The sequence below is a fragment of the Arvicola amphibius genome, chromosome 11 (assembly GCF_903992535.2).
Source record: "Arvicola amphibius chromosome 11, mArvAmp1.2, whole genome shotgun sequence".
NCBI lineage: Eukaryota > Metazoa > Chordata > Mammalia > Rodentia > Cricetidae > Arvicola > Arvicola amphibius.
In genome coordinates, this window is record NC_052057.2 from 8,987,648 (window position 1) to 9,051,603 (window position 63,956).

A 63,956-nucleotide genomic window follows, 5' to 3' on the forward strand; every position below is an offset into this window, starting at 1 on the left:
ACTGTTTTTTTTGATGGGTACATACTACAGCCAAATGCACTTTGTGGTTTTAAAGTTTACAATTAAGTATATTTTAGTTGTAAATAACTATAAAATAGTTAGAAAAGTGATGAGATTATAGAACCAACTCAATGCTATTAATGATGCTAAATTTTATACAAAAGCATTTAAAGTCACATTATGAACATATTTCTTTTATTCTCTAGGGGCAAAATAGAATTCTGATAAGAAGAGATTTGTGGATTTATTTAAATGTAGTGCAGTAATATTTTATGGACAATAATACTTTATTGACTACTAAAACACCTTTAATGTGGAAACAAAAGTTTATGGTTTTTGTTTTTTACTTCAGAGGAGACAGGACAATGCATATTTTTATTTGAATTGCTCTGATTTAAGGTCACATTGAATGGTCCAAATAAGAAAGAGTAGTTGTCTACTCCTTCTCACGGCAGAAAAGTAGTGGTTGTTTCTTGGATAAATCACATTACCATCCGAGGAATGTGCAGACACAATAAGTTGTAGCTAAGGTTGTGAGTGATTTCTGCTTGTTGGTACCACTACATGGGTGGAAGAACTCTGGCTGGTAGTCTTAGAAGTTCTGATCTCTACTTATGTGTAGTGCAAGGTAGAAGGTACTGTTCTAGTTTGAACAGTTCTAGTTTGGAAAATTATATATAGTATCTCTAAATCTAGGAAAAGAACTTTCTGTGGTATGCAAAAGGAAAAGTAATTTTTTAAATAAAAATATGAAAAAAAGAAAATATAATATTAGAAGAAACATGTTAAAGATTATAAAAAGGAAAGTTTGAGAATGCTTCTATAATCCAAAAAATAGTAGTTGACAGACTAGGATGTAGGTCAGTGGGAGTGCTATTTGTCAGCATGAATAATAGCGTGGATTCATTCTTTAGTGCTGAGAAACAAACCTAGCTAATTAGGAGATGATGGCTTCTCATAGTCAGAAAGCTTCTCAGGTCTGTCATTGAGTCGTGATCCTGTTAAAACACTGAGAGGTATCAACAATGTCCAAGGTCTGGGATAAAAATTTTAGAAGATGTGATCACTTTAAGGTATTCATCTTAAGATGAATATGAACATTTTATTTCTTTCTCATGGACCTAGCAGAAATACTATTAAATTTTGTGATCAAGAGTGCCATGTTACTTCAGTGAAACCACACTAAATTTCCCATTTCTTAGAGCTATAATGAATGATATATGCATTTAATGCCTTCCTGCCACTGAGATGATTGAACTGAACTATGAAAATGAGATGAAACCCATTGAATTATGCATATGTTTTGTATTGATGGGTGGCTTGTAGAGAAAGTCATATAGAATGCTAAAGTCACCTATCAGAAGCCCCAGTGTTCTCTGTCAAATGACCTGTGGGTAAATATAGTTTGTTGAACCAATAATCTTATCAGATTTCTTTGTAAAACATAAAAATACATTTTCATCATCTCTATTTTTCCAGTGAATTAGGATGGAACTATCGGACACAGGAAACGCCCATGACCACTGTGTAAGGTGACGAATTGTGACAGCGGTGGTGTGGGGTTGATTTGGCTTTGTTTCTCGAGGATTCATGATGGGAAGAACTCTTAACCTGACTCAGAGTCTTATGAGAGTCCAGCATATTTACAATATCTGCCACAGGTCTCCAATTGTTTCCACTTCTAAGGAAAATTAAATAACCAACGAAATAAGAAGATCACTTAGCAATTTTAAGTCTCATTGCCCCTTTTCTTAATTCATCCACACGTCATCATTGATCATTAACTAGATCATGTGACAGCATAGTGCACACCTGGTCTGGTTGTGGAAGAATTAATCATGCAGTGTTTCAGGTAAATACAGTTGACCTTCACCGATAAGGTGATTCATATATGTGTGTTTCCAGTAAGTATATTTTTTGTCACAACACTCCAGTAAGCAACCAGAAGTTAATTCAGGGTAAGTACCTTAAAATTAAGCAGATTTTGAAAGAAGCCAATATTTAATAACATGGACTCTGATTGTTGAAGTATAAGAATGATGCTTGGATTCACTTTGTTACAGGAATAATTAATTATTTTTTTATTAATTATTTTTTAAAAACAAAACATTACTTTCATTCATCTTAAAATTGCTCACCTTCCTGGACCTGGAGGGAGTTGGGAGGACCTTGGACTCAACATAGTGTAGAGAACCCTGATGGCTCTTTGGCCTGGAGAGGGAGGTAGTGGGGGTATGGGTGGAGGGGAGGGGAGGGAAGGGGGAGGAGGAGGGGAGGAGATGGCAATTTTTAATAAAAAAATAAATAAACTGGAAAAAAAAGAAAAAAAATTGCTCATTGTAGAAAGGTCAAGTTCTTACAGAACTATTCACCATGTTGTTTATTTCTTAGTTCTTCGGAATTTCTGGTAAGATATTACCAAAAACTAAACAAGGTAAGAGAACTTTAAAGTGAGTTATTTGTTTGATTTATTTATTTATTAAATGCTTAGAAAATTATTGGTAGAAATGGCTGCTCAAGAAGTAAAAATTTCATTATGAGAAGTAGCAGTTCGAGTGTTATCTTAATACCAAAACTATTACCAGAAAGAGTTACATTATTCCTAATACTATTTTTTATTCCATTGTTGGCCAAATTCTTGAAGATATATCTGATGAATTTCACTCTGTTTAAAAGGCACTGATATGTTTTGATGACTTACATAGCAGTAAATACATATTTTTTTCAGAAATAATCAGAGAAATAATATTTCATAAAAAGAACATATATACATCCATTATACACACACACACACATATATATATATGCATGTGTGAATATATGCATACACAAATGCATACACAAAGAGAGAAACACAGGCACACACACACACTGAGAGAGAGAGAGAGATCAGAGCAAATATATAGGCATTCATTTATGTGTAAAACTTTTCTCATGAATGGATTTTTACTGTTATACCCTAATCACCTAGTACTATATCGATTGAGTGATTAATAAGTCCTCTGCATAACAATTTGAATCTGTATTCATGCTTTATCAATATTATTTTTTATTAGTTACTTTGTATTACATTTTGAGATTTTTCCCCTTTGTAAAACTATTTATACAAGTAGAGAATTTTTCTATTTATATTTAAAAAATCTGAAGAACCAAAATAATACCTTAGAGCTTACTTTTTGAGGTTATTTGGTTATTCTTTATCATTATTCCTACTAATGCTTCTTAATAACACTTGACCTATAACTCTAGGAATATAGTACTTGAGATCTTCAAGGCTAACAGCACTACTCTAAAGACTTTATAGTCTTTGCTCCCTTGAAAGGTCATTTTCTAGCATCCCATTAATGGTTATTAATATGTATAATTTTTAAAATAAAATTAGCATTACTGAAACTTCTACAGAGCTTTCAAACTGTTTCAAGTGAAGGTATAATGAGACAGTTGAATTTCTTGTAATTGTCTCATTGGATACTTTATGGCTGGGGAAGTCTTATGAACTGATATGTTTCCTATTGCTGCTATCCCTAGAGTTATTTAATTGTTTAGAAAGAATGCTTAAAGATTTCATTCTTTGTTTTGATTTTACTATTTATATTTGACTGTCGTTTTATTTGTTTTCAATCTTTCTTCCATTTCCTTTTCTTTCATTTGGGAAAACTGAAGTGAAATTCGGGACATTTTGCTTTTAGAATCAAGGTTCACAGAGTGTGAGAAAGCTGTTGTTGGGGACTGCTGTCTTGACTTAGAAAACACTGGCTTTCTGGTTTTGCTGCTCTTCATCTATAGACCTTGTAAAAAAAAAGCTGAATACTAGTTTCCTTTGAGTCAGAGTTCTACGTGTGCCATTACAGTCATTGGAAAACAGAAAGAATCATAAAACTAGTTAGAACTGATAGTATTCTGAGTAGCGATTTACCACTGATTTTAAGAAACTCAAAGTATATATTTTGTTAGCTTTTGAAGGAACTTATTACTACCAGTAGCGTGAGAGCTTCTCCTTTTACATGATGCTTATACAACAAATCGCCATGATGTAAAGTTTCTCTGTGGTGGTAGTACAAACAGAATATTCTGCATGTGTGTACATTTGTTCAGGATAGTCAAATAGATGGGAATGCTTCTATTGAACTTACTGTGATGAAGTCTGTTTTGGAAACCAATGCATTTTAAATTAACACACAGAAGTCAAGATGGACAAGATGATATTGTGGAGTTTTCTGCTACTGCTTTTGGGAAGTCAAGCTTCAAGAACTGTGGCTCAAAAAAGTGCTGAGTTTGCAGTGGATCTTTATAAAGCTGTTAGTTTCTCTCACAAGAACAACATTATATTTTCCCCTCTTGGAATGACTGTGCTTCTTGGAATGGTCCAACTGGGTGCAAAAGGCAAAGCACAACAGCAGATCTGGAAAACCTTAAGGATGCAGGACTCCTCAGCAGGTGAGCATCTTTGACGTAACTGTCTGTAGATACTGTCGGCTTTAGTTTTAGGATATCAGGGAGAAGCTCAGCTCATAGAGCTTCAACAGGTGAAGATAAGCAAATACATTTCCAAATTATGACCAACAAGTAATTATAAATGTATGTATTTTATTCACTTAGGATTGTTTCCTTTAAAAATATGTAGCACAAATACTTTATTAAGAAATTAATGCTTATACATAAATATAATTCTCTGTATGTCTGTGTATTTTTTACAAACTATATATATATATATAGTGCTACTTACTGATTTTTTAATATCAAAGAATAGATTTAAAATAATATTGCATTTTATTTATTCTTGTGGAAAGGGCATTAATTACTCAACCTTTTTCAGTGGCTGTTTCTCACACTTCTCTCACAAAAGTAATGCACTACTTTACCAAGAGACCATGAAAAACATCAACATTTAATTCATAAGCTTTCTCAGTAGTTTTATAAGATGGGGGAAGGAGGCTCTTAAATAGCCATCACAAGTTTCTTACGGCAGGTGGTTGTTTTTGAGTGTCCCAAAGTCACATGCGGGCATCTGACACGGAACTTGAAACATCTCCCAGGCTATCTGGTTCATGCTTTCAGTTTATAGTGGTCTGAGAATTAAGCTCTTAGATCACTACCACATAACACTTCCTGGGCATCAGAAGAGGTTTCTAGACTTTTGATTTGAGACTTAAGTTACTATAACCATAATTGATTTCAATATATTTTTTGTAGCACATAGGAATTTGTTTTTCTAAAAATATTGACAAGGCATACATTGCTCCATTTTCAATAAAAGCAATTTTGTACAGAAATGATATTGATAATAATAATTGAGTTTTTTGTGAATACTATACTATGAGGCTACTATAGCATCTTGACTTCAACACACCACTCCCAGAAACATTACATTTCATGGTGCCCCTTTGAAATGTAATATATTATTTATGAATGCAAGCAAAGATGATTTTATGAAATGCTATTAAAAGAGGCCTCTGAAATTAAATTTTTATATGAATACATTGTAGAGGGAAACATACATGTCTTAAGAGTGGTAGGGTGTGAGCATAAAAGTCACAGTAATAATAATGAGGTACCATCAAACATGGATGTAGTTTGCTATGTGTATTTGTTGCAAACTACTATGTAACATCTATAATCAGTTCACAAGATACATATCTCTGCTATGCAGATGAGAAAACAAAGCAAAATGGATTTTGACTAGTGCTTTTTCCCAAAACAATGTCATGAGACTCATAAGGGGAATTTTATGTTTCCCTTGTAAGGGTATATATAGATGGCAAAACGCTGAGAATAATCTGCCAAAATATTTCTGCCATTCACTTTCTAAGTGACAAAAAGACACATAGGGAGGATCAGCAATAAAGGAAAAGAAAGTTAAAAGGCCAAACAATAAAAATGAAAGTCTGGAAAACAAAAGCGAGAAAAGAAGAAACAAAAAGAAGATAGACAGTTAAGAAGTGAGAAAGGTGAGGGAGTGAAAGACAAGGAGACAGAGAAACGTCTCCACACAGTCTGGCAGGAGAGAAGCAAACTGAGTTAAGAATGGAGCAAGGACTGAGACAGCCAGCAGCAGGCAGGGAAAGCAGAGTCAGGAAGGAACTGGAATTAAAAAAAGAGAGAACGGATCCTTTTCCATTTTGAGTATTGTGTCTGTGCAAAAGTGTGTGCGCTCATGTGCATGTGGTGGACAGAGGCTGATGTCATCATCATTTTCCAGACAGGATCTATGGCTCATCTTAGAGCTATCAACTATTTCACTAGGTTGACGTCATTTTTCCTTTTCTGATGGACCCTGTGGCTCACCATGGAACTAGACTATTTGGCTAGAATGATTGGCCTCCAAACCACAGAGATCCTCCCATCTCTGTCAGTACTGGGATTACAAGTACAGTACTCACTGCCAACACCGGCTTTTAAATGAATGTCAAGGGTCAGACTCAAGTTCTTATGTTAATGAAGCCAACTTTTTAAAGCCATCTCTACGGGTCCCATTTTACTTTTAAAAACAATACTGTGTTGAAATATAATATAGCTTGATTATGGTATATGCCAACATCTCAGATTTAATTTCTTCGCTGAATATCATTGACTCACTTCAGTGCTGGCTCTGCCGTTAGTGCCTCAAAATTTTATTCTTTAAAAAGGTTTATTATTTAAAATTGTATGCATGAGTGTAGAGACCTGCAGATACAAGAAGAGAATATCAAATCTCCTGGAGATGAAGACATGGATTGTTGTGAACTACCCAATGTGTTTTCTGGGAATAGAACTTGAGTCATATGAAAGAACAGCAAATGATCACAACCACTGAGGCTTCTTTCTAGTCCCTCCTCCCACACCACTGATTTATAAAATCAGTGTCTGTCTGTTGTACCATCAGTCTTGATTTTTCTTTCCTGCTACCAATTTGTGATCTCTGCTCTATTGTAGCATGTTAATGCCTGGCTTATTCCATAGGGCTGTACAGATGCCTATAACTGTAACATCTTTGTAGGACTGAGGATCCCAGGTGCTCTTTCTTACGTGTTACCCAAGCATCAAAGCATATGCCCAGAATATATGTTCTTACCTGTTCTGAACACCTGATAATGCCTCTGAAAAAAATGATACTGATTACTCAAAGGCTGCATTGGAGATACTTCTATTTTATCAGGGAGCTATAAAAAGAAAACCTGGGTCTGGGGTGCAGCTAAATATTAGACTGCCTGACCAGCATGTTTAAGGTACCAGGTTTAATTCCCAGAACTACAAACAATAGAAAGAATGCTTAGCAAGAATTTTGACCCTGGTTCCACCCTGGTTCTTATGGTTTTGCTCAGATCATATTACCTCTTAACTTTCCTTAGATCTGCGAATCACAGGTTCCTTACCACAAAAACAGGGTTTGGATTAGGGGATTTGTTTGGATCACTTGGATGAAATAATCTACAATCTTAGTCTATTTGTGTGTGAGTGTGTATGAATATACATGAAGATTTGGAGATCAGAAGACAGTGCTGTTATTCAAGGACTGCCCAGTTTTCAAAACTGCATATTTTTATTATTTTAAACTCTCACTCTCTGTTTTTCTCTCTCCCTCCTGCTCCCCTTTTGTCTTCCTTTGCCCCTGTGTGTGTGTGTGTGTGTGTGTGTGTGTGTTTGTTTGCATGTAGGTGGGTGCACTTGAGTACAGGTGCCTTTAGAAGACAGAGATTTTGGAGCCCATATTCCTAGAGTAACAGATGGTATGGGTGCTCTGGAAGAGCGGTATGTGCTCTTAACCTCCAAACGATCTCTCTAGCAGCCCCACTCACCACATACACCCTTGTTTGAGATGGTCTCTGGCAGATCTGAAATTTGTCACTAAGACGTCTGGACATTGAGTCCCATGGATCCATCTGTCTTTGCTTCCACTTTGCTGAGATCACAACCATGTGCCATCACACCCAGCATTTTCATTCTTTTTTTAATATTTGAATTTATGGTCCATCTTGGGATCTTACGATTTAGTAGAAGGGATGCTACTGACTGATCCACTTCCCCAGGCCCTAGGTTTACTTTTTTTTTTTTTTTTTTGCTTGTCTGGATCACCTGCATACATAATGAGCCTTTGGGATCTTGACACCAGAAGAAGAGAACCAGTGTTAGAATTTTAAAAGATATTCCAGAGGGCTGGTATAATCAAACCGATTATCCCCATTATCGGTTCTCTGTGGTTCTATTTTAGTAAATTAAAGAACCTTTTTTTTCTCATTGCTGATTAGGAGCCATGCATATGTATTCTTTTCAATTTGTGCTAAATGAGGTCATTAACCTGTAAATATAACCAAGTTTATAAGCCCAATATTTTTATAGTCCCCTCCCCCAAACTTATGCTACTTGGTGATTATTTTCCATTGAATTAGGAGCCCAGTAACTTATTAAAGGCCAGCTCTTTGTCACAGGTTCTTAGAACTTAAGTATATGACATGATTCCATTTGCTCTGACAAATGAGGTACAGCTATTTTTTGTCTCCCTCTCTGTTTTCCCTACCATTCCTTGAAAGGTGTCCATAAATTATAAATGCTGAAAATTATTTTAGAATCCTGTCACTTTATCTTTGTCATTAATTATTTTCTTTTAATAAGCTTTTGTACCTTTGCTGAGGAAGTAATCTCTGAAGTCACCCAGCTGCTAAAATATGCCATGTAAAACTTCTTAGAGCACTGGAGAATTTTTCACAACCAAACAGAAGAGTTTAACTTCCTCCATCTCCTACTGTAAGAAACCCACAGTTCTCAGGACTCATGGAGGTCCTCACGTCTAGTACTATGAAATGTATTTTTATAATTAAAATCTTTTATGTATTTGCCTCTGTTTCAGTGGATAGGGAATCTGAAATTTCAAATACAATGCAGTGCATCTAGTCTGGCTTCCTGGATAGATGTGCAGATTGTGCCTATTCAAGAACTGCAGACCAAGAAGGTGTCGTGGACCAAGCATAGTTTCTGGCCAGCTGGGAAAGATGCAAAGCAAAGCATGTGGAGGCGGCTCCCCAATATCAGCTCCCTTATTCACACAAAGACTATGACTGCTGGCTTTATAGTTAAACAATGTGTACTCTCATACTTTATCTCCCTTTGGTCCTTACAAAGAAGTTTCCAGTAATACTTGTTTTATGGTGTGTGTGTGTGTGTGTATGTGTGTGTGTGTGTGTGTGTGTGTGTGTGCGCGCGCGCGCGCGTACATTGCTCTCTCTGTATGTGCTTTTTGGAGATTAGAGTTCTATGTCAGGTAAGTCTATTAATCCCTATCTTATTGTTTAAGACAGGTTCTTTGATCCTAGAGTTCGCCAATTTGGCGATACTGGAATGATGGCAAGCCTCAGGCGCTGTTCTGCCTCTGCTTACCCACTGCTGGGATTACAAGCACGACCTGACCTCCCCAGCTTTTATGTGGTGATTGAACTCATGTCCTTTTGCTTGTACAGCAGGCAGTTTACTGACTGAACCATATAATAGCCTCCAGTCCCTCAATAATTTTACTCAACTAGTAACTTTTAATGGTGAACTATGCTTTATTAAATGGAGACTAATCAAATACTATCCATTTGCAAGTTACACTAATGAAATTTTAGTTTTTACTGAAAATGTGAAAAAGGCATAAGAAATAACATATGAAACGGTTTCTGGATTAAACATGTTATATGGAACAGTTCTAGGATTACATCAGAAGTACATAAAAATGTGTGCAACATTAGGGTAAGCGTAAGAAATTATGAAAGGAATCATCAGAGTAGACAAGATTTAGAGCCATGCATAACATAGTACATAGTCTGTTGGTGGTAATTATTTGAGTTGATTTTACCCCGTAGCTATTTTTGGGATGCCTAAAGGCTTTTATTCTTGCAGACAGCCAAAATACATAGATTACTGAGTCTGAATACATGGGCACGTCAGATTTTTATATAAGTCTAGAGATGATTATAGGGCTTATCTTGTAAGCCTTGAACCTGGACAGGTGCAGTTCTTCAATAAATAGCAATATTTTCTGGAAGCTGAAGTAACAGTAACATTGACCATCCCGTTCCCTCAAATTCTCCTCCTGCCTCCCCTTCTCTCCTCCTTCTCCCCTCTGCCTTATCTTCGTCCCTCATTCCCACAATCGCAATTTTCTCAGGAGATCTTGTCTTTTTCCCCTTCCCAGGGGATTAATGTATGTTTCTCTTAGAGTTCTCTTTGTTACCTAATTTCTCTGGGCTCATGGACTATAGACTTATGATCTTTTGCTTAATGCCAATATAAAAAAAAACAAAAGAAATAAGATCTTCAAACCACTATGACTATGATAAGTATTCCTTTATATTTGTATAAAAAATTAAGTGATTGTTATAGGGATAGCCTAGGTTATACAAACTTACACTAGAAAGCTATCTTAGAACTCAGAATATGCACTATGCTGTCAATTCTGTATATTGAGTCATGGATAATGAAATATTTGAAAATAAATTATATTGATATTTTTAGTGTATATTCACTATTAGGTTTCTCTATAAAACATTGAAAATCTAATTTATTCCCCTGAGTAACTATGTACATTTTCATATACAGAGGTGCAAAATACCAATAAGTAAACGTAGCATTAAAAAGCTGTTCATTGGTGTCATATCTCCACTAGTACTCAACAAGTCCCTCTCAAAGAAAGGGATCTTAAATAGAAACTTCCTGATATTGAATGCTTTAAATGTGATTAAAAGGTTGGGGTTTTCCTTCAGCCTGCATAAATTCATATTTTTGCTTCTGAAAAAAAGAATTTAAATTTACATGGCCATTCTTTGTCTAACATAGCTGTTGATTTTTCTGCAAAATCCGCATTCCATTGGAGGTAAATATTAAAACTCTGTATCTGACTTTTCATAGTTAGTTGAGTCTTAGCATGGAAAAACTGGTGGTGAATGAGAACACTAAGAAGAGTCGGAGCTAAGAAGGCACTGTTTTCATGTTCAATATGTGAGTGCATGTTATAATTATTTTGTAGGAGAGGAATTCTCTGTGCTGAAGTCATTTTTTTCAGCTGTCTCAAAGAAGAAACAGGAATTTACATTTAATCTTGCCAGTGCCCTCTACCTTCAAGAAGGATTCACTGTGAAGGAAACGTATCTCCATGGCAACAAGGAGTTTTTCCAGAGTGCTGCAAAACTGGTGGATTTTCTGGATGCAAAGGCTTGTGCAGAGACAATAAACACCTGGGTCAAAAGCAAAACAGACGGTAAAGTTTCCCATTTTCATAAAACTGCTATTTCCTGGTGGATTCATAGTTTTTAATATCCTAAAGTAAAGAGTGGCTCAGTTTTTCCCCTTTCTATGGTGATCAAATGGATCAAATCTTCCATTTCATCTCCCTGTATTAACATGAGACTATACAACCTAGAGAAATGCAGAACTGCTTGGAAAAGTATCTTGATTCATGCACTAATTTCCCGAAAGCCCCCATTCTTAATGGGAGAATTTTTGCAGTAGTTTTTATTCCAGCATTGATTTTTTTTTCAGGTATGTAAACAGGAGGCCTATTTTGGCCCAGGAATATATTAGATATGTCAACTCCAAATGTCTCTTTCCCAAGTACACTGTAAATATTTTAGATGATTATGCTCATGTTTAAAAATAATGCTAACAATCTTATCATAGATATGCTAATCTAACCTTTAGAAACAACATAGCAAAAATTACAAAGTCATTAAATAGAGGTTTAGGTCAGGATAGATTTGAGTTCAAAGTTTAGAACATTGTGAGCTTAGTTTTTATTTAAATTTAGGATACTACTACATATTTTAGTTATTAGAAACTCTCATAACAATGTATGTGGTATAATAAACATATACTGGACACTTAATAGTATTTTTTATGTGATTATACTCCAGAAATTTATGATTGTGTGAGTAGCTTCTTGAATCCTCATGGGTAGATTCAAACACAGAGATAACCACTAACATCGTGACTCAGTGGATCAAAATTTATAGGGATGTGAAATAAGGAAATAATATTGTTATGAACAAGGAAGGATCTACTGAAAAGAGAAATAAGACGAGGAGAGGCTGGTTGTTTTGAAGATGAAAATCAGGCTATTACTAGTCGCTGGTTCCAAGAGAATAATCAGCTTGGGTGTACCACTGATATAGTGAGTCTGGTTGCACTGATGGGCAAGTTAGCCCTTAGGTTTGAATGAAACTGATAAACATGCAGGAAGACAATTCCAATTCTCTTCTTTTTGTCTGAGCAACAACTTACGAGCATCATCTCACCAGAGAACTCCTTACTCGCTCTGTCCACTTTTTCCTAGAATGCTCCCATTTCCTATTTCCTGGTGTTTCAGTACCTGTTTCTTAGGGAAGTAGTTAGCAGCATTCCTTTTGGCTCTTAGAGGTGCTCAAGCTAGATCACACAATACCTTGTCATAAATAGTTGTGTGCAAGACATTTTCTTGCTTTAGTCTATGTTAGCCAGTTCCATTGGATCACCAGTTAATTATTCTCCCTACTTTGTTCTTCATCCTCTTTATAGGAAAAATTAAAAATATGTTTTCAGAGAATGATTTTGGTCCTCTGACTCGTCTGGTCCTGGTAAATGCCATTTATTTCAAAGGGGATTGGAAACAGAAGTTCAGGAAGGAAGACACAGAGATGACAGATTTTCATAAGAAAGATGGCTCAACAGTCAAGGTTCCAATGATGAAGGCTCTGTTGAGAACAAAATATGGTAATATGAGAAACTGTATATATTAAACCATAGATTTAATAACTGAAAAATATATTTAATGAACTTTGTTTCAGGTTATTTTTCTGAGTCATTCGTGACATGCCAGGTTTTGGAATTGCCTTTCAAGTCTAACGAGTTTAGTATGGTCATCATCCTTCCTGCAAAAGGTATGAACATAGAAGAAGCGGAGAAGCAAGTTACTGCTGGCCACATCCAGAGATGGCTGTCTGAGCTGCATGAAAAGGAAGTGGAAGTCAGCCTCCCTAGGTGGGTCAAGTTCTGTGCTACTGAGGTTATGAATTATAAGTGGAACCCTGTAGTCAGTTGTAAGTAATTAACGCTCCACTAAAATTACAAGGGATTTTCATAAGAAGCAATGTTTATATGCGCTAATAAGCTTTTGAGAGACAAAAGAACCTCCAGAGCAAATGGTGTACCAAAATAGCACAGTGTTCATTCTACCCTGTGTTACAAACATGTCTTCATACATTTTAATATAGTGTTTTATTAATTGAGGATTTCAGAGTCATATAGCACATTTTGAACATATCCACTGCTCACTGTTCCCTTCACTCCTCGCAGATGTAAGCCCTACTCTCTAAGCCCCTTGAAGACGTTCTCCCATTACTGTTTCTTCTCATCTCTTACAGATCTGCTCTTTACTCTAAAGAACTAAAGTCAGAAATTCAATCTTCCTAAAATTAACATTTTCCTAAAATTAACCCTCTTCTTACTCAAAAATATGTATTTTATATATAAACAGTGGAAAGAAAATTACCTCACCTCAGTAAATATTTTTGAGTTGGCTGATGACTTTGTTTCAGTCACCTCTGCTTTCGCTCTGGAGATTATTTATGTGTTGCCCGTGCTCACTGTGATGTTAGTGTGTAGCCCAGGCTAGCATCCAACTCATGATCCCCCTGCCTCTCTTGTGCTGGCACTGTAGGTTTGTAGCTTGACCTTCAGTGACAAGTCTATAGCTTATTATTCAGACCCGCATTCCTTTTATATCTCAACGAGTATATAACAGTCTTGAAAGTGAGAAGTGGGGATCTGATAGATTTGGAATAAGTTAAGCAATGGCATCAGCTTCGCAAAGCTACCGGGAAAAGGAACAGGAGCCCAGTGGCCGATTTCAGCGACAGGAATGCGTTCTCTCTCAATTTCGTTTCAAAACTATAAACTCGAGTCGGCATCAGAGCCACACTGTCCTGAAGACTGGGTCTCAAATATTCCCTTGCCTCTTTCTAGTTACTGGGAGAGTCCAGCAATCCTTGGACTTAGCACCGTAAGTTAGGTTTGGCACAACACCAGCCCTTCTACACCCTGCTTTGTTGCAAAACAAACAAACAAACAAACAAACAAATAAACACATAAATGGAGTTTTTGTAACTTGTTTTGATCAATGTCAAACCATCAGGAGACTTTATATACAAGAGTCAGCAGAAAGGAACATGAGACTGTTGGTATCATAAATCCTGATTGTAGAATTTCCTCTTCCCTTTTTTGACATAGAATAAATTTAGAATCAAAGCCTGTAGGATTAAAAACAGGTTAAATGTACTAAGGACAGAGCTACCATTTATTGTCTATAACATGCCAGACATCAAATTTTAGATATTGTCTTAGTTGGATATTAGTAGAAGTTCATATTATTTTTGTATACCTGTACTATGAGATGCTGTAAAAAGCTTAGAAATTAAGTTGTAATAGGTTGGATCATATGCCTACACTGTGTGAGATTTCTGTATATAGGAAACATCATGAGGATGTGCTTATTTGTGTGGATATAAGCAAGCACTTACTAATGCAAGTAAAATGTTTGCAAATTTTACCTACACAGAACTTCACTTTTGTAAAGTAGTATAAATATTGTGTGTTTATTATGTCTGTTTGATGTATCTGACCCTAAGTTTGTGTATAGAGCTTAGAAGGCAAATTCAGGTGTCATTTCTCTCTTTAAACCTTTTCTGAGTCTTGTTATTTGCCAAAAGCTAGCTAGCCTCGTATTTTGTCATAGGAATGCTGGGATTATAAATGCATCCTACTGCATGGGTGCCTTTGCATGATTGCTGTCAATCAAACTTCTGTCCTTACGCTTGTAAAGCAAGTACTTTCTTATAGGAACCATCTCCCAGTCTCCGAATTTATATTTTGATACCAATACTATGTTTCTATGGATTTCGTTTGGTTACTTTCATCTTTAAAGAATACAGGGCTAACTAAAACCCATAATGTACACAACGGGATTTCAGATAATAGGATAGGAACCCACAGGGAGACATGAAGAGGTTTTAATTTTTCCACATTTAATTAGAGCCCTCAGTGTATTCATTAATTAACGTGACTAGAAACCAAGGCAGGTCTATGCTAGCACAGGAATTCAGATATTCTTTCATTTTTTTTAACCCATGTGAGACCTTTCTCAACTCAATGCTTACACGTGGGAGCACATTCCATATGTAAGGCAAATAGACATTGTTCCATATGCTAAATATTCTATTTCTTGATTATTTAATTTACTATTTATCTTACCAGCATTTTTGTTGCCCATTCTTTTTCTTTCAGCTGCTATCTCTTTAATAATTTTAGTTTAGGGCCAAGTAGATAGGAACTGAAACATGGCCGTGGTGAACAGTGACGCACACTGTACGTATTGATCAAGACCACGGTTTGCAATTACAGTGCAATCATATTTTGATTAGAAGACAGGAGGAGTCAGCACAATACCTTTGACCAAAATGGACCTGCGTTTAAATCATAACTCTTGTACATATCCTGACCTTGAGCTTGGAAATCAGCTTTCTTACGGTTGCTTTCTTCTACGTCAAAGGCAATGATAATGTTGACATCCTAGGATTTTTGTAGACATTTAAAACAGTGGTCTATATTAAGTGTTTAGCCATAGAAGTTCTACTTCATTCCCCCTATTCTTGGCTGCAGTAATTACAGATAATTAGGTATTGACTTTAGGTTATGCTTTTACCAAATGACTGAATGCATTTTTATTTTTGTAGGTCTCACTGGACTATGGTATGAGCAGGACTATTAATTAAGTGACTTTCTGGTTGATAATTACACATTATTAGACACTGTAATAAGTCTTCAGTGTTCTTGTCATTCTCCTGAAATTGTTGGTTTTTTATTATAAAAATAATAGGTATAATAGAACATATAGTTTCCACCTTTATTGCTATTCAGTTTAAAGAGTATGATAAAAGGGAATACTTTTAAAACAATTATGTTTCATTTTGTTCAGTAAGAAATTCCTAAGAAGTTGAAAATAGCAGCATAAAATAAGCTATTTTCATTAGCAATAGATTTTTAGTTTTTAAGATCATTGCAATACCAGTTACTTAGTGCTTGGAATGTCTAGCATGTTCCAAGATGCATACAATTTTGTCAGGAAATAAGTTTAGCATACTCCCACAGGATACTCGTTATTATGAAGAATTATGGTGAAGAAATTTAGTCAATACTCATCAATTAATATTATGGTTTAATTGGACTGATATTGCATCAAATTTCTAGCCCCCAATTTTAGCTCAGGTGTTAGATCCAAGGTTCTCAAGCAGCTATGCACATGCCTTGAGGCAAGATCCTGTCATGGTATATACATAGCTCTTGAGGTGGGAGTCGCCAGGGAATGTCACTGATATGGGAAACATGTGTTTCCCCAGGATGCCACATGTTTTACCCCCTTTTAAAAAAAAGCTTGTGATCTCTTTTTAAAATGAACAAGAAAAGATTCTCTAAGCATCTATGAAATAAAAAGGCACTAGCTCTTTCTACTCTATTTAAATGATATGAAACTCAGTGCCTGCAGCTGTCTTGGAACCATGAATCTTTGTGATTCTCTGATTATTGGTTCTTTCATGAATGAAGAACTCAGGTAAGCTGTATGCCAGAGGCTTAATTTATGGCTTGGTATCAAAAGCACTGTCTGACTCTTGCCCCTGACCTGATAAATCTTATCCATTTTTTCCCAGTTCCCATCCATGTTTAGCCATATGAAGTCTCCACTTTTAGACATTAGGAATGCCCAAAGAACAAAGAAAGTCACAGCCAAGGAATAAATAGGAAGAATGGTGAGATATCAACACCTCTCTGAACATCAGTCGTCAACAAGTTTCCTCTAGGACTGTAGGCTACTGACTCCTGCACATAGGGAGGTGTGAACATTTTGTCTGAAAATCTTGAGTAAGAAAATTCTAGAAAAAAGCTTCAAACTTCTATCAAAGATGCTAAACAAGGAAACAAATTTTTTTTGGATGAAGTAATTGTGACATTGCAATCATTCTATTCATCTTCCCCACCAACAGTTTATCCAGGAAGCAAGATATTAGCTACGTGGAACAATGAATGGAACTGTATAGAAATAACGTGAGATATCAGAAAATGAAAAGGGTTGGTGAAAGCCAAAGATTCAGAGCATAATCTTTGCCAAGTCACCCACATCATAAAAAACTTCCTAGAAACTGTCTGCTACATTTTAAATAATATTTTATTCATCTTTTTGAAACAGATTTAAAACAGAACAAAAATTAGACTTCAAGGAAGTATTGCATTCCTTAAATGTAACTGAGATATTCAATCGTGGCTGTGACCTTTCTGGAATAACAGGTATGTTGTTGATGAGTAGTTTTTGTATTGTCATGTTTTGTTTTCCTGGAATTATATTAGCAGACCGATCTTACAATGAGAGAATATTCAGTTCTAGCAAGTATATACATAGTGAATAAATGTCATACCTTTGGAGAACCTTCTATTAATATTAATATTAATATGCTCTGTATCTCCCAGGCAAGAGGTTTTCCTCAATGAAATTCAGAAAGCAGTTCATAAAGTTAGATAAACATTCTCACCGTGCTTATGATAAAATTATGTAAGTAGAAGCTTTATATGGGCTTTTATTCTGCCCTGATTATATTGTGTTACTTATAAGGTAGTGTCTGTCATTTAAGCAAGACATATAAAACTCAGATGGACAACTACTTTTCAAATATATTTTGGTAGGATTAAAGCACACAAAGCTTTGGATGATGTCATTACAGGAATCAGGAAGCCTGCAATGGACCGTGCTACCTTCAAGGGTCTTTATATACTGACAGCAAACGGAGATGGTTTGTTTGTGCTACTGTAAATCTAGGGACTTATGCCTTGTTGGGTTCCTTACCTCCACAGCCAGGCCATGATGGAGGACTCTCATTGGTTAATAAAGAAACTGCCTTGGCTTTTTGATAGGGAAGGATTTAGATAGGTGGAGTAGACAGGACAGAATGCTGGGAAAGAGGGAAGTTAGTCAGATGGCTCAAGTAGTCGCCATGACTCTCCTCTCCGAGATGGATGCAGGCTAGAATCTTCCCGGTAAGCCACCCCTGGTGGTGCTACACACATTACTAAATATGGGTTAAAGCAAAATGTGAGAATTAGCTAATAAGAGGCTGAAACCAATGGGCCAGACAGTGTTTAAATGAATACAGTTTGTGTGTTGTTATTTCGGGTGTAAAGTTAGGCGTGCCGGAGCCGGGCAGAATAAAAAGCAGGCCTGCTCGCCTCATTACTACAAGGCCAGGCATTCTTTTTTTTTTATTTTTAAATTTATTTATTAATCATGTATACAATATTCTGTCTGCGTGTATGCCTGCAGGCCAGAAGAGGGCACCAGACCTCATTACAGATGGTTGTGAGACACCTTGTGGTTGCTGGGAATTGAACTCAGGACCTTTGGAAGAGCAGGCAGTGCTCTTAACCTCTGAGCCATCTCTCCAGCCCAAGGCCAGGCTTTCTTTAAGCTCCTCAGTGAATAGCGAAAATTGATAGCTGGAAAATAAATACTTGAAAAAATAGAAATAAAGAGTACCATACACACCAAATATGATTAAAAAACATACAGCCTTTCTGTTATAAAGCACAGCTCTCATAATGCAAGCTCGCCAAGTCTATTTTTGTAACACCATATAACATGCAATAGAAAAACTTTTGGGACGTTTTTGTAAATATCTAAACTTCGCAGCAGTATTTGTCCATTTGGTCACTCACCAATCTTTTAGGTACACGGGTAGAATGGACAACGTATCTGAATGGAGGAAGTGGAAGATGTGCAATAAGTGCCAGACAGGTTCTTTATCGCCTTCACACGTGGCACAGCTACTTGCTTCCACAGCGACAATTGGATCTGACGTCTTGCAAATCCCTGTGTACTAGCAACACTAGTCAACATTAAACACTCCAGTAAGATGCTATTTTAGAGTGCCCTGGACCCTAGCCACCTCCCAAACCCAAACTACCAAGCACTTTTCAAGCAACTCTTCCCCTTTAACTTCTTCCTGGCCTGAGGAATCTTACTCAATATATTGTAAGCATTAAAACAGCTGCTCACTGTTCAAACTCCAGCAATTTGTAACTCCCATAAACCTTTTACAAGATGATTTATGAAAATACTTCCAAAATGCTTCATAAAATAATTTGTGCAAAACATAACTCCAAGCAGAGAAAAAAAAATGTCTAACATTTTCTGCTTTCTTCCCCCACTCTGAGGTTAGCTACTTGAATTATTTTAACATTCTCGTCCTGCCTCATTGACTTAATACCAAAGCCAGTATTTATCAGCATAAGCAATTGAATGCTGTATGTACTACTTTTCAGAGCAGTAACCAAATGCCTGTTATAAACAAGCAAAAGAGGATACCTGGATCAGAAGACTCAGCTCATGGCGGTTTAGTCCTCCACACTTGGGCCAGACAAATGGCCACAGGAACACTTGGCAGAGGATCTCTTTGGTCATACTGGAAATAAGAAGCAGAGAGGGGGATAAACAGGGTAGTGGGGATAGGATCCCCTAAAAACTCAATGACCCATTCCTTTCAATGTCACCTACTTCCTAACTAGCTGAGGGCCTAAATCCAGCATGTGAGCCTTTTGGAAGGATATTGATCCAAGCCACAGCACTTGCTTTGCTTTCTGATTCTTGCACAATAAAATTTTAGCAAAATGTAATGTGAGCTAGTCTAATCTTAGTAATATGGAACAATTTCTACAAGAAATGTATATTTTATATTCATCTAGTTCAATAATTTTGAATATACTATTTTATACCTTTGAAACTTTGGGATTCAAACTTTACTTCTTACCATGTTATTAGTTTCTATGCCATGTTTGATAAGGATGTAACTTTTAGAAGTCTCACCTTTATAATCTGAGTCATATGTCTTAATGACCTTGGGAAAAAAGAAAAATTTATGTAGGCCATCTATTCCTCTGGCACATGGAGAGATGGCTTAATAGGTAAGACCGTTTGCTGCTTCGCAGAAAACCTGAGTATCGTTCCCAGCACCCACATCAGGCAACTCAAACTGCCTGCAACTCCAGCTTTAGGGGATCTGATACCCCTCCTTTGGACTTTCCATACTAAGACCTGCACACACACACAGAGACAGAGACAGACAGACAGACAGACACACACATACACACACAGACACACAGACACACACATACACACACACACAGAGAAATAAATAAATAAAAATAAAACATTACACAAGCTTATTTGAACATCTAGAAAAACAAGAATTATTTTAGTCTTCTTTAGTCTTCTTAATTTAACAATTATAGACTTATCTTTTCATGGATATTTAAAGGAAATGGTTACTGCAAAGACAGAGAGAGCATAGAAGTCATGTTCATTGTTCTAAGCTGGTGTGACTCAGGTTCTTTTCCTAAGTGGCAAGGCTTATGCAAGGGTTGTATTTATAAGACTTGGTCTGCTCAGCCTAAAGGCCTCGGAGCCATTTGGCCTAGTTCCATTGCTAATCTGGGTGAAATTTTTCACTTCTTCCTGACCTGCCCACACCATTAGGTCACTAACTGTGTGCTTAATTTGCAAATCCTGTCTTACTTCGGGGAGCTATTGGAAAATCTGTTTAGGTGTGTCACCCTGAATGGTTGTCTTGAGTTTTGGAAAATCCACACTGAAACTTTGGCTTCTTCCTTTTTTCATGTCGCAGGTTTCTGTCACTGAGCACATTCATGTCCATTGATTGGCTTATTCACCGTGGTGTGTGTGGCATCACCTATGCACCACATAGCATTTAGCGCATGCCTCTATTGACTGTGAAGAGGCTAGATATAGCTGGTCCTGCAAAGCTGACTTGATATGATGTCTACCTCGTTATTTCACTTGTCAGGATTATCCTTGCCGGCCACCGTGCCAGAAACATGTCACATCAGTTCCACCATGGGCGAAGAGAGGAGCCCTCACTGCTCATGCACAACAGAACAAGTGTTGCAAGGCACTGTCCTACATGAAAACATTTATCCAATGTTTAGAAAACAGCTCTGAAAGTTAATTTTCGAACTGACGACCCAAAGTCTCTTTAGACTTTTCTGACATAACCAGCCTTGAGGGAAAATGAATTTTGTTTTACAGTCAGATCAGAATTGAATCTCAAATTTAAAAGACAAGTTTACTTTAAGGTTGATCTTTTATTATTTCTGTAGATTGTGGTAAAGTGGGAATCCCCTCTGTCCATTCAAATCTCCCTCCTAGTGGGGTATCTGATTTGAGGGCTACACTTTCCACCTTCCCTTTCATGTCTAGGCAAACTCGTTCTATCTGTCTTTCTTTCCATAAATTTATTACTTAAACGTAAGCACCCTTATCAACAGAAAACTGACTGAATTTCCCAAAGTCCATTTGTTCAGTCACTGCTTCAGTATGTTTGAACATGTAATTATTTGAGGGCCTAGTCATAAGTGCTTTGATTTTCCCTGTCATGTTTGTGTCAGATTCATCTGAAGTCTATGTCTCCAGAGTCATGCAGAAAGTTTTCTTTGAGATAAATGAAGAAGGAGGTGAAGCTGCAACATCCACAGGTAAAACCAATGGATTCTCGAGGAACAGAATTGCCAGCCAGGTCGGCACGGTGTAGGTTTGGGGTTGTTCTGCCAATTCTGATCTTTCATTATCTTTTTCTGAATACAGAAAGGAAGAAAATGGTGCTTGTGCATATTATACATACTTCTTTTCCTTTATGTATAACACAAAGGGAAAAAACTTTATTAGCAGTTTAGCTTCATCCCTTGATATTTTCTTATTTGCGAATCATAATAACTACTCATTAGCTCTCTAATAGGATCTGGGGAGAAAATGTCAGGACTTGACTCTGAAATCCTCATGGTTAAGAGCACTTGCGATCCCTGTCCTCTTTAATAGCATTCTTTTTTTATTTTTTTTTATTTTTTATTTATTTTTTTTCCTAACTGAGCTGTTTTTATTTCCTATTTGTGGCAAGTACAAACTACCAATTGTACTATTCCCTCATAACTTGTTTTATAGGTATAATTATAGATGATTCAATAATATGATAATAAATTTTCTTCTTAGCTTTTTTCCCAGTTTATTTATTTTTTATTAAAAATTGCCATCTCCTCCCCTCCTCCTCCCCCTTCCCTCCCCTCCCCTCCACCCACACCCCCACACCCTCCCTCTTGAGGCCAAACAGCCATCAGGGTTCTCTATACTATGTTGAGTCCAAGGTCCTCCCAACTCCCCCCAGGTCCAGGAAGGTGAGCAACTGAACTGACAAGGCTCACACAGAGCCCGTCCATGTCGTAGAGACCAAGCCCATCGCCATTGTCCTTAACTAGATTGACTTAGTGATCACCTTTCTAATTTGAATCTTGTTATCATCTCAGTGGTAGTGGTTCAACAACTTAGCTGCTTATTACAGTCACCTGGGTAGTTTTAACAAATTCTATGCCCAGAAAATGCTTAAAATAATTCAATCTGTATGGCTGTAGCTAAGATTTTTTAAAATTTCACAAAGTGATGCCATACACATCGAGGAGAGCAAACACTGACTTGTGATGTGCAGCCTGCCCTCAATACCACACATGCAGTGCAGAGACTGCAGCAAAGGCCTTACTTAGGGACTTATTAAAGATGCCAGATTTCAAGTCTCATTTCAGGCCTACTCAGTCAGATATAGCTGCCTGAATTCACTAGGTGGTTCGAGAATATACAGAAGCTTAAGATTAACCTCTCTATTGCGCTACATTGGATAAATATTCTTTTGAATAGCAACTGTGCTATTTGTAAATAATACTTGGAAAAACTTTTGATGGGTATTTTTTCCATCAAAATCAACTAGAAGCAAACAAACAAGCAAAAAGAATTAGTAGCTCCTTCATTAGTCTCTTTTCATACCCCAATACTACTTGGATTTTAACTAATGCTTAAATTATACATCATTTAAAGGGTATTATTGAAAAACACTCCCAAATTCTATCTATTTAGAGATTTCTTTATTAATTCATATTGCTGCACAGTACCATGGATTTTGACATCTAGGTGGGACACACTAGGCTGTGGTTTCCATTCTGTTATCTCTTGAATGAAGTGTCATTACTATGCTCAAGAAACAGATTGCAGAGGATGAACCCTGTCAGTACTTGAAGAAACTACAACTATGTGTTCAGATGAGGTTAATGTCTCGCAAACACAAAAATTTCATCTACAATACTGAATGAGTTCTAATCCATTAGAGAACAATCCTCTAATTATATTAGTGAAAAAAAAAAAAAAAGTCCCAGAGATGTAAAGTCGCTTGCCTGGGGTCATGCTGTTAATTGACAGAGTTTGAACTGGCAGGTTCAACTATCAGGTTCCGTGGTTTTAAGCTCTAAGCCATTTTGCTATTGCATAGTGCCTCTCATTGAAAAGCTAGAATTCTCCAGGAGGAGGATTTGCACTCATTAGGAGATGGCAAGAGTAGTCTGTGGATATCCCGATGAACCATGCCCCAGAAGAGCCTGTGATTCTGACTTTGAAGGATGTGCTCCGGGGCTTGTTCACAAACAAGGGAGGGACAAAAGGTTTTCACTAAAAATGAAAATGGGTGTAAAATTGACTTTACTTTTCTGATTTATCTCAGTAATTCAGATGTGAACTTATATCTACTGATAATTTGGGGGTCATTGTCATGGCTGTTTTGTACGGAAGATTGTCAGTCAAGTCATATTTGTAAGATTGTTTCATTTTTTCCAATTTTGAGTATACATGTTGATTTTATTTTTTTCCTTGAGTTTGCACAGAGTTTCACAGGGTGATTGAGATGAAGATGCAGTTTATACTGAGGCTGGAAATGCGTTACAGAGAGCAGCGGCAATGGCATCAAATGAGAACTTCTCAGGAGTTGCCTTTCTCAGATCTTGTCTAGCCTCCTCAGTCAGATCTGAGTTGGCAAGAACCTGAGAGGAGTGTCAAAACGTTTAGTCTAGGAAAAAATTTGTCTGACCACTAAAATTTCCCACATTATTCACAAGTGCCACGAAAAATGAAATAAAGTGAATTATCATAATATGTAACTATAACTCAGAAAAATATCTGCTCCTAACTTAATAATAAAAGTCATATATAGATGTATAATATAATGCAATATAGAATATATAAATGTATAATATATAAGTCCTAAAAGCATAATATATAAATCTTAAAAGCTCTGAGCTCACAGAATAACTCCAGAAATTGAAGTACAAAATAGGTAGTTCTGAACACAGATGAGATTCTCATACCTTGAATTAAAGCAACAAAGTGCAAACATGTCTGGAAAGGAATTAAAAGGTGAAGCATTTTAAGAACAGATCATGCAATGTAAATAGTGGGCAGAAAATTACTGTTGAAAGTATGACATTTTCCATTGCTTCCACTAAATTGAATCTAGTATTTGGTATTCTTCCTCACTGAACAGAAACGCTAAGTCAGAATGAATTCCTGATGGTTAAATATTTAGTCCTTTGCACGGTGATTTAAAATTAATTACCAATTCCTTCGCCTTTAGGATATATGACATCAAAATCTGTTTGTCTGTGAAAACTATTGCAAGGTGTGTTTATGGATCTCTGAAGTATAAGCGTGTAAATGACTGCTGTCTCTTTTTCCTAGGCGTAGACATCCCTGCCATCATGAGCTTGACTCAAACTCAATTTCTAGCGAATCATCCATTTCTGTTTGTAATGAAGCATACCCAATCAGGTACCTCTTTCTAAAATTTCTTTGCAGGTAGTGGATAAATTAAGCTGTCAGTTGTTATTCAGATATCTGAAATCATGTTTTCCTTCAATTGATGTTCGTTCGGTATATTTTATACTTCAGTTATAGTGTCGTAAGATATGATTAGAATCTGAACTAGGTTAGTGGTAATCTGGCTCCTGGCACAGCTGCTCCATATATTAAGCTAACATCACTCCCAGCGGATATTTTGTTAAGAGAGACAGAACACTTAGCTTGATTAGTACCATACAATTAAAAATTGGTAGTGTGACAAATGGGGCTAAATTGCTACGATGCCACAATGGAGGTGAAAATTGGGAACTGTGGAATCATGAGAAGAGGCTCTCAGAGGGGCTCTGAGAAGGAGGGTGGGGCCAAACTTCATTTCAAACCTCCAGAGAATTTAATGAGTTGTAAAAAAGGATGCAGAAGGGGGGATGGTATAGATGGCCATGTGGTGCAATGTCGGAATCTGGAAACCCAGGTGGTCCTGATAGGTTTTCAGCACTTGCTCTTACAGAAACATCAGTAATATGTAAATACACTAGGGAAGTCATCTTTAGGGCATTAGGATTGTAATAACAATCTCCTGGGAGAGTCACAAAACACAGAAGAGCAGTGAGTGTTTTTAGCATACCTTGAGTATGCTAGAAAGTCTTGGAGAAAATGTCAGTTTCCCTGCACAATGAGAATGGGGTCACAGAGGCAGACCCCTGTTCACATTGCAGCTCCAATAACAAGTCAGCTCATGTTGCTCATTTATTCTAAATTACATTTTCCTTTTACGTTTGGAAAAAATAAGTATTAAAAAGTAACATAAAAGAATACATAAAGATTACAACATGTTTCCAGGTACACAATAGGCTTTCACTAAAAATGAATCAATAAACATAAATAGAAATAAGCAAAGTACAAATAATTGAAATGTTTCTATAAACTGGTTTTGAGAACCTGAATTTGTTAGATTAACTAAAGGTTTTGTTACTGTCACTCTGAGGGATATACTAATCTCTTCTTTCTACTCTATAGTGCTAATGCTGGTGGATTTTTCTAAAAAACTAATTGTGAGTGTATGGAACAGCTTTAAAATCACCGAGTCTGTATTAAAACAGTATCAATCCAGCAGTAGATGTGTCTGTAATAAAATATATTCTGAGTAGGTTGTTTGATCTATACATCTCTAACCACTGAGAGATCTTCATTTTTTATAATTAGTATATATAATTATTGAGTATGGAGAACAGCAAGAAATGAGTCAACACTGGGCATCAACACATAAGTAAACGACTTATAGAATGATTATTTTTGATCCCGTTTCCCCAATTGATCGTTTGTTCTAAGGTCATGTCTTTTCATCTTGTGTGAGAGCAGTGATAATTTAAAAGCAAAATGACCCATTTACTTATTTCTACTTGTTTATTTGTGATAATGTTTAACAATTCGACCTTAGCAACAATTTCTATGATTATTATTGTAATAAGGCCTTCCAAAGAAGGGTTACTCACTACAAATATTGCATAATATAAACAGAGCCTCATTTATTAGGAGGTTTGAATTGTGACATAAAAATTTAGAATAGGGGCTGAAGAGATTGTTCAATGTTAAACAGCAGCTGATGGTCTTGTAGACAAGCTGTGTTCAGTTCCCAGCATACAGATGATGGCTCACAATTATCTTTAAATTCAATTCAGAGAACCACACACCTTTTTTTTTTGGCCTGCATACACACATCACACATGCATGGTACATATGCATACATGCAGCCAAATACTAATACACATAAAAAATTAAAAAAATATTTAAAAATTGAGAAGGTCTATTATATTAAGGTATTATGCCTTCTGGGATTATTTTTCCCATAAATGATAATAGTATGTTGACTTAGAAGATCATAAAATGGCTTTAAGCTTTACACAAAGTATGTATTTTCAGCTGACAGTTTCTGAAGTATTCCAGCAGATGACTTTAGGTTTGCACAGCTATTTTTTAAATTTGAATTTAAACTTTTATTTTTATCGAATATGCCTCTTGTAAAAATTCTATGTGATGTTTGAATTTTCATACTAAGGGAGCTATATATTGCAATATATTTATCTGCAGCTGTTATAGCTACAGGAGATAAAGAACTCATTTGTTTTCCTAAGCTGAGGGGGTACACCAGCTCTATAGAATCCCAGACGAATATTGACAAAGACAGTACATGAAATGTGCATTTCTGAGGAAGGAGTGAGTCACAATTTCTAAGCCAAACCGTACCTCCCCATACAAAATTTATTGCATTTTGAATTCTGCAGATGAGCTGAAAGAATAAGCAACTAGGATAATATTTATGAATAAATCTTGGAATCTAACCGTATGTTTTGGCAATGCTGTGGATTTTAATATTAGGAGTTATAAACCTCTTCCATCTGATGGAGGGCTGGAGTAAACACTTTAGTTAAAGGCAGGGGGCACCTGCATAAGAGGAAGAGAAAACACAAACGGTACTGACTCTTGCTCCTGCCCTGTGCTTCATTGCTCTTTTGTTAAGGGACATTTCACTGCCCCTCAGAAACTCGTAGTGACCGGAGCAGTGAGTGTGTAAAACCTCACAACCAAGTGCTGTTCTTCATGGTGAAACGAACAGATGGGAAACACAGGGACAAATGTTGCTTGTGGACTGTTGGGTACCGCCATGTAAATTTTAAGTAGTGTTTTTTCTATAAAAGTGATTTAGAATTCCTCTCAGATTCTGAGAAGTATTTTATGGAAGAGCACTATGAAGACACAGCCACTGGTGCCACCTACTGTGATGAAATTTATCCTGGGGAAGGTCCATCCTTGTCTATTAGAAGACTGGGTGTTCACTTTTATTTTTTTCTAACATAATTTTGAGATTTTTGAGTGTATTATATCTCCATCCATGTTATGGCTTCTCTTCATACTGTGTCTATTTCTTTTTGAGATTATAATATAATTACGGTATTTCTTCCTTCCTTTTCTTCCCTCCAAACCTTCCCATATACCCCTCCCCATTCTCCTTCCAAGTCATGTCTGTCTCTTGACTGAATGGCAAGGAGTTAACTAAGCAGGAAACTTTCCCACTGTTATTTCAAATAAATCCTACTGCATTAATTAGCTTTAACTTAAGCAAAATTTTACCACTTTTTAAAATTAGCTTTCATTACACTTTCAATTAAGAAGTTTATGGCTGTTGTCATTGACCCTCTTCTGCTTCCCTTTCCCAGTTAAAGTGCAAGGTGAATAGTTTTGATGCACCATTAATTCCTGGTCTGTCCTCTTGTTCTAAGTCACTGCCAAACATAGAATGGCTGGAAACTGGTATTTGCACTTGTGTCTGATGCGATATCATTTCGCTCGGCACTTGAAAGTACTAGCGATATGAAAATGTTGTCTTTAGCAGTGAAGTATGCTTTGATTCAAAGCTGAAGGAGGTCTGGGAAACTACTCTTTCAACCCCAAGGCTCTTGTTCTGTGCCTGTAAAGATGGCTGACAGGTCTTCTGACTTGAAGCGGCTCTGTGCTCGTTACCATTTCATTGTGCTGTGATTGCCCGGTTAGGCTCTAGTTTTAGAAAAACTCTCTCGTGGAAAACAAGATCAGTGCATTTTCTATGATAAATGGTCGTATAGCTTTATTTACTTCTCAAAGTACAAAAAATGATCAATAATCTAAGTGTTTTCAACAAAGGGGAGGGTTTTACTATAAGACTTCACCTGTAGAGAAGAATGAGTTAAAGATTGATTAATCATGAAGAAAATAGTTTGTCTTTTCCTCCAGAAATTTCTAAGTCATATTTTTTCTTTTTCTTTTTTCTAGAATCAATTTTGTTTATGGGAAGGGTGACAGATCCTGATATCCAGACAACGAAGGGGAGAGATTTAGATTCACTGTGAATAAAAATCATGGTCTCAAAATAAAAGAAATACAAGCCAACCCTTGAAGAATGGTTGACTGGTGAAATGGCATCATTTTCAAAATTTTCTAATATTTTTTCTGATTAAAACTGTGTGTATAAAATAACTGAAGACAGATAAAAATCTTTTTATGACTTTCCTGCTGATTTATTCTATATGTATATATGGAAGCTAGAAATGTTGAGAACTTTAATAAAGCTTCTTAGTTTCTTAGATAAAAGCAGCAGCCAAGTTAATGTGATTTAGAGAGGATGACCTTTCATCATTTTTGAGTACCTGGCTAAAGTAGTATTCGAGCCGAGAGTGTTCTCCACAAAGAGACTTTCCTCTTCTTTCTCTCCACCTTTTGACCTCTTATCCTCTCCACACACTTTTATTCTATTTCAATCGTATGTATATACTGATACATAATTCTTAGATTCTGCACATGAATAAAACCGTGATAGTCAACTTTCTGAATTTGTCTTATCATATTAAGCATGATAATCTCCAGTTCTGTCCATTTTACTGAAAGTGAGTGACATAATTTTTTTCTTCTTTTAAATTTTCAATGTGTGTATAAACCACATGGTCTTTATCCGTTTCTTCATCTATTGAGGACCATGGAGACTGATTCTGTTTGTTGGTAATTGTGGGCAGTGATGTGGATGTTCAAATCTATTGTATATGTACCTAGATTTCTTTTTCAAAAGATTTAAAAATTCTATTAGCTTCGTGTGTGTGTGTGTGTGTGCCAACAGAGGGCAGAGAGGGAGTGGTAACACCTGGAGGTGGAATTACATGTGTTTGTGGATCTCTGATATGGTTGCCAGAATCTGAGCTCAGGTCATCTAGAAAAGCAGTAAATGCTTGTAACCATTGAATGGTCTTTCAAGTTCTGTGACTCCGATCTTAATGGTTGATAGTAATGGGGGGGGGCATACACGTGGGGAGGGAGGGAGGGAGAGAGAGAGAGAGAGAGAGAGAGAGAGAGAGAGAGAGAGAGAGAGAGAGAGAACCAGAATCAGAACAGGAAGGAAGGTGACCAATGAGATGGTAAATATGGGCAAAGTATAACGGCGCACAAATATGAAAACACCGCAAAGCCATCATTTTGAACAATTGCTGAAGCTTTTGAGAAGCTTGATTCCTGATCTCATTTGTTTGTCTGCAGCTTTGATAAAATACGGAGCTACAGGATGTAGCACATCCTTGAGGGAAACAAAGGCTGTAAACCAGAGACAGGAACACAAAGAGAAACCACGAAAAAACACAGCTTCCTGACTGGCTCAGCTAGCCTCCTTTACATCCCAGGCCTAGGTGCCTAGGGACGGCACAGCCTCAGCAAAGCCTAATTAAGGCAATTCTTCAGCTGACATTCCTTCTTCCCAGGTTTGTCAAATTAACGATGAAGCTAACCAGGTCAGTAATACTAGAAGAAATAAAATGTTGATAAATTCCAATAAAACTTCACAAGTTTTATAGGTTTTTACCACTTTTGAGCTAATGATGAAATATATCTTTTTCATCTGTTTGCCGTGGCAATTTTGATAGAGAGCTTAATGATAATAGCTACCCCACATTGAACCCTAATTATGTGTCAGGCTTTGAAATAGGTAATCGACGTACATTATGCTAAATGTACTCAGAATCTTAGTTTGCTTCCCAGTGGAAACTATGACTCACAGAAGCTCTAGAAAATAGTCAGCGGCATAAAGTATAAATACAATGGAAAAATTTGGCCTCCTAACTCTCTGATCTAGAAGACTTTGTAGAAAGAGAAAAGTAATTTTCCCTCTGACCTATATATATTTTTTACTTGAGACTTCATGTACCAAAAGTAGAATAGCAGAAAATAAACATGCATATATGTCATACTCATCTAGCAAAAGCTTGTGGAAATATGAGTTCCTTTCAAATATATGATTTGAATGACAACTTATACACAGCATCTTTGACAAAGAATAATACATTTTGGGGGGAATTTAAAAATGAGAAAAGTCTTGAGTCATAAGAGCTGGCATGATGTAGGAGAGCAGGTACATAGCACAAAGAACTAATTGCTCAAGTGTGTTATTCAGACTTGCCTGATGCCTTCTCCAGTCCGGATGTGCTGGAAGCAGCCTTCTATGATCAACTTTTGTCTTTCTGGACAGCAAGAAGACAAGGTTCCTTCTGTCAACAATTTTTTGCCCTTAAGGTAAATGGAGGGAATGCACAGAGCTTTTCTTGTATCTGCACTGAATTGCCTTAGCTAAAACTACCCCTCCTAACAGTGTGGCATATTTTGATCCTTAGCATGAGAAACTGAACTTAGATCCCAGAGCCCACACAAAAACTGTAGGGTGGGGCTGTGCTGTAGTGCTAGCACTGTGGGGATGGGTGCAGGAGAATCACGGGGCTCCATGGCCACCAGCCCAGCTCCAGGTTCAGTGGGAGATCGTGTCTCAAGGGAATGAATTGAAGAATGGTACAGTGGAACACCTGAGATCCTCAGCTCCTGTGTATGCACAGACACGTGCGCATGCCAGTGAACATATATCACATACATACACACATACAAAATTCATGCACACACATACACATATCACATGCATCACTATCCAAAAATAAAAACACTTGGCCATTTGAGGAAGAATATGAGTTCAGTTAAGAATAAAGTTGTCTTTTTTTTTTCTAAAGATAAAGTTTGATTTCTGTTTCCTCTGTATTACAGGAGTCCTAAGCCTCTTCCAAGCTTTATATATTAAGCTGATTTAGGACTCAGTCCTTAATTTCATAAATATTAAATGAAGCTCCTGCAAGGCTCTAAGCACTAGTCTGGGCCCTGGGATACACCCATGTATAACACTAACTAGGTCTCTGGCCTCAGAGAGCTGAGGTGTTATTGTCAATTGCTACCAGTCAATAAACAAGGGGCAAATACAATAAGAAGCTGACTTCAGAGAGCAAGATGAATGACCTTAATGAAAACAGCGATTAGGAAGCAAGAGACGCTTTAATAATTGAGATGCTCCAATTAGGTGAAGCTAATTTTAAGTTCAAAAACATCTTTTTAAAAAGCAAAGTGCATTTGCTTTTCTCCAATAAATATCGCTAAATGTTTCATTGTAATTCTCTGTTACTGAGGTAAATATCTTATATGGGAGTTTGATTATGCTCCTGTTTAATTTCATTCTCTCTACTGGTGTGTTATTTGCTTAAAAATAGAAAATTCTAGCTGTTATGGAAGAGAGACAAGCTTTCTGGTATGGGTTCAAGCGACTTATTCCCTCTTTCACAGCGGTAGGAACACCGTTGGAAATTCACTTCCCAGATTAGGTTTTAATCGTCTCTTTCAATTGGAGTGAACTCAGTAGTTAAAGTTTCCCTATGCTATGAAGGCTACAATACCTGAAATATTTTTAAGATATATGCCTTTTAATTAAATAAAATAAATATAAAAATAATTTTCATTTCAAAAAACTTTGGAAAACTTTAGGGTTTGGGAAAGCACATCATCTATATATATTAAATATCATTAAATTAATACTCATTATAGACAGCTACTATAGCATACATGTCTATTTAAATCATACTGTCTTCCTATGTAAGACAAAGTATTCACTTAGCTGTGAGTGCTCCAGTGGACATGCTGGAACTGACATCATAGAGTTATAATTCAGGACGTCTTTTAGAGGCATTTGTGATATCAGACATTGGAAAACAGGAGGTCAAATAAGTAATAATTAGTCTGAGGGAGATAGGTTTATAAAATTCTCCTGAATCAAATAAACAATTGGAAACCCTTAAAAACACTGAGAAAACTGCAGATGGGTTACAGTAGAAGTCCGTGTTTTAAACCCAATAAAATGAGGTAGAAAAATCGCAGAGTGTACCCAGTGTTGAAATTTACCCTACGAAAGACCTAGAAGAGTAGGCCAGTCCCAAACTGGCTCCCTGTGTTTGGTAGAGAGTTGAGTCTGCTGTTATAGGTTCACTTGCCAAGAGCACCTTCTCTTGTATACATCTTCCCCTCATTCTACCCTGGCTGTTTATGCGACCACCTCCAAATCTGAGGCATAGAGGTTAAAAAAAAAAGAAATCTAGTTTCTTCTGCCTTCTTATGTCTCAGGTGAGCATCCTGACAGCATGCCATTGAAGGAAATGGATGAGAGATATTATTCACTGCTTAACATTATGCTTCTTGACTTGTCACTTCAGTTCTCTGGGGCTTCAAAGTCCTAGCCTGTACAGAGAGAGTTAGAGAAATTCTACTTTAAGAAAATGTCCAAAACTTGGACTTCTCAACAGGGCCTCATCTTTGGACTAACACCTTTGTGTTACTATCGTGACACAATATGTGTTTTTCTTATCACATTTCTTATCACATATTTTCTAGCATATTCCTTCCACTGGGATCTTGGCCCATCGCATTATGAGCATTAATAACATTTTCCTTAAGGGTTTAATATCTATTAACAATGCCCCTGTGATGCTAGGAGCTAAATCCAGTGCAATATGCATGTGAGAGTGCCCTACCCCTGAGTTATGTACTCTCTCTCTCTCTCTCTCTCTCTCTGTCTCTCTCTCGTATTTGATTTCTTTTCTTTTTTTTAAAGATTTATTTATTTATTATGTATACAACATTCTGCCTCGATGTATGCCCGCACGCCAGAGGAGGCGCCAGGTCTCAGTACAGATGGTTGTGAGCCACCATGTGGTTGCTGGGAATTGAACTCAGGACCTCCGGAAGAGCAGCCAGTGCTCTTCACCTCTGAGCCACCTCTCCAGCCTGGTATTTGATTTCTTAAGAAGTTTGTTTGTTTGTTTTCCATTGGGCAGGGACATCTTCCTAGCATATATTTCTACCCAGAGTTTTCCTGAGCAGAGTCGCTGATGGTCAGGAACCTAGGTTCACTTCCCCTTCCACTTAACCCACAGAGCATTGTAAGTGGTTCTTAGCCTTAGATCACTAGTGGAAGTGAATATATATACTGTGTGCAGGCGATGAAGACATAAACACACTGCTCTGAAATGTTTTCTTCTGCACCCAGTGCCTTACAGAACACCTCCACAGCACGGGTTAACGCCAAACGCAAATCCAAGATCAAACTGTGTTGTGAGTAGAATTACATTTTCATTGCTATTTGGGGGATTATATGTGCCAATTGCTAGTGCTCTTTTTGTGCCTTTAGCAGGGTGTTTCATGGTGGACCGCAAACCACAGCTGTCAGTGCAGGCATGGCAGGCCAAAAAGGAGGAGAGAGAGCTCAGATGTGAAAGTAGCTGATAAAATCTCTGCCTATGAAAATATAAGATAGATCACATAAATATTGTCCCAGTATCCACCCAGAAATTATATTTCATATAGCTTACAGACTGATAAATGGTGGAACCAGTTTTTAGCAGTGAAGTAGGAATCTAGAAATGGTAAAGTGTTGCATATGACTGCATTGGTTAGAAAGTAGTTTGCCTGTTTGGTTTTTTTTTTTTTTTCATTCATTTTTGCCACTCTGTTAGTGGATCTCAAGTTAAGGGTGATTATGGAAATCCATACAACAGAAAGCACAGGATAAACCAACCACGGTGCCTGAGTGATTGTATGAATTCCATTGAGCCTGTCTTCTTGTCCGTGTTAGCCATGTGTCTTGGTACCTTTTATCAGTGAGGTGTTCTCATTTTGCTTCCTCTGTGTCTGGATGACGATTGCAGACTCAGCTTTCCTCTTCCCAGAATTCTCCTGTTCTCCTTATCCCACCTCTATTTTCTGGTCACTCCACCTCTACCACCTGCTTGGCTACTAACCAATCATCATTTTATTAAATATAAGTGATAAAACTTTACAAAGTAAAACACCATTGTCCCACATTACTATTGTCACCACAGACCCCACATCTGCTCCCAAAATCTATTATATTTCTCCTTCCCAGGAAGATCCATGATCCCTCTCTAAAGTCCTCTTTACCTAACCTTTCTGGGAAGACAAATATGTTATGTTTTTACTTATACATGATATTAGCTCTAAAGTAAATGATAATCAAATAGTTATACATTTACATGTTTATAGGAAATGCTGATTTAGGTGACTGGCTATCATGTTTTCATATTCACTGAGTAATGCTTAACCTATTCTCATCTACGGCCTTCTTAAAAACTCTATACTCAGGGCCGGGCGGTGGTGGTGCACTCCTTTAATCCCAGCACTCGGGAGGCAGAGGCAGGCGGATCTCTGAGTTTGAGGCCAGCCTGGTCTACAAGAACTAGTTCCAGGACAGGCTCTAGAAACTACAGGAAAACCCTGTCTCTAAAAACCAAAAAAAAAAAAAAAAAACCTCTATACTCAATGTTCTAACAAGAAAACAGAAAAGGAGTCATCATATTCAATAAAGAAAGAGAACAAGGAAAGATTATGTTAAGTGTAAAAACAAAAATGGTAATTTACAAAGACAACTACCCTTTCGTACATGAAGAATAAAAGCAAGGATCTAGGCAATACCTCCAGCTTTTCCTAGTTGTGTGTACTTTTAGCCATCATTCATCTGTGCTTGGCCAACCAGCACAACCCTATTCTTCCATATTCAGTGACTGATTAAGATGCTGACCTTAAGAGGAAATATTTTTTGATCTTTCTTATCAAATCTATCTGTAGAACTTCATCAAGCAATATTTATTCTGAGTCTAAATTCAAGCCCTTCTTCTGTTAGACAGGCCATCAAAGTAGTCTTAAAACACTCCTATGCCATATTTTTTGTATTTATTTATTTATTCATATATATGAATATAATATATAATAAAGAAAATATATATAATAAAGAAAAAGAGGTCTTGAATTTAATAGAGGTTGATGGGAAAGGGTGGGTCTGGAGGGAGGGGTGATATAATATTTTAATTAAATATAAAACTGAGGAACTGGAGAGATGGCTCAACAGTTAAGAATACTGACTGCTCTTCCAGAAGACTTGGGTTCAATTTACAGCACCCACATAGTGGCTCACAACCATCTGTAACTCCAGTCCCAGGGGATTCCAACACCCGCTGGCCTCTTCAGTACTGTGTACACATGATACATTGACCCATATGCCGGCAAAACACCCATACAGATAAAGGTGAATAAAAAAGGGGAAAAATCATATTTTTTGTGTGAGATACTTATACTGGAATGAACTTAGGATGAATTCTGTCTTTTAAAACCTGTTCTGCAAGGAAGTCTTATTCATTGTCCTATTTCCCATAGGTATCAACAGTCTATAACCTGACAGGTGCTCACTGAAGGGTCACTGGGTTTAAGTTGTCAAAAATAAAGTCTGGACAAGTTAGGAAAACTTTAGAATTTTAGTTTAATGTCAAAATTACAGATTGTGATGCCAGAACTTCAAATTGTGGAGCAAGGAGCTCACCTGACAGTTATGACACACTGCCTTACGATTTTTCTTGCTATGAATTGACACCTTGACCACTGGCAAAATTTAATTGGAGTGGTAGCTTGCAGTTTCAGAAGTTCAGCCCATTATCTTTATGACGTGAAGCAAGGCGGCACGCAGACAGACAAGCTGCTGGAGGAGCAGCTGAGACTCCAGCATCTTGCAGGCAACGGGAAATTGACTGTCACACTGAGTGAAGCTTGAGCAAAATAATTCAAAGCCCATCCCCACCGCAACACACTTTGCCCAACAAGCCATACTTACTTCAACAATCTTAATAGTATCACTCCCTTCAGGGGGGCCTTTTTCTTTCAAACCACCATACATACGTTATATGCTTTATAAAGCACAATGATTCTGCCCTTTATAATTTTCGTTTTATTTAATTTTAATTTGTTTTTTGGTTTTTCAAGGCAGGGTTTCTCTGTGTACCTTTGGAGCCTGTCCTGGAACTCACTCTGTAGACCAGGTTGGCCTCGAACTCACAGAGATCTTCCTGCCTATGCCTTCAGAGTGCTGGGATTATAGGTGTGCACCACTACCCAACTTGATTCTGCCCTTTTTAAATTGAAGCTGATTTGTCTGATGGTGATTGGTTTGCTGAATTATTCCCAATAAGTAGATACAACTTATGGCTTACGGTTTCAATTTAGTTTTAGAAATTCAGAAATCAGATTGGCTTAAATTGTGATTATGCAACTATGGACATTTGCCCAGTGTGTGTCTAAATGTGACCTCTACTTTTTTTTTCTTTGACAAATAAATAAAAGTTTAAAGTGCCTGACTTCTTTATTGTTAGGTAATGCAGGCATCAAGGTTGCAGGTAATTGTATAAGAAAGGAAGGGATTCAAATGCCTCAGTAATCTCCAAATGTCAAGCTCTGCAACTTCCCCTAACAAAGAGCTTGAAGAAATGACAGAAATTCTTCTCTTTGTTAAGTAAGGGATTCTGGGAGCTTTCATGCCAGAGCAGGAATAACGGTGTTAGAGTAATAGAGAACCAAACACAGAAACTGTGTCTATGTTGTTACTTTAATACTTGTTTTGCAAGTGGCAGCTGTCAAACCCATACTTCTAAGTCAGATGGAAACAGAAGTGGGGAAACTATGTTTTTCTTCTTGGAGATGTTGAACAGTTCTACATGGATGCAGCTACTGTGTTTACTGTGTTTACCAATAGTATCAGTCAGTCCTAGCTTTCAGGGGTAGACCAGTACTCTGCTGAACATAATCAGCATAACAATAACTTGAATTTGCAAATGCAGGTATCTGGCAGACATCACTGCAGATCCCTGCCACAGCATTCAAATTCTATACTTCACCAAAATAAAGAATTGAGGAAATGTTCTAATATTTTGTTGATAACATAAAATTTTAATGTCTTGGCCATTATCTTTTTCAAATATCTTTTTCTCCACCTAGTTTTCTTGCTTTTTAATTACATATATTGTGGACTATATTGATTCCTAACAAAGAATTCTAATTTTTTAAATGTTTTTACTGTCTCATGGATTGCTATAATTTGTTTTATATTATCTTATAGCTTATTAACATTTCATATTGGCTATAACTTGTATCTGATTCTATTATTTATTGTGTCACAGTTTTGGAGATTTCATTTTGTAAAGACCTACTCAGGAGTTTCCTTATTTATTTGTTTATTTTTATTTTTACTTTTTTAATTTTTTTATTTCTTTTTGGTTTTTCGAGACAGGGTTTCTCTGCAGCTTTAGAGCCTGTGCTGGAGCTAGCTCTTGTAGACCAGGCTGGTCTTGAACTCACAGAGATCCGCCTGCCTCTGCCTCCCGAGTGCTGGGATTAAAGGCGTGCGCACCATCGCCCGGCTATTTTTATTTTTTAATCTGGTATTAAACATAGACTGTTTTCTCATGCAGTATAATCTGAATACAGTGTGCTCTCCTTCTACTCCTCCCAGTTTCTCCGCACCTCCTCTTTTCTTTTATACTTTTGAAATTTATCTTTTTCAAGTCTCTGAGTCAACCACAATATCGTTATCATTTTGAGGTCTCTATTACTATTGACTGATTTGGGCATTACATTTTCATCATGTCTATGTATTTATAGAGAGAGTTCATTAAAGGCAATTTCTGAGTTGATTATAAATAATATAGTGCATAATATAGCATAAATAAATATATATAGTATATAAATGCTGATATATAGTATATATACACTATATTAAACACTATACACACAGAGTGTTTATGTTTAAGTTTTAAAGTAATTTTTTAACTGATATTATGTTGGTATTCTGAATTTTGATATTTGCCTTAAAAGAGGATTAGAGGCCTTTTTACTAGCCAGTGAAACAACTTTCAGGCTAGACTTATCCTTGCAAGATTAAAAAAAATAGAAAATCCACTTAATATACAAAAAATAATAACATGAAAGAGGTAAAATATGACTGGCATGTGAATGGTTAATCTAAATGATAAGTTCTGGAAACCACTAACAAAAATTCCATTTTCTTCTTCTTCTTAAAGGAAATGTTTACTTATTTAGCTTTATGCTTTTATTTTCTCACCTGTGTCTACACTGGCACTTCTCACTGAAAGAAAAGAAGGAAAGTGAGAAGTGGTCAAACCTGTTTTTTCTCCATGACCTCCATGGAGATTTCTCCTTTTTACAGGGCCTCTTTGGAAAATGCTTTCTCCCCTCCCTTCTCAGAGGGCTGGGAATGAACATAATGGAGAAAGAACAATTATCATACTTGCAGTAAACACTGCTTTTGGCACGAAATGAAATATTTTAAAAGGTAAACTGCATCTAAAACCATGTACTCTGGTGCATTTTCCAAATATTGTTGGAGAAATTGATTACATTATGTAGAGATCATTAAATAATTTGTGAGTTGAAGTGCACAGGCTTTCTCAAATATCCCAAATATTTACCTGCGTTCAGTTTTCAGTAGTGGTGTGCATAATTCTATACTTTGATTTTGAAAAAAAAGATTAATGAAATCAGCATATACTAAACAATATAGTTTGAGTCTTTAATAGCCCCCACAGTTCTGTATTTTGAGCTGGCCCCTTGCTGGTGGCTGTGTTTGGGGAGATAATAAAATCTTTGTGTAGGGCCAAGCTGGATTCCATATGCCAGGGTGGGTGAGTCACTAAAGATTATATCTGCTTCTTTTCCAGTCTAGGCCCCTTGCTGCTCCTCTTCCACTGTGGGAGGAGGACTTGAGCACATGTCTACTGCCGTGTACTCTCCCATGTCTTCCCCACCATGTTGAGATAAAAGACACCCTTCTTCCCTTGTTTATGTTGATTCTGTCAGGTGTTTGTCATGAAATGATATACCAAATCTGGAAAACGTTGTGATGGTCCAGCTACATTCTAAGGTTTCTATAGAAAGCAATAACATGGATAATCTAAAGGATTTAAGCAAAATCAATTGCTAAATTAGTGAGTTTACCTAAATGATGATCAGTACTTAAAATAATCCATTATATAGGTCATTATCTATAAATATTTAATTTTTTTAATTGATCAAAGTATCTTTTATTAATGCATCGAAAATATATATACAATTTTCCATTTAAACTACTTGATATAGAATGCTTTCAATATACAAATTAATTTGGCTCAGTTAAAATATACAAAAAATTAATTTTTAAGAAACACTTTATTCTTATTTTATTTTATACTGTCTATCAATGCTTATAAAAGTTTGTATGGAAACTCTTGAGGAAACTTGATACTCTATGAAGTCAAACTGTCTATGTTATAATTTTTAAAATTGTTCTCCCCAGTTATCCTTCAGACTCTCATGAGCAACCAGTATTGTACTATAATGCAAAGCAACAGATAATGCAGAGACAGATAAAAGGCCAGGAATATCTCCTGCTGAAGAGAAATGAAAGAGATAAGAAAGATTCAAAGACATGTCTCTCTCTTCTGTGTGATTTTTTTAACTTTTAAAATAGGATTTTAAAATATTATGAATTTAGATTGTATATTACTGATACTTTAAAGTTAATTATCATAAATACATTTTATATTCACTTTATCTCCTAGTACAAGTATTGGGCATTCACAGTGATTTCTCTCTGTCTTTCTGTCTCTCTCTCTCTCTTTGCTATTTAAAGTAGTAGTATCATCTTTTTGATATTTCTGGTTTACAACAGTTTCACAAAACCAGAAAAAGACAGATTTTCAAGTATAGAAATAGTCCACAACTTTCTGAGAAAAAAATATACTAATTTCTGAGGTGGCTGTACAAGTTTGTACTCCTACCAGCTCTGAAGGCGTGTTCCCCTTTCTCCACATCCTTGCCAGCATGAGCCGTCACTTGTGTTTTTGATCTTAGCCATTCTGACAGGTGTAACATGGAATCTCAGAGTAGTTTTGACTTCTGTTTTCCTGGTGGCTAAGGATGCAGAACATTTTAAAAATGTTTCTTGGCCATTTGAAATTCCTCTGTTGAGAATGCTCTGTTTCGATCTGAACCCCATTTTTAAAATTAGATTATTTAGTTTGTTGATGTCAGTTTCTTGAGTTCATTATGTATTTTGATATTAGCCCTCTATCATATGTGGGGTTGATGAAGGTATTTTCCCATTTTGTAGGTACCATTTTATTTTATTTATGGTGTCCTTTGCCTTACAGAGTTTTTCAGTTTCACAAGATTCCATTTATTATTTGGTGATCTTAGTGCCTGCGCAATTGGTGTTTTCTTCAGGAAGTTGTCTCCTGTGACAATGTGTTCAAGGCTAATGTCTATTTTCCTTTTTTATCAGGTTCAGTGTATCTGATTTATCTTTTATCTACTTGGACTTGAGTTTTGTGCAGGGTGATAGTCATGGATCTATTTGTATTTTTCTACATAACAACATCCACAATCTAGCGCCATTTGTTGAAGATGCTTTCTGTTTTTCTTTTTTTTTTTTTTTTTTTTTTTTTTTTTTTTTTTTTTTGCTCCTTAATTAGAACTTTATTATTTTTTTAATTCAATTTTAATTTATTGTCATCACTTTTCTTCATGATCCAGATATTTTAAAATGCAAAGAAAACAAACTTTTCATGATATGTCAGGGACTGGCACTAAAAAAAATTCAGACTGCAAATGAGTTATACAAATGAAAATATCAAATGGAAATCCAGTTATCAAAATGAAAGCACTCAACATATTAAAAGTTCACAATTATTTGTACAGAGCACATAAAAATGTCAGCTTGCTTTCTGTTTTTCATTGCATATTTCTGGTTTCTTTATTTAAAAAACTCAGGTGTCCATATGTGTATAGATTTAGCTATAATGCTCTTCAGCATACACCAAAAGGACTTTCCATCCAATCATAAGGACACATGCTCAACTATGTTCATATCAGCTTTTCTCAGAGAACAACTTAGATGTTCCTCTGCTGAAGAATGGATAAAGGAAATATGGCACATTTATACATCCTTTGTTTAAAATAAATGTGACATAAAATTTTCAGGCAAATAGATGGAACTAGAAAAGATCATCCTGAGTGAGGTAACCCAGGCCCAGAGAAGCTAAGTGACGAGAGATTTAAGCGTGGATACAAGGATCTTCCTGGGAAAGAAAAATAGATTTCGAAGGTGGTGTTGGGTAGGATTAGGAAGAGGAGGGATCGATTGGGGCATGGGAAAAACTTTGAGAAACAGTTGAAGTTTGGGGGGGGGGCATCTCAAGGGTGAAGTGCAAACCCAGTACAATGTAAACATGGAATCTATGAAAGTGGCCATAATAAAGACTCCTAGTAATGGTTGACAGTGAGCCTGAACCAGCCATCTTCTGTAACCAGGCAAGGCCTGAAGTGGAGGGAATGGGACACCAGCCCAACCACAAAACCTTCAAGCTACAGTGTGTCCTGCTGCAGAGTGTTCTGGGACTGAAGCTTAGCAGAATTGTCACCAAAGAGACTGGAAAGGTTTCATTCAATAACTAATGGGAGCTGATGCAGAGTCCCACAGCCCAACATTTGGTGAGATTCAGGGTGTCTTTCTCAGAATGGAGAGGAAGGATTGGAGGAAACAGAGGGGTGGGGGACACTGGCATAACAAGGCCTACAGATCAAGTCACTGGGACTCAAGGGGGCTTGCAGAAATCAGGGAACCTGTAGGGGTCTGACCTAGGTCCTCTGCATATGTGTAATGGCTGAATAGCTAGATGTTCCTGTGGGATTCCTCACAGTGGGAACACAGACTATCTTTGGCTGTTTGTCTACTTGTATGACTCTTCTTTTCCTACTGGATTGCCTCATCCAGTCTTGATGTAAGGTTATGCATCTGCTCTTATTATGTATTGTTATGCCATGTATGATGGATGTACCTGGGAGGTATGCTCTTTTCTAAGACAAGACAGAGGGAGTGTGGATCTGGGAGAGATGGGAGATGGGAGGGGATGAGACTATGGGGATGGGTAATTTTTATCTGGTGTAATATATGAAAAAAATTAAAAATCTTGAAAAAGAAATAGTTCACAAAACCTTAAGTTTACACGATTATTGTGTATGATTATATAAGCTTCAATGATGTAGGCCAATCATTATTTTAAGATACATAATAAGTAAGCAAAAGAGAGAATAGTGAATCTGCACAACCAGAAGTGTCTGCTCCTGGGGTAGAGGCAATGCACAGCTCTACCCTGGGGGTAACTGTTTCAAGTACTCTAGCAACAGAGCCTTTTCTATTACACTGAAGAAGAAGAAGAAAGGATAGCAATCAAATATTAATACACCACTACAGGACATATAGGGAGACTAACATTTGACCATAGGGAGGTCTCAGAGACTCATTGGAAAAGTTTTCTAAATGTCTTTTTCATATATGGGTACATAAAGACATAGGCCCTATTTTTAGAGATCATTTATTAAATAAGGGAAAATTATTTAATTTACTAAGTGCTTACCGAGGTCTTTTAAGGGTAAACTAGAAATTCGTTAATGTATAGTCAAAGCCTTTGTCTACAAGAAACTCTCCCATGCTATACAAAAAAAATAAGAATTTGAGTATGCAGAGAAATTTGATTGGCAAAGGAGAAAGTACACAGCTCTCAGAAACATTGTTTCTAGAGGTAAGCAACACAGAAATTCCTCAGAAAGTTGTTAAAAATCATAATACTCTATTTTTCTTCTCTTCTGAGCCTTGATATAATTGATTTATCTTTGAAGGTAGCCTTTGTAGCTGCTTCATACATAGGGCTTGATAGAACCCTTGTAAGTTTCCATTTTACAAGCCAATAGCAGAGATTGGCTTACAACCATTCAACGTCAACCCCAAAGGCTTAAAATAATTTGGCAGTTTTATCTTAGGACATATGTTCACCTTTATTCAAATTAGCTATTTCCTAGAGGACTTGGAGGTGTCAATATTGTTAATGTGTGGCAGTATCCTCCGAGATTAAATTGCTACATATCAGAAAAAACCTTCTTAACACATAGAAAATAAAAGAGAAGTGAAAAAGCAGCTTGGGTTTTTTTGTATTTTATTTTATTTATTTTTTTATTAGTACAATAACTATTTTATTCAACATCTACAAGATTTTGATATCTTGTAGTTTTTAACCAGATTTATACAATCTCAACTTTTCAATAGTGCAACCTGTGCAAGCAAAAGAAGGGTAGAAAAAATGGGGGAAGGGGAGGTTGGGAAAATAAAAACAAAAAGACCAACTGTCCCCTCACTGTTTTTTATAAACATCTATTATAGGCGAAACAAACTTACCCATGTTGTAGATAAGTGTCTATTCACATTTGTACATTACCATTATTTTATTTTTTACTATATGGGAGATATCTTTCATTTTTTCCCCATTAAAGGGGGAAATGTACATCCTGCTAGGTCTTTTCTGCAACCTGTAATGGCTACAGAATAGTCAAGGCAGGGGTCTGGAGAAAGGCCTTGGCTCTTCACTTACAGAATCAAGCACAACTCAAACACAATTGCATCACCTAAAATGGCTTTCAGTATTGGTGATAATTTATAAAAGCTGCAACCCTGAGGTTCTATGTATGACTTTCAGGAAAAGTAATGGTTAGAGAGTCTCTAGTGTTTACCGCTTTGATGTGGGAGTCCCCTCTGTGTGTTGTGATTGCCATTAATGAATAAAGAAATGGCTTTGGATCTATAGCAAGGCAGAACTTAGGTAGGCAGGGAAAGCTAGGCTGAATGCTGGGGGAAAAAAGGCCAAATGTAGCAACTTCTCTGCAGCTGTAGCTAATCAATCAATTTAGGACTGGTACCCCAGCTTGGAGGTACACCAATCCTGAGTCTGTTACTAAGCAACTTGCAGATCCCTAGATTCCCCTTACTCTAACCCTAATAAATACCTTGCCTTATTACTGCTTGATTCATCTCATGTTCTACTGCTGCCCTGGATGAACAAGAGACCCAAGTTCAAGCTCTCAATTAAAAAAAAAAAAAAACTCTGCTTTTGTATCGGAAAACAAAAAACAAACACAACAACAACAAAAGAACAGCTTGTTTTAGGACAGGGTATTTTCAAGGATGCCCTGGGAGGAGAAGGGGTGAAACTCAGCAGAGCTCCTTAAACTTAAGACAGAAAGCAAACAACTCATAATAGCTCAGCAAGTTCCTAAAATTTGCAAAATTCAGTTAGCCCTTATCTTACCAAGAGTAATGACTGCTAAGAGTCACTCTCAGACAAGCTGAAATGTTTGAGGTAGACTCAAGCTGAAAAGCCTGGAAGAAGCATTGACCTGCCAAGCAGCCTGGAGCTGCCTAGGATAGGCTCAAACCCACAGAACCATCTGGAAAGGACACCCTTCAGACTGCTGAGCAGCCTGTTAGTCGTACAATGAACTCCAGGCACCCAGCTTTTGAGAACAGTCTCCAATGGTGGTGTGGGTTTTTGGTGATGCAGCTCTCTTTGAGACATTTATGCTTATGTAAGTAATCTCTCACCCATATACTGTAAGATATGCCAACAAAACCCACTTGTTCACCAGGTTGGACTTTAGTGCTATCTGTATTTTGACCTGTTGTTAAATCCCTATTTCGGATGAATAGACATTCATTCATGTTTACCCAGGAAGAGTATCACACAACCAGTGCTTATGGAAAAATATGCTAGTTTTTCCCAAAAAGTAGTTTCTGAACTATATAAACACTGTTTTTCGATAAGTGATATTTGTAAATATATCTCTAATATGTCTATTAAGTTATTTGTCCTACTAGATCTCAGTCCAAACTAATTTTCTTACATAATTATCACAGCCTTAGAAATGTCTATAAACACTCTTTACATATCATTTACAAATTTTCTTTATGAAAGTCTCCTAAACAATTTTCCTTATGAATTTTTGGATTTCCTAAGCAATGCTGTATTGAAATGAATTTTAACTTCGTTTGAACTTCAGATTCTGGCCAAATTAATTTAAACCTATATTCAAATACAGACTGAAGTGACTTCAGGAAATGACTATGGAGAAGCATATGCTTGCAGTGGAAGCCTGTAGCATTGGGAAACATGCTGAAACCGTGCTTCTCAAATGTTCTTTGTATGAAGGCACTATCATTCATATGAGAGAAGCCTAAATCTCATTCCTTGATGAGAGCCTAAATGAAGGGAATGTGTACCGTTTGGTTTGACATGCAACAAAGGCTTATCCCAGAACATCCAAAAGATGGACGTATTTTGACTGGAATGTGATTTACTCCCCTTAAATCCTGTCTAGAGAAGCTGAGAAAAGACCAATCCTAAGTCATGTATTTTGCAACACTTCCATTTCCGTCCTTAATTAATGGGGGAGGGAATTAAAAGTCACATTGAGGTTTGCTGGTGTCTTACAGTACTTGTGAGCTTCTGTTTCTACATCAATAACTTTATTGAAAGGGGAGAATCATTTGTGTATTTTTACTCTTCAGATTAGAAAGTTACATCTTAATCAGACACATTTTAGCTAGGTCAGCACAGCATATATTGTTATAATAGATTTTTATGAATGATTTATGTGAAATTTTCACAGACCCCTGTGATGTTTTTATTTATGATGAGCAGTGCTTTTCTTAGCTGTGCTCAGACATAATTTCTTTTCACAAACTCAGGAATTTGATGTCGTATGACCTGTGTACAAGTCACTACATAGCATAGGAGATCACTAGTGTACTCAAAAGGATGAATTTCAAATACGGAAGTTGTGAGGCAGTAATAGGAAGCAGGACTAGAGCCTAACTTCTCAATCCTATTCTAGTTGCCGGTCTGCTTTCTGTCTTAGATTCAGTGGGCTCTTCACCATGAGGTAAGGGAGTTTGGACCCATATAACAAACTTCTTGTCCTCTTTTTGCCAAGTGTCTTAGTTAAGGTTTCTATTGCTGTAAAGAGACACCCTGTTACCATGGCAACTCTTATAAAGGAAAACATTTAATTGGGGTGGCTTACAGCTGAGAGGTTCCATTATCATCATGATAAGACATGGTATCATGCAGGCAAACCTAGTGCTGGAGAAACACCTGAGAGTCCTGTATCTTGTGTTGGCAACAGGAAGTAAACTGACTTATTGGGTATGGCTGATATATGAAGTCTCAAAGTCAACTTCTACAGTGACAATTAACTTTTCAACTTTGAATTTATTTTGTAAATAGCCTCACCTCTACTCCCAGTCCTTGCTTTGTTTGCTTTATGAAGTCCATTGTCACTGAGAAATTTTCCATCGTAGACTATCCATTGTGACATCTAAGGAAAAGGTCAAATAATTTTGCTTATAGGACACAGATGGAATTTTGACCTGGAGGTTAGGTAGACATGCCACTAGATACAATACTGTAGAACCGAGAGGCACGGGTAGAAGACATGAGGATGCCCTTGTGGGGACTAAGAGCTCCTTCTAAAGCTTCTATACTGTTGAAGACACTCATTGAATGCAAAGAATTTGCATAGATGCAAACATAACAGCTGTTCTGAAAGTTCTCTTATTAAGCAAATGAAAGGCCTTTATTCCCTTTCAATTTGTGGTATATTTTACAAATTTTAAAGACTCATACATAATATATGAGTTTTCATTTGCCCTCTTGCCCAGTGACTCTCAAAATTTGTAAACAGCATTTTAGATCTTTTGAAGTTTGATGAAAATGAAAATGCTTTATTGAAGCGCAATGGCCTATCTCAACTCTTAATTGTTTTATAGGTGAGGTTGGGAAAATAGGGACTTACGTAAATTCTTTTACTTTACAACTGGACAGCTTAAGCTAGAATGTAAACATACACAGAAGCTTTCTTATGCTTCCCACAAGTTTACCTACATTTAATCCTGTCTTATTTGACTTTCATGAACTAGGGAATGTAAATCTAAGAAATACCTTTTAAAGGAGAATAAAGGAGACATGCATCACTATAAGAGCAGGGAATAAGCAGGCAAAGTACATCTATTCCAGTATTCTTTTCTCTGAGACCTACCCAGAGTCTTGATAGATGCTTTTATTCACTTGGCTATGGTTTCTTAATGAAGATGTACAGAATAATATTATGGAGTTACTACTTATATTTATGGAGATTATATTAAAGATCTATGGGTTGAAATTTTTTTCATGAATCATTTTGCTGTTCTTGCTAAATTGACCTAAATATCACCTTTGAGCCTTCTTGCATCTGGGTTCCTAGACCTGGCAGGCCAAACCTACAACTCTACCTAAAATTATTGTGAATAAAGCATGCCAGGGAATTCGCTCAAGCAATGCCTTTTACAGATTGATGATCCTTCAATGAAACTGGTATCTCTCTTTGTGTGCCCTAGCTTTCATAAGCACGGCCTCATGTCATGCAGCAGGAGGAACTCAGACTCTGTTATACAGCCTCAGAGTGCCAAAGGATCATCAAGCTGAGTTTCTTATCATCGTGCATCTGGGAGATTAGTTCCAGAGTGTTCTTTCTGTTTGTGTGGCATTAAATCTGAAGACATTTCCCATTCCTGTGCTCTTATGACATCTGATATTAAAGCAGAGATTAGATGTTGATGCACTAGTGATGCCAATATTCACGACTGATCTTCTAAAGAACTGCCACATTTGGAAGCCAGGTGAAGCATCGGCAATGCGCTCTGTTTTCTGGCTCGATGTTCTATGCAGCTACTTGGGGACGCTTCTGCTTATAAATCTTACCCCTTCCATGGCTCACCTTCTGGGCAAGCAGGTGAGGGAGCAGACCAGTGTGCCCTAGTTTTAGAAGTTACAAGCGTTTTCTGTTCCTGTGTGTGAACATCGATTGTGTGTACCTAGCTTTGTACTAAAGCTGTACTCTGCTGGACGTGGAAAGACAATGTGCTTGACTTCAGAGTCATTCGTGTTGTGCGAGGAGCAGATGTAGCTGGCTTGTCACAGAGTGGAAATTCTTGTGCTAGAGGTGTTCCTGGTCATTAAGCAACTAGAGCTTCATGCTGACTGTGTTAAAGATTCAAACAGGGGAGATGAGTTCACTGGTCTATTAATGTCAGTACTACTTAGGTAAAGACTAAGCTACTACTATTCAAAATATAGGTCTCAAATACAGTAGTTTAATGCAATTTGTGGTTCCTTAGGAAATGTCCTTACTTGTGTGATCAAAAATGATAAGGTCGAGCATTTAAAAAAAAAAAAAAACTAATGGGTCAAAAATTTCGCTTATCCCTTTCACAAACATTTTTCTTGGAGATGACTAAATCATATACCAGAAATAAATGGAGAGAAGTCTGAAATACGTACTTGTTCTCTGAGTATCCTCCTGACCCCTGTAAGCTCTGTTCTTATGGAAGAACACCATATGGGCTTAAATAAACAACAGAAGTCTCCCTTACAGACTCATTCCAAACATCAAGATTTTCTGCACAGTCCAGGCAACAAAGTAGCAATTGCTCCAGGATATTGTAGTAGGATGTTCCTATTAGAAGGCTCAGGAGGAGGATAGTTTCCACGGGACAAGGCCAGACCAGCTCTCTGAAGAATGTTTGTTAAAAAAAAAAAAAAAAAAGAATGTTTGTACCTCCTTAGGAGTTGGATAAGAAGGGAGCTTACATTTGCTTAGGATAACCTCAGAAGGCAATGAGATGGCCAAAGATAAAGGTGGAGACACTGGAAGAGATTGCTTAGGGCCACGGCAGAGGTCCTATGACAAGCTAGTGGCACAACAGGAAAATCCAGCTCAACGCTGACAATAAGTATATCAGTAAGTATAATGGTCATGTACAGCTCTTGCAATCAATAGGGTACCTAAGTCTGCCTTTTTACCTAGGAAAAAAAACATAGATTGATATAGGCATTAGTTTGAGGCATTTTTTCCACGTGAATATTTTAGCATTAATGGAAGAAAAAGTCTTCAGTGCATTTATATTTGAAATATTTCTTTAAGCATTTTTCCTAGCATTGTAACTTGATTCTTGGAGAAATTTGAAATATATAGCAAGGATTATAAACATGGCTAGTGTGTGTGTAGTGTGTGTGTGTGTGTGTGTGTGTGTGTGTGTGTGTATGTGTGTGTGTGTGTAGCTAGCTAGCTATGCATTTCAAACTTTAGAAATGCTTCATGCTGTTGGGATCTTAAACTTACGTGATGATCTGGCGCCACCCAGCAGACCAAATGTGCATTGACTACTTTGTACTATCCTGTGGAAGGACTCGAAGGTGGGGAATTGAAAAGAGATGACTTTGGTCATCCCTTTGGAATTCAAGGATCAGCACTTTCTCGAGTCCTTGTGTCTGTAGGCAAGGAGGCCATCCATAAATACTAGGAGAAAGGTGATTTTTTTTAAATTTAATATTGTATTTTTATGTATATTCAACTTTAATTTCTACGCATGAAAGTTTCCCTCTTGTAAGGTTTCCAGTTCTTCCAGCATTTACAGATGCATGGAGGACTGGGTTCTTCCTGGTGCCTCCTCCTTTCCTGAATTCCCACAGATCTCAGTAGAGAACCGAGAATGTTTGCCAATTACCATGAAATAGGAACTGTGAAATATTCTCCAGGATTTATTTATGGTGGTCATTTATTTATGGCCAGGGATTATCCAAAGAGGGACTTTTATTGGCAGGACTGACTTAGATTTCTCAATCACTTTAATCAGTCTATACATCTTCCAGTATCATGAGTTCCCTGTAAAACATCTCTAATTGTAAGCACTGCTGAAAATGAGGCCCAACCTGCTTACCGATTGTTAAGAAAAGCACATGTCTTTAAATTTGTTATCTTATTTAATAGATGAATGCCTCTCTTGCACAATTCACACAGACAGGACTGTTCATAAAATGTGCTGCTAAAAGCTAAGTATCTGTGAAGATGTCATGCAAATTGTATTAAAATTATCCAGAAGAAGAAATAATCAACTTTCTGTTTGGGAAGAATACATTGGTCGCTTGAGAACCTGGGACACTTTTCTCACAATTAAAGTGCCATGCTTCAGAAGACGAGCGTACCAGGAATATCTTCTTCAATGACTAATTTCAGGTCAAGAGCTTCTACTTAGCTTAAAAGTCAAGCTCCCTGTAAGAACACATTGACATATTCTTCCACTGTGTCTTTCTTTTCAGTTTTTAACTTGACACAGTCAGATTCCCATCCTAATTCTTCTACTTGGTAGCAAAGCTTTGTTCATTAGAAGTAGCATTTTTCTTTCTTTTTTTTTTTTTTTTTAGTATCTCTGCAGCACTTAGTTTTCTTGAAAATAATGCTCTTTTTAATTCCCATTTCTCATTGGATTGCATAATGTACTTTTTCTTGGTACCACTGAATTTCCTCAGGCATCCTGTTGTTCTCTGCTACAGTATCATCTTCCACTGTCTGCTGTGATGTTAGAGTCTAGTTGTTCTCTCTCTCTTTCCTCTTGTTCTCTCTCTCTCTCTCACACACACACACACACAAATCTCTCACTCACTCTGTCTCTCTTTCTCTGTCTTTCTGTCTCTTTCTCTGTCTTTCTGTCTCTTTCTCTCTGTGTCTGTATCTGTCTGTGTGGTATCTGATAGTTCTCTTTAACCGTGCTTCAAACACTGTAGCTGTATTTAGAATGTCTGGTTTCTGGACTCGTATCCTGCCAATTCCATTGCTCACTTGACATTTCTGACAGTTCCTTACAGGTATCACAAAAGAGTCCCAAAGTGGTCTCCATTCCATTTCCTTTCCCACATGATGTTATGCCTTCAGACTGTTCTGGTGAAAGATAGAAATCAGGTTTCCTATCAATAGTTTTTTTTTTTTTTTTTTCGAGACAGGGTTTCCCTGTACTTTCTAGAACCTGTCCTGGCACTAGCTCTTGTAGACCAGGCTGGCCTCGAACTCAGAGATCCGCCTGCCTCTGCCTCCCGAGTGCTGGGATTAAAGGAGTGCGCCACCACCGCCCGGTCATATCAATAGTTTTTGAAGATTTTAGAAATGCATGCATTGGTATTCTTCACCTGGACCAATTAAGTATGTCATGAAGCAAAACCATATGTAAGTAATAGTCTATTTTGTCATTTCCATAAACTACGTACAAACCTACTACAAAAAATTAAACATCAAACCTCAGTGTGTAGTTGAGACCATGCCTGGCCCCATCTGTAGTTAAGAGATGTAAACACATTATTAATTAATTAACACACCAAATCAGCTATAACCACTGTAGCCATGTTGTAGCAATTCAGATGTTGGGACCATTTGGAGTCCTGGCTTCCAGCTGCTCTTCCCTGCTAGCGATCTTTACTTTCCTTCTGATTTGAGTTACTGAAAGCTGTGTCAAAATTGTTTACTAGCTCTGCTTCATGAGTGCATGTTGCCTTGCCTTGAGGATCAGAGGATAAAGTTTTCACCTGTTGGTCCACTTGACTATTGGGTATATAAGCCTCTGTGGTGCTATTGAATAAGGGGCTTCTTACCAGTGACTAGAGGTCTGTGTCTCTGTCTCTCCGTCTGTGTGTCTTTGTGTGTTTCAACCTCCAGCCCCTTGCCTGAAGCTTGCGAATGGTAGTGCATAGAGAACAGACAGGCGTTGTGCGCTGCATTCAGATGCTATTTCAGTGAGTCCATTCAGTTGAGTACCCTGTTAAAAAGCTATGTAACCCTAGTCCTTTTCAGGACCCAATCTTCCCTAAAAATTTGATAGCACAGTAAAACAATTCATGTCTCATGATTCGCACACATTTTTTCATTGTATATCATACATTTAACATCAAAACATAATATGTGAATGCTTATGTTATTAATAATCCTCTTGGTAAAGAAGTTACCTTTTACAGGGTCAAAAACCATTGCAGATTTTTTAACTGGAGTGGGATGGTTATCCTTTATAGTGAAAATGTATTACTGACTACATTATCTGGCTCTTCAGAAACCTTATTTCTTTTTATGTTTGTTTCAGGCTGACAACATCTGATACTTTGAGAAAATAACTCTGCATTTCAGTTATACTTATCATCTGCTTTTCATGAGATAAAATATTGAAAAGAAGGGAAAATTCCACTAAGAAATCCTGACACATCGACACATCCCTGAAACATAAATAAAGTCAGATTTTGAAAGCCTGCAATCATTTTCCCATTGTGGAGATTCATTACCATTTTGCTTGATGGAACAGTTCTCTGACTAAACAAGAATTAGAGCTCATTCTTATTTTCTCCCCAGAGAGCAAGAATGAAAAGTCCCAGTTCAAAGAGGACCACTACAGACTGCATTTGCCCTGGAGTGTCAGGACGCCATCGGGATTGCTGCTTCGCTGTTGTCTCTATTCCCTCTACTTGATTTTTTTCTGGCTAGCAATTTGTGATTTCCTGAGATTAAGCTAATTCTTATAGGCAAGAACATTGAATCTATTTAACTACACTCTACGCAATTGTCAGTGAGCTTGTTGAAGATTTCAAAAATCACCTAAAATTTCATCCCTCTCAACAGCTGCTGACTCAGCAGGACATTTTTCCCTTTCAAAGCCGAGTTGTTTCCAGGGAAAGTTCTAAGGATGATTTGTTTTCCCCCAGCCCTCCAGCTTCTGTCATGGTCTGCATTTCTCTCACTGTAGAAGGCTCCCTCCTGCCTCTATATTTGTTGACTGCTGTGCTCACAAATTTTTTGGGGGGGAGAAGCAGAAACATTTTGCACCCTATGACTTTTGCTAGTCAACACAATTCTGTTTTGACAAGTTACATTTAGGAATGAAATATTAATATATAATACTAGGCAATGTTTCAAGAAAGTTAAAGCAAAGAAATAGTATACACACACACACGGCAATTTTTTTTTACAAAGTAAGAAAGGAACTGTATTTATGCTTGTGTTTATTGAGAGATGTTAGGACTACTTCCAAGTTTAGAAAGATATCATGGTATATCAACACACCATGCAGTAGTTCCTAGGCTGACATTAGTCCCAGGTGCTGCTTATTAAAACTTAAGAGTTCATTTGGTGACCATAGATGTTCCTGAAGGCAGCCTGGGAAAAAACTTGCATGGGGAAGAAAGCAAGTTGCAACCAACATCTCAGGAATAATCAGCTTGTTTATGTTTATAAATAGAACAATGAGGAATTTATTGATTAGGAAAGGAAAAGAAAATGCAAACATTGCTATACTGGTCATTGAACAGGATCACTGGCCTTTTCCTCTGGTCTTTACTCTCCAGTATGAGCCAGATGTAATATTGTGATGATAATTTCTTTAAGCACTAGAAAAAAAATGGGAGAGGAATAGTATAGCTCTCTCTGTTTCTCTCATTTTTTAAAAAATGGAAACACAAATAGCCTCTCCTTTTTCATCATATTTAATGGAATCTTTATAATTAAAACATCCATTGAGGTGTGTGGGAGAGATGGCTTAGTGGGTAAAATAAAAACACTTGCTACATTCAACAACGTTTAACTCCAGCCCTAGAGGATCTGACACATTTTATGGCATCTGTGGGCCTCCACAGACACATAAACACAGCTTTTTTTATGGAATCATATGTATCTATACATAGTTTTATATACAATCTACACACATGCATAAAATTTAGTTACCTTATAATGGGGCAACAATACTCCTAGTAGGAGTGTTAACCTCAAGTTAACAGATAAAAAGTCCAGAGCCAGGAGTAATTATTTCCTTTGCAGTTATTTGCATGTGATCTCACAGAGACCCCCAAACAGTTGCCATTCTTGTTTATCCCCTTTTACTTGATGATAAAATTATATTACTGAAAATATCAGTGTGTCGTGGAACATGGGGAAATCAAGCTGATACTGACCTGGAGGCTTCATCTCTACTAATAAGCTTTCTTAAAGCTTGATGGTGCTATGAACCATACATGAGGAGAAAAGTAATGATTAATCTTATCCAGCTATGAACCCACCAAGCTATAATAATGATTTATTGAGTAAGTCATGCCCGCAGGTTTAATAGTAATATGAACATCTTGGTAACAACCAACCATATTCTGGTTTCATTTAAGTCCTGTTCTACAAAATTAATCCTATACTTGGCAACAATATCAGGCTAAGAACCTATGCTTAGAAAGGCCATAGGCTTTGGGGAGGGGGACCCCACATCTCTTACTTTGTTAAATGGACATGGTATTAACCTAACTCCTAATGGTTATATCCATAGATTAATACATTGATCAACCCTCATCAGAGAATCTTCTCTTTGCAGTAGGTGATTAAACGAGACTCACAAATGGTCAAAGTATAGAAAATCAAAGACTTTACACTGCTTGGCCCTAAGTGGAACATAGGTATTGTAGCTCCTTTTCCCAAGGCTCAGTGATCATTGTGGAAATGTGGACAGACATTTTGTATGAGAGAATGGCAGTGGGTGACTATAAGGAAACAATGTCTTCTACATAGACACATCAGGGCAGATGCAGGTAGGGACATATAGTGGTTGTGACCATAAGCACAAGACCAGTTCAACCCCAAGTTAGACTAAATCCCAGCATGGAGAGGGGAGTTAGGTATCACAGTTCCACCCCTCCTCTTGGGACTCTTGTTGGCTGTCAGATGCTGGGTGAGTAAGAGTCAGCTATATCTAAGAGTGTTCTGGTTAAGTCAAATATACTCCAGTGGCAGGCCACACAACTAATAGTATTTGGGCAGCTCAATTGGTCTTGATGGTTTAAAAAATATAAAGGAAAGTTGGGTAATTTGGGAAGTGGAGTCAAGTAGAAGGAGGGGATAAATTGACCAAACATACTGCATAAAATTCTCAAAGGATTAACAAAAAAAAATTTAAAAGCCTTCATAGAGGAGCAGGTGAAATTGCCAGCAAACGAACACACTTGACTTTTACTCCCAAACCTATATGATAGAAGCAGGTAGCTGACTCCTAAAAATTATCCTCTGACTTATATATGCATGATGTGGCAGGTACATGTCCTTACATGTAAACGCATACAGACACATGTGCAAATAAACAAATGCAAAATAAATTTTAAAATATTTAGATGTAAACCTTTAAAGAGTTCAAAGAATCATTATTCATATGTTTATTTCTTTCTATTTTTGTTCTTTAGGATTTTGTCTCATTTTGTATATATTTATTTTTTAATTCATTTTGCATATCAATCACAGTTCCCCCTCTTTCCTCTCTTCCCACTCTCTCCCCTCCCTCCAACCCATCACTATCCATTCCTCAGAAAGGGTAAGGCCTCACTTGAGGTGTCATCAAGACCTGGTACATTTAGTTGAGGCAGAACCAACCCCCCTGTCCCTACATATAGACTGAGATAGGCATCCCACCATATGGAATGGGCTTCAAAAAGCCAGCTCATATAAATGTTCCTCCCTCTCTTTGATTGTACTCCCATAGCTAGGCCTGGGCTTGGATGTGGATCTCTGCATCTACTTCTATAAGTTACTGAGTGAAGGATAAATCATATATGGATATGGTCATAAAAATCACTAGATAGGTATCTTGATAAACACCTTTAATAGCATGTGTCAGGAGGCAGAAGAAGGTAGATATTTTTTAAAATCTGTTTTTGTATTTATGCTTTTTTTTTTATATACCAAGCAAAGTTTGCCCTCCCTTTTCTTTTCCTAGTTCCCCTTATATGGGAAGTCATTCTGTATATGTGTTGCTTTTATTGGTTAATGAATAAAGAAGTTGCTTTGGCCTGTGATAGGGCAGAGTAGAGCAAGGCAGGAAAACTAAACTGAATGTTCAGAGAAAGAAGGCAGAGTAAATGAGAAGCCATGTTGCCACTGGAGGAGACAGACACTGGAACTTTGCCTGGTAAGCCACAGCCATGTGGTGATACATAGACAAATAGAAATGGGTTAATTTAAGATATAAGAGCTAGCCAGAAAGACACTTAAGTTCTGGACCAAAGAATGTTACAAATAATATAGTTTCTGTATGTCTATTTCAGATCTGGGCAGCCAGGAACAAACAGGCAGCCTCCATCAATACCCACCCCCTGCCCCAACTCTCCATATCTACTTCTCCTCCAGTGTTTTTCTTCAGATACAGGTCTGTATCCCTTGAATATCAGACAACCATGGTATATCAAGTTGCAATGAGATTATGCAGGATGAGGCAATCTGGTAGGATGGCTGGGTCCCAAAAGCAGGCAACAAAATCAGAGATATCCCCTGCTCTCAATCTTAGGAGTCTCATACAAAGACCAAGTTATACACTTGGTATATATGTGTAGAGGTCCAAGGTTCCTGCTTGTCAGTCTCTGTGAGCCCCTATAAGTCCAGAATAGTTAATTCTGTGGGTTTTCTTGTGGTGCCCTTGACACCACTGGCTCTAACAATTCTTCCTCCCCACCTCCTTCAGGATTCTCAAGTTCTGCCTAATGTTCGACTCTGGGTCTCTGCATCTGTTTCCTATGAGTTGCTGGGTGAAGCTTTTCTTATGAGTTGGGCACCCATCTATGAGTATAGCAGAATACAATTAGGAATTGTTTTATTGATTTTTTATTTTCCCTTTGTGTTTGGTTCTATCCTAGGCCTCTGGGCTATCTTGCCTCTGTGCCCTGGCTCTCCTTCTCATCATGGTGTGGGTCTCCAGCTGTGCCAGTTTTTAGTTGATCATGTCCACAATTTGTGTGCCACCTTTACCCCAGAACATCCTGTAGGCAGGACAAAATGTAGGTCAGAGGTTTTGTGGCTGGGTAAGTGTCCCAGTCTTTCAACTGGTAATAGAAGGTGCTGATTCAGGCTCTGCATCACCAATTGTCATAGATTCCTAGAATTTCCACTGCACTAGGCTTCTAGCTCAACCCAGAGATACCCCCAATTTCCAGACATATCTCCAGTGCTTTATAACTCAATTGTATATACACACAATTTTTTCTTTTTGATTCTTTTGCTGATGAATACCAAGGATGATTCCATAATTTCATCATCTTATTCAGGTACATCCTTAAGGGTTGCAGAGCTGGCTCATTATTGTTCTATGTTTAGCTATTTGTCAGGGGATGAATGTTTTAGAATGAGAGAGATAATTTTAAAGTATCTATTTCTTACAATCTTGGAGAATAAGAAATAACCTATTCAAAACTAGGTAATGAGCATACTGAGTTCCTGTCCTTTGTCATTTCTTTGTGTTCCTCTGATTGTCAACTATCATTAAGTGTTGGTAAGATATGTGGGTTCCAGCATTTGCCAGTAGACAAAGTCAGAACCTTTATAATAGATGCCTGCTGCTAATATGTGCAGGTTCCAGAAGCTGCCAGTAGACTAAATCAGAACCTTCAGGGTGGATGCTTGATATTATGCACATACATATAAATCCCCAGTACTGCTGAATAGTCATTAGCCTGACTGCACAAGCAGGAAGAACTCTATGTGGACTTAGCTCCCCTGTATATCTCAAATTCTGGCAGCTTTCTACAGTTCCTGTTAAAGGATCCCATGGGGCTGGACTTGAATACATCAGCATTTGTCTCCATGGAGATGGAGTATCAAAAGATCAAGTTTCTTTCTCAGGACAGAACAAGTGAGTTTGAGAGCCGAAAGGGCAAAATAGTTTCTTTTCCCAGTCAGTCATGACTTTTATCTTTAATCTCCTCAAGCTGCACATTTGGGAGAAAATACACAACTATGTTCTTTGAAAGGCTTATTAAATCCTACATGGCATCTGTGTATATGAGGTTCACACCTGATGTAAGCAGAAGTTAAATAACACTTAAACTAAGAATTGTTGAGCAATGCCTAGTGGGAATAAAGCACTTTTAAAGACTTTTATAGAATTGGGGCATAGAGCTTATCTGTGTAAAGATGAAGGCTAAAGTGAAAAGATAAATGTTGAGAACCATCTTTAAGTGTTAAGTTGGAGGACAACTCCACCACATGGATTTCTACTGAATTTCGCTTCCGTTGGGAAATACAATTCTGTGTTTTCTTAATGTATCTGAACTTTAATCTAATAATTGCAGCTATGTCAAAAGTATTGAGGACTTAGAAGGGCCTGGGGGAAAATATGCTCAGATGGAAATATGTCTTGGTATGGGAAGAAAACTACAGTTATGTATTTCGTGTTTTGGATATATTTGGCGTATTTCATACCTATCTATGTCTGCATCCGGATCTATATAAATAAGCAATATCATTTTACAAGGAACTTTACAAAGTTCTCAAGACAGCGCTTTGCTTTCTGCGTGACAGAAGAGGACTGCTGCCTCTGCTCTTGAGTCATGCTCGTAATTGGTTGTGACCTGTAATCCAATAGTTCAATAAAGCCATAAGTGAGATAATTGCATTTCACTTCCACCTTCTCCATTAACTTAGTGTGCTATTATGGGAAATAATTTAATATATCTACTCCAGTTTCCTCCTTAGCGAAATACAGGAAGCCCCATTAACTATTATATTTAAAAAATTTTAGTTTACAATCAATAATTTACTCAGTAACTGGAAATAATCACAAATCCACCACAGAAATCCTGGTTAATATTCTACTGTATGATAACAGGAGTTTAGGAATCAAATCAACCTATTATTTTTTGAAAAAGTAGCCAAGTAAGCAATGCTAAAAAAAATGATTGTGATAAATTCAATTAAAATAAACAAAATAAATGCCAGTGGAGATCTGTTTAGCTGAGGCTAAGATATGATTGGATAAGGCTTCATGAATCAGTTAAGGCAAGCTTTATGCTAGTCAATGAATAAATGCCAGAAATGCCAGACACAGTTATCTTAAGGTACATGCTAAGTTTTCCTTTTATGCAGGACTGGTTTGGAGGGAGGCATCCAGACAAGGAGGCTGGTCGCTCACATTTCAGTGTTAAGAATTAAATATTCAGCTGTTTTTCTGTAAAGGAGGCTATGGCATGGTATCTCATACGATTCTACTGTGTTGCAAGGGTGCACGGAGAAAGGGAATGCTAAGCTGCCCAACATTCTTCTTGTTCTACTTAGAGAAAACATCGGAGGGCGACTGTGACTTGCATTTCTCCTCCTTGCTCTCATTCCATGGCTTTAAATTCTATACCTCTGCTAATGATTCACACTCTTATACCTCTAACTTTGCTTCCCTCCTTAATCTCCAGATTGGTATGGTAAGCAACACCTGACACCATCTCAAACTTCACATGTCAGATCTTACTGACACCAGTATTTCCATGGAATTCGCTGTCCAGTTTTTCTTCTACTTCAAATAAAGATAATTACTCATATTTTCCCCTCCTTATTTTTGATTAAAAATCAGTACTTCAGTTGGAACCCACCACCCCAGATTCAGGCTGTTTTGCTAGCTTTTTTGCAAACAGATGTGGTCCAGTGATTAAGATTTTTCTAATGGAACTTAGCTTGAAATTATAACTTCCCAGTTATATCTGTGACATAAATGGGTCAACTACTGATGGGAATGTTTTTGAAAAGTTTGACAATTACTTATGAAGTTAAAAATAAATTTACCATTTCACCAAACAATTACATCTTTCTACACAAAAAAATTAAAATTCTTACTCATAATGAAAAAAGTTATTCACACAAAGACTGTATCATGAAACTCAATAGCAACTTTATTTGTAATAGATGAACATGCCCCCAGCAATTATCAGTGAAAGGCTAATATAAATATAAATCATGGCATATATCCAATAGCATATTCTCAGAAACAAAATGGAAAAATAGCTGAAGTTCTACAGATATTCAAATCTCAAAACCATCAAGCTGAATAAGGAAGAGTTGTAACGAAGTATAAAAGCTGTATTGTTTATCCTCTAATGAATGCTTAAATTTGTTATTACATTTATTTATATAGTGTTAGGGGGAGGGCACACATGTCATGGTGGACATGATGAGGTCAGAGGACAATTTCTAGAAGTTGCTTCTCTCCTTCCACCATTTGGGTTCCAGGGATCAAATTCAGGTTGTCAGAGTTGGGAGTCATCCTTTTAAACACTGAAGCAGCCCACCATCCTCCTAATAGAAAAAACTCTCTTTTTTCTCTCTTTCCATCCTCTCGCCCTTCTTCCCTCCCTCCTTCTCTCCCCCTTCCTACTCTCCCTCTCTTTCTCCCTTTCTCTTCCTCTCTCTCTCTCTCTCTCTCTCTCTCTCTCTCTCTCTCTCTCTCTCTCTCTCTCTCTCTCTCTCTCTCCTCTCTCTCTCTTTCTCTCTCCTTGAATTTATTTTGGATTATAATTCAGTGATGGATATAGTCAATCATGGAAGTGGGTATGGAAGACAGGAGCAGGAGGAGGATTGCCCCAGTGTGTCCAGAGTTAGGAAGCAGACAATGATGAACACTTGTGTTCAGCTGGCTTTCTCCTTTTCATTCTGGACTCCAGCCTGTAGAATGATACTGCCCACATATAGGGTCTGTACCCCCCACAATTACTACAATCAGATTAGTTCCTCTTCAGTGATTCTTCCAGACCTTGTTGGATGGACAGTCGCTATTAACATTCACAGCTATAATCTACCAGTGCCTGGAGTCTAGCCTTCAGCAGCAGAGGGCTTTGATAGGAATCCATGGAATCCACAAGGCTAAATTTTTCTATCTGATGGAGGCTGGGGAAAAAGGCACTCACAAACTCTCTTGATGGTTTTCTTTTTTATTCTCCTCTTTCTTTATTCTCTCTCTCTCTCTCTCTCTCTCTCTCTCTCTCTCTCTCTCTCATTTTTCCATAGCTTTTTATACCCCCAACAAATATTCCAGGCAGTATTACGGGAAATAAACAAATTATTTCAAGAACCCACATACATTCATGCCCAAGAAACTCATTATAGATTAATGGGCATGCAAGGTGTTCTTGTCTGTTTTTTTGTTTGTTTGTTTGTTTTATGGCAGGCAGCATTTTGCAGTTACAAAGAAAGGGACAATTACTTTATTACTTATTTTGAAAGGTAATCTCAGGTAATCACATAAGGAATCTTCTTTTGTTTTGTTTTGTTTTGTTTTTTTTCCGAGACAGAGTTTCTCTGTAGCTTTGAAGCCTGTCCTGGAAACCAGCTCTTGTAGACCTGGCTGACTTCGAACTCAGAGAAATCCACCTGCCTCTGTCCCCTGAGTGCTGGGATTAAAGGCACGAGCCACCACTGCCTGGCTCTCATAAGGAACCTTACAGAAATCATAAACCTAAACTTGTATATATGAAAAAGAATCAATCATCTCTACTTTAAATCTTTAGGGTACATATCCATTCATTAACAGTTTTTTTTTTAATATCAGGAGATTGAGGGCAGCAATGGGTATAAGAAATTAATCATCACCTTTTGTCTTCAACCAATTCTAGTAAGAATAGTGTGTCAGATAGTAATAATTGGGCTGCTTTGTTCGTATTCACTGTTTCCTAATGCTACAAATGGCAAACTCAAATACTAATACAAATGGAAGTGATTTTCTTCTTTAGTGAATCCAAACTGTTTTATATAAAGGAGGCTGAACCATATCCATAACTTTCTTTTCTATCATCTTCGTAAGCACAAACTTCACAATACTAGGCAAACCTAGAAGGATTCTTGGGCACTTTCAGAAGTGATCTCTGTAACGTTGTGCCAAGCGTGTTCAAATGTGCTTCCTCAAGAAGTATTTTCGAATGTGGATACGTTTGGGTTCACTGAATGAAGTGCTTACTCCTTCCCTTGCCCGATGCAGGTAATAAACCTGTCTCTATTATTTTATCTGGGGCTGTGCTTTAGAGTGTCACACTGCACAGCAATAGCAATAGGAAAACCTTTTGTGTTTAGTTACAAATTCATTACTGTAATCCTCAGCTCTCCTCAGCTGTCACTCATACACTCAGCACAGACAAGCCAATCCATCGCTGAATGGTCACAGTAAGGACGCAGAAGGAAAAAAAGAAAATAAATAGCACCAGTCCCTAAGCCTGTCTTGTGAATGCTTCAAGTCTCCCAAGAAAAATGTTTCAATTGTTTGTGTAAATGAATCCAGGCATCTTAAAGTTATAATCCATATGATAGCATCTTCAGAAAAATCAGTTGCAAAGGAAAACACTTTTATGAACATTGTACCCTCAAATTTAATATAAGCATAGCATTTCTTATTTCCACTGAGGAACCGGTAAACAGCTGCCGTGGACACCAATAACCACACAACTTGCTATAAATGGCAGCAATCTGCGCGTTCACTCAGATTCTGTCTTCTGAAAAGGTGAAATTGAATCCGAGAGAGACTGGTGAGGCAGCAATGTTCAGACGAGTTCGATTGCAGAGATAAAAAAAAAATGAATAAGAGGAAGAAACGGAAGCAGAGGTGAAGAAAAGGAGGGACGTGCAGGTGAAAGAAGGGCGTGAGTGGGGACTTTGCCTAAGGATTTGCTCATGATGCATCCTTAAATTCTCAATTCTCTTCTCTTCATACCCCCTCCCGTGTATGTGTGTATGTGTGTGGTGCACACGTGCAACTAGGGGTATGCCCAGAGGCTGGAAGAGAAAGTCAGTTGCCTTAGAGCTATAGTTATTACAGGTGGTTGAGAGCTATTTGATGTGGTTGCTGATACTCTGAGCTCTGACCCTCTACAGAAGCAGGAAGTCTAAGAACCACTGTGTCCACTCTCCACCCGTACTCACTTTGTTACTTGAACTATAATACATTGGTTTGGGTTATGAAGAACAAAGAATCATGTATAAAATGACCAGAAGGAGAATTATAAAATAATAGCAATGTTTTATATAAGGCAAATCCAAAAATAAGAGTTCTAGAAAATCTTATTACAAGAGCATTAATCTATGACTTTCATAATCTTAAATTAGAATGAAATTGCAAATTCATTTTGGAAAGCTTTTGAAATCATCATCTCCCCGAAATCTAAAATATACAGTTTACATTTTAACCAGTTTAATTTCTTGGTTTATTTGTTTTAAGTTTAGCTAAGTCACTTTTGCTGTGTGCAATTATTTATAATTGATGTAGCTTTAGGGAAAAGCTAATTTTAAGAAGGGAAAGGCTGGTATTTCAGTGGAAAAGTCATTCATTTCTGGTCCTTGCCAAGTTTTAATAAGTGTATCATCCTGTCTTCTGGAGATTTATGCACTGCTAGGTATGCTTCATTTGAAAAATTTGCATTTTTCTCTTATGCACTCAAGCTGGGAGGCAAAAAATAAGAGTTACAAGGCTTCTTTGACACGTGATGTCTGACAGTAATTTTCTTTCATCAGTTTTATTGTCTAAAGTTCTAGTCCCCAAAGGTACATTTTTCATTAGATTTTTGAGAAACATTTTCTAACAATAGCCTTAGCTTCACAGTTTCTCCACAGTTACAGAGGAGTTGTCCTGACTCACTCCACTTGAGAATACATTGATGTATCAGCTCTTACATTAGCAGGGCGCCTGCCCAGACATGGGTCCATTTTCATGTTAATTCAGAAAAACCGTAAAGCATTTCTCTTAGTTTCTTTTTCTATTACCGTGATAAAATATCCTGAAAAAAATCAACTTCAGTGGAGAGACGGTTTCATTTGTATACAATCCCAGTCCACCATTGTAGGGAAATCAAGGCAAGACACGTGAAGTAGTTAGATGTATTCAGAGTCAACAGAGCATGATGCAAATTCATTATTCTACCCACTTTCTCCATTCGTA

The 63,956-nt window shown here is 37.2% G+C and overlaps 1 protein-coding gene across 1 annotated transcript; it reads left to right on the top strand.

Annotated features, from left to right (window-relative positions):
• Positions 1–4,190: 4,190 nt before the first annotated feature.
• Serpini2 (serpin family I member 2) lies at positions 4,191–28,644 on the top strand. Its single transcript, XM_038348419.1, has 8 exons — positions 4,191–4,437; positions 10,979–11,209; positions 12,502–12,696; positions 12,771–12,963; positions 17,222–17,319; positions 21,484–21,570; positions 24,641–24,730; positions 28,568–28,644. Exons 1-8 carry the CDS (start codon positions 4,191–4,193, stop codon positions 28,642–28,644), a joined length of 1,218 nt encoding a protein of 405 aa, XP_038204347.1.
• Positions 28,645–63,956: the final 35,312 nt, after the last annotated feature.

Excerpts from the sequence above, each read along its gene's own strand:
- Serpini2 (XM_038348419.1), top strand. The coding sequence starts at position 4,191 with ATGGACAAGATGATATTGTGGAGTTTTCTGCTACTGCTTTTGGGAAGT. Across the intron at positions 11,210-12,501 it reads GGTCAAAAGCAAAACAGACG|GAAAAATTAAAAATATGTTT; the intron begins GTAAAGTTTCCC and ends TCCTCTTTATAG. Across the intron at positions 12,697-12,770 it reads TCTGTTGAGAACAAAATATG|GTTATTTTTCTGAGTCATTC; the intron begins GTAATATGAGAA and ends ACTTTGTTTCAG.